At 52.1% G+C, this 69,857-nt stretch overlaps 2 protein-coding genes and 1 long non-coding RNA gene across 7 annotated transcripts; all 3 read right to left on the reverse strand.

Moving 5' to 3' along the window:
• Window positions 1-303: 303 nt before the first annotated feature.
• On the reverse strand, window positions 304-1,645 carry GP1BB (glycoprotein Ib platelet subunit beta). Its single transcript, XM_033232951.1, has 2 exons — window positions 1,510-1,645; window positions 304-1,234 (listed from the first exon to the last, which is right to left on the reverse strand). Exons 1-2 carry the CDS (start codon window positions 1,517-1,519, stop codon window positions 618-620), a joined length of 627 nt encoding a protein of 208 aa, XP_033088842.1. The 5' UTR covers window positions 1,520-1,645; the 3' UTR covers window positions 304-617.
• A 124-nt stretch (window positions 1,646-1,769) lies between these two features.
• On the reverse strand, window positions 1,770-12,188 carry SEPTIN5 (septin 5). Of its 5 annotated transcripts, XM_033232947.1 has the most exons (12): window positions 10,394-10,870; window positions 10,229-10,239; window positions 5,379-5,475; window positions 5,185-5,271; window positions 4,838-4,961; window positions 4,622-4,756; window positions 4,411-4,528; window positions 4,208-4,309; window positions 3,354-3,450; window positions 3,133-3,268; window positions 2,761-2,863; window positions 1,770-2,664 (listed from the first exon to the last, which is right to left on the reverse strand). In XM_033232947.1, exons 1-12 carry the CDS (start codon window positions 10,434-10,436, stop codon window positions 2,608-2,610), a joined length of 1,110 nt encoding a protein of 369 aa, XP_033088838.1. In that variant the 5' UTR covers window positions 10,437-10,870; the 3' UTR covers window positions 1,770-2,607. The 5 variants fall into 5 exon arrangements, with proteins under 5 accessions (XP_033088838.1, XP_033088837.1, XP_033088840.1 ...); XM_033232946.1 differs by lacking the exons at window positions 10,229-10,239; window positions 10,394-10,870 and adding an exon at window positions 6,246-9,288; XM_033232949.1 differs by lacking the exons at window positions 10,229-10,239; window positions 10,394-10,870 and adding an exon at window positions 5,865-6,215.
• Window positions 12,189-27,448: 15,260 nt separating this feature from the next.
• LOC117096704 lies at window positions 27,449-40,713 on the reverse strand. The gene is made up of 2 exons (XR_004442598.1): window positions 40,631-40,713; window positions 27,449-27,504 (listed from the first exon to the last, which is right to left on the reverse strand). It is a non-coding gene; the product is annotated as an uncharacterized LOC117096704 (long non-coding RNA).
• Between the last annotated feature and the right edge of the window lie 29,144 nt (window positions 40,714-69,857).

Consider the following 69,857-nt stretch of genomic DNA (forward strand, 5'->3'; position numbering starts at 1 on the left):
CCTTACTCTCCACAGCATCCCCATTGTCCCCACAGCATACTGTGTCCACAGCGTCCTCACCGCCCCCACAGGGTCCTCACTGTCCCCACAGCATCCTCGCTGGCCCCCAAGTTATCACTTAGCATCTCTCTCATGCCTTCCCATGTAGCCTTTTAGGAGTGTGACTGGAAGGGGAGAGTTCACCCACTGACTCCTGTCTGCCCCTGAGATTAGGGTGGGCATGTGAGGAAGTGTTTGTGTCCCCTTGAACCGCCTCCTGGGGACTTTTCCTGGGTTTGGCGAGGGGAATTTCCAGGTCAGTCGTGCAGAGAAGGCCAGAAGGGTTTATTCAGCACCAGAGTTTGGAGGGGAGACGCAGGCAGGGTCTGGACCGCATTGCGCCCCATGGTCCTCCCAAGCCTGGAGGTGTGGGTTCGCCTCCCTCGGGGCAGGGTGGGCAGGAGTTCTGTCCCACGTGGTCTGGGCCTGCAGGTGGGGTGGGTATGAGAGATTGGACAGCGGAGGAGGCGGAGACCGGTCCAGGTTGGCGCGAGGGCCCCTCGGGTAGCGTCCGGTCGAGTTTGCAGGTCCGCGTTGCCCAGCGCCGGTTCTCTCCTCAGGACGCGCCGGTTCTCTCCTCAGGACTCGTCGGTTCCGTCTTGGTCGGCCACCAGTGGGTCGGTCAGCGACAGCCGGAGTGCGGCGCGAGCGCGAGCGCGGGCGCGGGCGCGCAGCCTCCGCAGGCGGCACAGCAGCAGCACCAGCAGCAACGCGTGCAGCAGCCCAAGGCCCAGCAACGCAAGCTGCGCCGCCAGCGCCCCCCAGCAGAGCGGGCCGGGAGCACAAGCGGCGCGCAGCTCGTCCTCGGCTAGGTAGGGCAGCAGGCGGCCGCGCAGCGCTGGGGGCGCCACGCAACGCAGGTCGCGGTAGGGCGCACGCTCGGGGCGGCCGGCCAGCCAGGCGCGCAGCGGCACAAGGCGGCAGTCGCAGCGCCAGGGGTTGGCGCCCAGGTGTGCGGTGCGCAGCGCGGGCAGCGCGTCCAGCAGCCCCGACGGCAGCGCCGTCAGGTTATTGCCGGTCAGCACCAGCTCGGTTGTGTCGACAGGAAAGGAGGTCGGCAGCGAGGCCCAAGTCAGCCCGCGGCGCCCGCAGTCCACGAGCGTCCCCGCGCAGCTACAGGGCGCCGGGCAACCTGCGGCCGGGCGGCTCGGCGGCGCCAGCATCAGGAGCAGTAAGCTCAGCGCCCCGCGCGGCCCTGCAAGGGAAGCGCCGCAGTGAGCCGGGCGGTCGACGGGGCACCTGGGCGACGTCTCTGAGTACCCAGAGCGCCGGCCCGGCTCCGTCCAGCCCCTGATGCCCGGCGTCCCGGTAGCCCGCCAGCCTCTCCACCCTGACCATCCCGCACGCCGGCTGGAAGTCCCCTCTAAGTCTGACCCAAGTCTCTCCCAGCTGCAGCCAAAGGACCAGAGCGCCTCTCAACCCGGGTCGGCCTAGGGAGCAGCCGGGGACCCGACCGGACTCCAGACTCACCGGAGCCCATGGCTAGAAGACGGCGGCCCAGCTTACTCTGGAGCGGGACGCGTAGGCGGGAGAGCCGAGCGATAAGGCGCTCCCGCCCCCGCCACGCCCGCACGGACCACAGTGCTGCGGCCCTGCCAGAAATAGCCCAGAGGCCGCGCGGACTCGTGCTGCAACGGCAGATACCACACTATCGCCGGAGGCCGCAGGCCGCCGGGGCTTCCGCTCCCACCCGCTTTCAGGGGCACACGGAGCACTCGGACACCCGCTGCGACGTTCACCAACATTGTTCTCCTGTCACCAGGACAGGACGCGGCATTCACAACGGAACAAAACGGAGTATCGTGTGGCGGGAAGGGGTCATGCGGGTGGTAAGATCAGGAGGCCGAGGCTCGGGATCCCGGCACACCACAGCTGTGCCGGGGAGAAGAGGCCTCGAGCAAGGGCAGGGGACGGCACCGAGAGTTGCCAGGAGGTGGCTCACCGCCCATTGCCCCGGGGGTCCTCCAGGTCAGGCCGGGCTGTGGAGAAGGGGTGTGGATGGTCACGGCCCACCCTCCTTGCAAGCCTCTCACCTCCTTAAGTCTGGAGAGCTCCCATGTGATTCAGCCCAACCCTGCCCGCTGGGCTTCTGGGGCTAAGGGGAGACCCGGCCAGCCTCGACAGAAAATGGGGTCTCAGCACTTGCTGGGTGACCCGCGGGAGCAGGCAAAGGAGGGCTCCCAAGTCCGTTCTGCAGCATTGGGGCAGAGAACAGACCCAGAACCCTGGGAATCCTCTTCTGCCTAGGTTTGCCTGCCTGCTAGAGCAGGGCCTGCAGTTTGGGTGGTGTGACCGTCTGGGGGCGGGGGAAGGGCAAGAGAGGCGGATCTTTGAAGTCCTGCCCAACTTCGCTCCTGATCCCCCAAGGCCAGAGAGGGCCAGCTGGGCGGGGGCTACGGTCCAGGCCCCTCGGAAGCAGATACCAATGACCTGGGAGGGGGTGGTGCTGAGAATAAATTAGGGTCAGCTGGGGGCTGTGGCCCCGCGTCTCCGGTTCGGGAACAGTCCGGTCTGGGGTTCAGGGGTGGGAGGGCGTCCCGGAGACGGACGGTGTGTCCGCGACCAGCGTCACTGGTCCTGCATCTGCTGCTTCATCCTCTGCAGCATCTCCTGCATGCGCCTCAGCTGCGGGCAGGTGGGCGGGGACAACCGGGCCGGTGAGCAGCACCCTTGGAGCGCATCCCTGCCACCCGCCTCCGCCACCCCCACCGCCCCACACACTTCCTCATCCTTCATCCTGATAAGCTTCTCAGTCTCGGCGTCCGGGGTGGGCAGCGGCAGGATGGGGATGGGGCTCTCCATGCGACTGTCCTGGGTCAGTTTGCTGCGGGGGGAGGGATGGACAGGGCGGCGCCACCCGGAGGCTCAGTGTGGGCTGGCTATGCCTGGCCCATCCCCGCTACTGCTGAGGCCTGCCCTCCGGAGCCCTCACAGCCCTGGACTGGTTCTAGGGAAACCAGACTCTGGGAGGGGGGGCGATTTGGGGGATCGTGCAAGGTTCAAGCCTGGGTGGGCTGCCAGGACCGGCCCTCAGTTATGGAGACGTGGGCAGGGCCGGAGGGGTGAGGTCTGGCTCGAGGAGGGGGAGCGCACCTGGTCATCTGCTGGATGCAGTGTGCGCGGTAGTTCTCGTAGTGCACGTCGCACGTCACGTCCTTGAGGTCGTGCATGTGCGTGCGGATGAGCATGTTGCGCAGCTTCACGAAGTCGCAGTGCGCCTGGTTCTCCACTGCGGGGTGGGAGTGGCTGGTGGGTTGGCGCCAGCCTAGGACAGCCTTCCCCCACCAGACCTGGTACCCCAAGACTCCACTCACCCTCCACGATCCCCCAGGGGTACAGGCGGCCCCGGACACGCTGCCCCTTGGCCTCCACCACCGTGTTGCTGCCTATAACAGCGAAGGGAGCGCTCTCCTGGGGGAAGGAGGGAGAAGGGCTCACACCCGGTCAGCATAATTGCAGGGTTACTGATGGGAAACGGGCATGTAATTCCCAGGGCATCCCTCCAGCATCACCATCAACGACCTCTCCTCAAAGAGATCCTGGTGTTGCCCCTTTCTGGTCTTTCTGCCACTGGCTGGAGACAGAGCCCATGCGGCTCACATGCCAGGGCCTTTCCAGGCATGCTCCACCCTCATCTCCTCCCTCATCAAGAACCACACCCTCCAGCTGCCCCTTCCCTCTCCAGGGCTAAGCCTATGTCTCCCCGTGCTGATGCCCCTGCCCTGGTGGCCACCTTCCCCTGGCATGGTCTCCATCATCACCACTCGAGTTGCTGGGGCACCTGAAGCTACCAAACCTGGAGCTCAGAAATCTGGGAACCAGGGTGTACCACTGGGCCAGCCCCTCCCTCTGGTAACCCATGGAAAGAGGGTTGGGGTTGGGGGCCTGGCCCACTGTTGCACTTCTGGATCTGGGCAAGTGCTCCATACCTGCCAAGCACCATGTGGGGCCCACATGACCCACCCCAGCCAAGCAAAGACATGGTGACCTTTGCCTTCTAGTTCTGGATGAAAGGGGTACAGATCCTCTACTCCTAGAACAAATGACTCTTGCACCCAACTGGGCTGACCTTGCCCTCCTCCAGCAGGCCCAGTGTGAAGGAGACCAGGCCCTCTGGTTCTGCCCCTTGCCACCTCCATCGCCCTGCCCCAGCAGTCTGCATGTTCACCTTCAGTTCCCGGTCCTGCTGCTTGAAGTCCTCATCCTCATCCGAATCACACTCAGGGAACTGGTATACATGGATCCCAAACTTGTCAATCTCCTCCCGGATCTGTGGTGGGGCAAGGGCCGTCAGATTTGAGGCTGGTCAAGTCCCCCTTGTACCCTCAGCCCCAGGGCCCTGGCCAGGCCCCTGTGCTGCGGCAAGCTCACCCGCTCCTTCAGTTTCCGGATCTCACTGGGGACAAGACAGTCAGCTTTGGCGATGAGAGGCACAATGTTAACCTTCTCATGCAACGCCTTCATGAAACCCACATCCACTGGCCGCAGCCTGCCGAGAGCAGCCAAGTGTGGGCATAGGCACAGCCAGGGGCCATATTGCAAGGGGATGTACTCCCGAGTCTGGCCCAGGACAGCCACGCACCCATGCCCGAAGGGGGAGATGAAGTACAGGCAGCAGTGCACTCGGTTGTCTTGGATGTTCTTTCGATTGAGGCCGCTCTCGTCGCGGAAGTACTGCTCAAACTGCTGGTCCACATAGTCGGTGATGGGCTTCCAGCTGTGGGCAGGAGGGAGGTGAGGCCAGGCCTGGAGTGCTGTGGCCGCCTAGGCAGGGTCTTTCTCAGTAGGCCTCGCTCACCACTCGGTGTTGTTGACGGCATCCCCGAATCCCGGTGTGTCCACGATGGTGAGCTTCAGCTTGACTCCCTTCTCCTCAATGTCCACTGTGTGCTTTAGAATCTCTACCGTCTGGCTGATGCGCTCTACGGGGAAGGGGCCACTGGAGGGGCCTCTCCAACCCTCAGCCCCTCACCCTTGGCAGCCAGGACCCTTGTCCTCATCCATCTTAGTGCCTTGGCCCTACCCCCCGGGGGACCCACACCGCAAGAGCAGACCAGTGGGAGCTGCACCTGGAAGGGAGTCCTTAGAGAGATCCCATGGAAGGGGGCTGGGGATCAGTGCCAGGGCCTCCTGGGGGCCACTCACCCTCGGCACTGAGCAGCTTCCGGTCCTTGTATAAGTCTGTCAGGAAGAGGCTGTGGACCAGTGTGGACTTCCCGAGGCCTGACTCACCTGCACACAGGTACAGAGAAGCAGTTGGGTTAGGTCTGGGGCTCCAAGGACAGAGCGTGGCTGGCCAGGGACCCCAGCCACTCCCCTGAGGAGCCCAGCCCACTCACCAGCCACCATGAGCGTGAAGTCAAAGCCTTTCTTCACTGACTTGCGGTGCACCTGGTTGGGCAGTGTGGCGAAGCCCACGTACTGCTTGTCAATGTCCTGGGGGCAGGGGGGGATAGGTTAGGGACAAAAAGGTTTCTCCGGAAGCCCAATACCCTGTCTCTTACCAAATGCAGAATGAGGAGACAGCAGAGGGTACGGTTCCCAGGGTGGGGCATTTCACTGGCAAAAATGAGGGGAGGGCACATGGGCAAAAGCCTGGAGATAAGAAGGCAGGCCAGGGGGTGGCAGAAGAGGACACCCCTGGCCCCAACCTCAGGGAGGGCTCTGTAGGGACCGAGGCTGTGTTTGTCCCTTGGGGAGATGTCAGGCTGCAGCAGGCACAGGCAGTGTCCTCCCTCCTCGGGCAGAGGGCAACAGGATTGGGACCCCTGGGACACACTTAAGGCCCTCCATAATCCGGAGAAGCTCGGGGCCTCGACACTCACCCCTCCGGAGAGTGCCAGGGGCGGGAGGCCCCACCTGGCCTGGATCCAGCCGCGGGGGCGGCGGCAGCGGCGGCGGCGGAGCAGCGCCTATTTATAGACGGCGGCGCCGAGCCTACCCCGCCCGCATGCCCAGGCGCCCAGCCCCCGCAGACCCTTGAGGCCCCTGGAGGGGTCCCATGGCCGCATTCTCCGCCCCGTTTTGGGGACGCAGGAAGTGAGGCCTGGACAGGGCACATCGCCCACCATGGGGCGAGGCCGCTGCGGAGGGCAGGGCTGAGCCTAGGCGCTGGCGGGCCGTGGCGCGCGGGGATAGGGACCCCCTGCCGAGTCTCGGGGCCCGCGGGGTCACAGACCCACGTTCCGCCCTCTCCACACACGCACCTTGAGCCGCCTCTGGGCCTGGGTCCGCGGCGACAGCAGCTGTTCCACCAGGCGGTCCTGGGGCGCTGCCAGCGAGTCCATCGCGGCGATCCCCGCGGGCCCGCGGGCGCGCTCGGACCCCCGGCCCGGTCAGGCCACCAGAGCCCGGCGACGGCGAGGGACCTCTGCCTTAGGCTGCGTTCTCCGCCCCGTTTTGCGGACGCGGGAAGTGAGGCCTGAACAGGGCACGTCGCCCACCCGGGGGATCGTCGACCCCCGAGGCCGCCCGAGCCATCCCCCTGACTGGGCGGACCGGCCCCGAGTTGTGGCGGCGTCGCAGCCCGGGCAGGCCCCGCTCCCGCACCCGAGCCAGAGGCGGGGCGTCGCAGGCGCCCGCGGAGCGCGCGGCGGGGGGCGGCAGAGACGGCCCCGCCCGCCGTCGCCGGGAAACGGTCGCCTGGAAATTGGGCCGCGGGCGGAGCCACCCGAAAGCGGCTGCGGAGGGCAGGGCTGAGCCGAGGCGCTGAGGGGCCGTGACTCGCGTGGACCGGGAGCCCCGCCGCGCCCCCGGGGCCTCAGTCCGGGCTCCAGGACAGCAGAAGGGGACTATCGGGTCCTGCACGCGGGCTGGGGCGGGCCCGGAGTCGGTAGCGGCCGCGCCTTCCGACCCCAAGAGGTGCTGCGCGGCTTCCTCCTGCCAGAGGGCGCCAGAGGCCGCTCCCGGGACCCACGCGCAACGGCGCGGGAACCCGCCCCGCTCAGGGCCAGCAGTCTTCTCGCAGACTTGCCCGAAAACCTCCCGGCTGCGTCACGGCGCCCACAGACACGCCGCCCCCTGCACCCTTCCCCAGCCCTGCTTGGGGCTGACCTCCCCTGCGCGTGCGTGTGCTCGTGTTTGTGTGTGCGCGTCCGTGCGGGTGTGTGTGTAATGCTTGTGTGTGTGTAATGCCTGCGTGTGTGCCCGTGCATGTGCGTGTGTACATGCGTGTGCGCGTGTGTGTGTACGCGCGTGTGAGTGCGTGTGGGTGGGTGTGTGCATGTGTGTTTGGTGGACTCTTTCCCGGTGCGGCGCCCCAAGACATTCGGGGGACCGGAGGAGGGCAGAGCCCACCTTTTGTGAAGTCCAGCCCCGCCCGCCCCCTAGAAGGCTTAGGGTGGACAGAAGGGAAGGGAAGGGAACGGTGCAGGCTGCCAGAGTACTGGAGGTCCCTGCAAAACTTGGAAGCCCCCGCCAGCCTGCTGAATAAACACCAGTCACCCATGAGCTGCCTTGCAGCTCCCAGGTGGCCCTGCCCTCAGAGACAGGGGTAGGGGTGGGATGAGACCCATCTCCCTTGTGCTTCCGTGGACACTCCCTTGCCCTCTGAACTACTTCATCAGCTCTGACCCACAGGATTGGAGGGACTGGGAGCTCCTGCCAGCCGGGCCTCCCTCCCATGTGGCTACTCCAGGGACTGCGGGGGTCTCCTGAGCTCCGCTCTGTGGGCCACCCACCTCTATGACCCCAGTAGAATCCCAACAGGCAAGCCCAGCAGAGCAGGACATGGGGCCTGGAAAAGTTCCACGGTAGGACTGGACAGGCCCAGTCCCTGCACATTAGAACATTAGAAGTTGGAGGCCCCAGCCCCACCCCATCCGCCACCAGCCCTCCCTTAGGCTATCCTGGCTGAGGGACCTCCTCCACTGCCCGTCCAGGACCTGGTCCTGTTGTGGGGCCTGGAAGCCGCTGGCACCTGGGGAGGAGGGGCAGGCCCACAGCTGGGAACAGGAGAGCCTTTCATCCCAGGGAAAGGGGGTGGCTCCAGGCCCCCCAGCTCTACCAGTGCATCCCTCAGTCCTTGCTGCCAGAAAGCCTCCTCACTGGCCCCAGCCTTCCATGGCCCTGACCTGCAGGAAGCCTCTAGGCTGAGGCCCACCCAGTTTCTAACTGAGGGTCCACACCTCGAAGCCCAGCACCCACCCAGACAGGCTGGCATCTTGGGCCCAGGGCATCTCCAGGAAGACAGACAGCCCTGGGCCTAGGCCTCAGGCTAGGAGGTGTCTAACAGTGTGTGGCTCTCAGACTGCCTGCCTCAGTTTCCCCATTGGTAAGGCACAGGCTCTGGGGAGGCCCAGGTCAGGAGGGCAAGAATCTCACTCTCAGCGTTCAACCCACCTGCCCTGCCACCCACTGGGCCCAGTCAGGGCCTGTGGATTCCCTGGAGAAGCCTCAAGGAAGGGGCCCTACCTACCTACCACCCCCTTTCTCTTGTCCTCAAGTGACAAAAGATACTCCCAGGGCTTCCTGAGCCATATGACACAGCTGCGCCCACCTCCTCCCAATGCCTCAGCCTCTCAGGCACTTCCACTCTTAGAATCACCGGAGTCAGCTCTGGGAGCAGCAGCCAGGGCCAAGAGACCACCGGTGCTGCCTGCGAGGAGGCGGGGACACAGAGGGTAGTGACGGTGCTCCCCCAATGCCTCTACAGCCCCCTTTCAAAGAACAAAAAGAATGCTTGGACAGGCTGAGGCCCAACGACTGTGGCAGCAGGGAAGCTGCCATGTGCTTCCAGTTCCCCCAGACCCACTGGTTGCCCCAGACACCTGACCTGGCTCCTGCTCCGGGGCTCCCTCCCTTGGCGGTACAGTGCCTTCTTCCTCTGGGCTTGGAGGCCTGGGATGGGGTGAGGTGGACTCCCAGTTGACCTCAAAGGATGGGCACGTCAGCAGGAGGGGATCCCCACCTTGCAGTAAAGGGCAAGAGAGCCTGGCCGCACCGAACAGCAGTGGCTGGAGCCCAGGGTCTCAGAGTGCCCTTGGGTCAAGCTGGGGACACCTGCAGGCCCAGGAGAAGCCTCGGAGGCCTGGTCTCCCGGGTCTCCCAGCCTCAGCTCCTTCCATCTCCCTCAAACAATAGCCTGACGCATGTGTTCCTGCATCTCAGGCTTTGTCTGACCTGCTGTGACGGGGAGGCAGCTCCCAGCCTGGCTCCCCAAGGAGCCCCTCCCAGAGAGCCTCACCCACCTCTGGGCGGTCCAGGAGAATGGCACTGGTCAACCAATGATTCCCCCAGCTCCCAGCCCCCCTGCCCAGCCCTCCTGCCCTGCCTGCTGCACTGTGGGCCAGGACTCTGGAGTCCCACTCAGCATCCATGGCTCCTGAGAAACTCCATCCCTGCTGGGGGCTGCCAGTGCCAACCTGGTACCAGAATTCGGCTCTTCTTTTCTCCTCCAAAGATGGCTGAGCTCAAGCCAGAGAGGTCACCAGCAGGGTTCCCCCAGCCCCCCGAGCCCCCCTGGTTGTCAGCCCCCACCCCACTCCAGGGGTCTCACAGCATTGTTTAACCCTGAGCTCGGCTGGATTTCACCTAGTGCCTAGGCCAGCCTCCTGTCCAGCCCTGCTTTCCTGGAGGGCGGGGCCCAGGCCAACCCTTTTGAGAAGCCACAAGCCTATTTGTACCCACGGGGTCCCAGGACCCATCTGGCCACCAAGAATGACTCAGACCAGACTTTGGAGGTTCCCAATCTGGGGAAGAGGCCCTGTTGCAGACCTGAACATTCGAATTTGTGTGTGGGGAGGGAGAGGGGCATGAAGGTGCAGGGGAGGTGTGGGGTGACTACAGGCCCTCTGCTGTGGGGCTGTTCAGGGACTGCACTGGCTGATGGAGCCTGAGTCCCCTCCCCCAGCATGGCCTTCCATGACCATGGCCTCACCCAGGACCTCCAGCTCATGGCCTACAGGCCAGGTCAGCAGGAGATGCTGGCGTTGGCCCTCTGGGAGGGGGACACTCTGCCCATCCCCCCGTCCTGGGGAGGGGTGCACGGTGGTCAGGGGACCAGGGCCCCCACTCCTCCCCTTTGCAGCCCCAGGCCCAGCGGCACTGCCCGGCTGACAATTGGTGATCGCGACAGGGCTGGGTGAGGGCCGGCGGGGGCGGGGTCGCGCCTGGGCGCCCGCGGCGCTAGTGTCACAATGGGTGACAGCCGGCCGGGTATCCCGGCAGGGGAGCGATGGCGCGCACGTACCTGCTTGTCCTCTGCGGGGTCGGGGTCCGGGTCGAGTCCGGGTCCGGGTCCATTCGGGGCGGGTCCGGGCCGGCGGGCGGGGGAGAGACGGAGAGACACGGTGAGAGGCGCGCGGGCGGCGGGGACAAAGGCGCGCGCGGGCACGCAGGCAGGCGCCGGGCTCACCTGGGGTCGCCAGCTTGCTCTTGTACCGCAGGCCTGTGCTCATGGTGGCCGCCGGCGGGGGACGTGCGGGGCGGGCGCGCGGGCGGGGCGCGGCGACAAGCGGCGGAGGCCGAGGCCGGGCTGCGGGGTGAGCGGCCCCTCCGCGCCGCCGCCGCCGCCGCCGCCGCCGCCGCCCGCCCCGCCCGCGCGCCCGGCAGCCAATCGGCGCCCGCCGCGCCCACGCGCGACCCGGCGCGTCCCGGGGGGGGGGCGGGGACCCAGGCCCCCCACCATGGACCCGCGCCCGCGGCCTCTGGGCGACGCCCTCGCCTCCCACAGCCCCTGCCCCGCCCGGGGTCTCCCGACCAGACCCACGCCGCCCCGCCCTGCAAGGCTGTTACCGCCGGCCTCCTCCCTGCAACCTCCCCGGTGCCCCAGCCCAGGCCTGGCCCGCGCTCCCTCCGCCCTCGCTGGGACCCGGGCCACGCCGGTCCTCCCCCCGGACCATCCGTCCGGTGGCCCTTCTCTAAAGCCTGCCCTGGCTTTCCGGGCCAGACCCTGCACACTCCGCCCCACCCCGCCGAGGTCGCGGTGGACTTGGGAGGCGGTAGCCTGGGCAGGCATGGTCCCGGTGCGGCTGGCCAGTGCCCAGCCTTTCCCCTGCTGACCGCTCGGTGCTGCGCAGACCTACTCTGCGAGCAGACGCACCTGGCAGGCTGCAGGCCACAGGCTTTTGGGCAGTAGTCCGGCTTCTCTTTTCCTGGGCTGTAAAATGAGATTATTTGTGAAGAGGAGTGAGCTGAGGTGTCGGACAGGACCGGCCCTGAGCATCTCAGCCCAGCTCTGCGCCTGCTTCTCTGCTGACCCATAGGCTGTGGGGATGCTCCAGGCAGACCCTATCCCAGCCTACGGAGAAGGCTTGTAGGGGACCGAGGGGCACCGTGAAGGCAGGGCCTGGGCCTGCACCCCATTTACAGAGGGGGAAGTTCAGGCCCTAATCTTCAGTGAGTCAGCCAGACTCAGTGGCTGAGAGCAAGTCTCTCCGGTTATTTGTGTCACTATCACATTCCCAGGTGTCCTCCGCCTGGACTTCTCCAAAGTGTCCCCCGGCTGCACCTCTGAAGGCTTTAGGACTGTCAGGCTTGCAGTCATCACATCCCCAGGTGAGGGCCCCCTTGTATGGAGATGTCTCCTGCACCCCGTATGGACAGTACCTCCGCAGCCAGGGAACCCACCTCTGCCCCCTACCCGTCCTGTGCCCCTTGGTCCCTCCGCTGGCCCGTGGGTTCCCTGGGTGGAGGGGGGTGTCGCTAGGGCCTTTCCATCTCTGAATCACCAGCACCCAGCACAGTAAGTGAAAAATTCATGTAAGCGCGTCTTTGTTCCACAGTCCTCGCTCTGCTGCATTCTGTGGCCAGAGCCCCATCGACCATGACCCTCCTCTGGGTCTAGAACTCTAACCACTTTGGGAACCCCCCACCCACAATCCCAGCTCCTCATCCAAGATGTGTTTAGAACTCAGGCTTTTTTGTATACATCATACATTATGTGGCACCTCTTTGGAGCCTGGGGCTGTTCCTCGTAATCAGACCCATTTATATTTTGGGGACAAAACACATGAGTATTGAGGTGAACTGGAAAGAAAGACAGTAAGTGATGGCGCATCAGTTCAGATCCAGCTTTGCTACTGAGTTTTGAAAAACCTTTATGTTTCTGAGCTTTGGAGAATTTGGAATTTCGATAAAGAAATATGTGTCAAGGTCAGGAGATCAAGACCATCCTGGCTAACACAATTAAACCCTGTCTCTACCAAAAATACAAAAAATTGTCTGGGCATGGTGGCACACGCCTGTAGTCCCAGCTACTTGGGAGACTGAGGCAGGAGAATCGCTTGAACCCCGGAGGTGGAGGTTGCAGAGAGCCGAGATCACACCACTGCACTCCAGCGTGAGCCACGGAGCGGGATTCCATCTAAAAAAAAAAAGAAAGAAAAAAAAAGAAAAGAAGTGTGTGTGGGGGGCGGGTAGGGACACTCAAAGGAACAGGCAGGACCTCTGAGCTTAGACAAGACTTTTTGGAAATATTTGGAAAATGATGGTTGGTTATTCACTGCGTGCTGACCCAGGCAAGCCTGTGCTTGTGGAGACAAAGGAGGAGAGACAGAAGCCCTGCCCAGGGGAAGGCAGGCAGCCTGTGAAAGGGACCAACTCAGCGCCCCTCCCCGTGGCTCAGGTGGCAGGGCAGCTCTGGACTGCTTTGGGTCAGGGGGTTTGAACTTGGCCTTGAGGCAAGTGTACAGCAGGTCAAGGGCATAGCTCAGACAAAGGGTGGGAGGCACACATATACAGGAGTAATAGATTTTAAAACAAGTCTGGAGATAGAAGACAAGAAAGATGAGGAGTACGGCATAAACATGATCTTTTAAAAAAAGTCTGTCCCAAAAGATTACTTACAGAAATGCAGTTAGATTGGAGACCAGTGTTTAAGGGACAGCCAGCCTGGAGGTTAATGGAATATATAAGACTGGGAGCCACTCCCTGGAAGAGTGAAGTCAAGTGTGGTCCTGGGTCAGCGCCTCATGTAAAATGTCTGGGCTGGAAGGAGGAGTGGCATCTGCTCCCTTACTCTGGGACTTTGGTTACCATGACTGTGAGTACAGGGACAGCCTGAGTCGCTCCACAGACACACCGAGGCTGTACCCTGTCTAGCTGGGAGGCCCTGCTGAGGGGCAAAGTGTCTGCATGCGACGTTTCTGAAGTCAGGAAAATGGGTCATGAGGGCATCGGTCAGCAGATGTGTCTCCAGTTCTGCCAGGTGAGGCTTTGAGATAGTGGCCACCACAATGGAGGCTGACAGCCCAGTGAAACCCTTATTAGGCTCCTGTTCACCAAAAAGCCAACCAGGCAGGCCTGGTGGCTCACACCTATCATTGTAGCACTTTTGGGGGCCAAGGTGGGAGGATGACTTGAGGCCAAGAGTTTGAGACCAGTCTGGGCGAGAATGTGAGACCCCGTTTCTACAAAAAATAAAAAAGTAAATAAATAAATAACTGTCATGGTGGCATGAGCCTGTAGTCTCAGTTACTCAGGAGGCTGAGGCCAGAGGCTCACTTGAGCCTGGGAGTTTGAGGCTGCATGCAGTGAGCCGTGACGGTGCCATCACACTCCAGCCTGGGCAACAGAGTGAGACTCCGTCTCAAAAAACAAACGAACAACCACAAACAAAAACCCAAGCCTTGGGCCTGTGGCTGATATCAGGGGGGCTGGAGGCACAGGGTAGTGGTCTGAACACACACATTTGCCTCTCCAAGATGCCATGGCTTAAAAGAAAAATGCCTGCCCAAGTGGGTGTGTGCATCCACTTTACCCAGCAAGCAGAGGAAGCGCTGGCTATGGTACAAAAAGAAGTAAATAAAGCACTCCTGTGTGAAAAAAAAAATGCTATTTTTTAATTCATAAGGAAAAGAAGTTAATGAATAAAAAAATAAGCTACACCAAGAAAAATCTGTTCAACCAACTTGGGCTACAAATAGCTTGACTCTTTTCAGAAAAAGCCTTAGTGAAGAAATTCTCCAGAGGCTGCATTTGAACCATGCTGGGCCTCCCTCAGCACACAGGGGAGTGAGCGCTGCTGGGCTGGGAGCCGCAGAAGGATGGAGCTGGTGGGGAGGTGGCAACAGTGATGGCGACGAAAGAATAAGGCACCTGCCATTGGCCCTTGGGAGCAGGTTTTGTGGGTGACAGGCTTCAGAGGGGGAGCAGTTTGCTCCAGGTGACACAAGTCCCCACACTCCCAAGCCTGTCACCTGCCGGTAGGATTGAGGCTACCACTGACGGATTCCAGATGGCTCAGTCCATCTGAGGCCAAGGAAGATGGAAGAGGCCAAGATGCACGCAGGGTGTCAGGCACCTGAGAGCCCCACAGGCCTACCTGCATGATCAACTCGGGCAACCCTGACCTGTGCTGGGAATGGGGTGTTTTTTCACCCCAAGTAGAAGCAGGAAGTGGAGTTCAGGGTGCAGTGGAGATCTGCATGAGACTAAACAGCTGAGACTAGAACCCAGGACCATGGAGCCCAGGCCTGACTCCTGAAAAGGGCTATGACCTGGTCACGGCCCGGCCAGGAGCTGTCCCGCAGGCAGCTGCTTGAGGCCTGAGCTCACATCCCTTCTATCCCCTGAATTCACCAGTAACCTGATGGGGCCCGGATGACCCTCCTGACCCCTGCATTTTTCTACTGCTCTCATGCTCCTGTCCCTGCTGTTCCTGAAGCCCTCGCCCAGCCAACCCTGTGAGATTTGAACCCACCCCCAGCACCTGGGGGCTCCGAGGCGGGCAGTGTGACCTGCAGCTTCATGCCTCTGCACCTTGGCACTAGTCTGCCCCCTGCCTGGGCTGCCCTTCTCCAGCCCTGCTGACCCAGGAGCACTGTCTCCAGCCCCTCTGGGCACACCATACCCTATGCCTGCCTCTCTTCTGCAGGGCACAACCTGGCAGGCAGCTGACTCCCGACTGGCTCCCTGGCCCCCACACTCGGCCCCTGTCTGGCACCTGGGAAGCTGAGCAGCATCAGCCCCTGCTGCGTGGAGGCACAGGCTCCTAGGCCTGGACTCACAGGGCCGGCAAGGAGGGCCTGACTAAAGAGCCGGGCTCTGGGGTGCTTCAGACTGCATATTCTGAATCCCAAAACCTCTCCTGGCTGCAGAGGGGTGCTGGTGTGCTCAGCCCAGTTCAGCAGGGTATGCGGAGACCAGGAGGCTCTGGGGGATCCTCCCTGCTCCCAAAGGCAGTGGCTGTCACCGAGCACAAGGGGAAGTGTGTGTACAGTGAGGATTCTACTGGAGAATGTTTTCCTTGATTTCCTTGTCAGAAAAATGTAAGGGGGTCACTACACAAATCAGTCCTCGTCACCGATGGGAAGACGTGCCCATTAGAAGAGCACAGAATCCACAGCAGCTGTCTCTGCCCGGACGGTGCCGCCTGGCCCTAGTTAAAGCCGCCTATGTCTTGCAGGGGTGGACAGAACAGGGCTTCAAGGGGGCTGAGTCTCGGTCCACACCAAGTCCCCGATTCCCTGGGCAGCTGGAGTGAGTGCTACAAAGGGCGCCTGTGCTCCACGGCAGGGAGCCAGCCTGGGATCCAGAGCTGAGGTTCTGAGGGAAGTGGGTCTGCAGCCACATCTGACGGGCCTTCAGAGTCCCCTGAAGGGGTCTGGGACAGCGCTTGCAAGATAATGCAGAGAGCAGCCCAGGGCAGGGATCAGGTGTGCAGTGTGACTCAGCCGGGAAGAGCTCCCCAGGGTAGGGGGCGGAGGGGAACCCCCACAGGGATGCTGCCTGAGGGGGCTGCACAGGACCATCCCCAGGCTGTCCCGGCAGGCTCTCTGTCCTCACTGCAGTTCTGTGATTTTGTGAGAAGCTGAAGGCAGAATAATAGCAGACGAATGAAGAGATGTGAAATGGCACCGATGTTGATATTCTCCTATGTCATGCATTGAAGCATGACAAACATCCCACGGGAGCACGCGCTTGCGAAAGGCAGAGAGCAGGGCCAGAGCATGGTGACCTAGATCCTGTGGCTCACCCCACCCCTCCATCACAAAGAGCTCAGCTCTGGGCTCCGGGGACTGGCTCCAGCTCCCCACTGCATCCACTTCCCGGTCAGGCAAGAGAGATCTGAAAATCACTCTGGAATAAACAGGACCCTGCCTTCCCATCTTCAGGACCTCTGTTCCCTGGGCCATGGTGCTGCATGCAAATGCACTGCCCATTGCACGCCCAGGCTCCCACGGGGAAGGTGGTTGCCAGAGCCCTCAACTTGGCGGCCCATCACCTGGTTTCGAGGCCTCCGGTGATGGCCATACGTGGGTGAGGATGAGGACTCCAGTCTCAGCTCATTCCCTGCCATTGTGTCCTCTCCAGCCCCCCGGACTGAACGCCACGGAGGCCGCCTCTGCCATGGAGAACAGCCAGAGCTCTGCCTGCCCCAGACTGCACAGCACACATTGCTGCGGGGGGCAGATGACAGGGGTCGGGAGGGTGAGGAGCTGCCTTTCCCGGGTGCCATGGCCAGGGCCTGCGTAAGGGCTCCTGCTCCCGCTTGCAGGGTGTAGTGGTGGCTCTGCCCTGCTCCTCATTTGCCCCAGATTGGACCCCATTTTCCATCAAGCATGTGTTGCACCCACTGTAGGCTGGAGCCATGATTGGCCCTGGGCAGGGGACTCCCCTTTGGTGGAGACAGACACACCCTATACCAGGATGCCCGCCAAAGTCCTTCCACTTGACTGGGAAAGCATGTCGCTGGACCTCCGTGGCCAGTGGCCCGCCAGCTGTCACATCCTGGGCTGAAGTGGATTCCTGCCCCTCCTTGTTCCAAAAGCTGCCTTTAAAGTGGTGGAGCCTTTTAGGGTCCTCTAGAGATGGGGAAGCAGCAGGAGACATAGCCCCCAAGACAGGGGCTGCTTTTGCAGGAAAGGAGGGGCCCCTTGTCCTCACGGGAAAGGCAGGCAGGAGGTACCGAGCTCAGTCCTCAACCCTGCACGCTTTGACCAGCATCCTCTCAGAAGAGGCTGAGCAGGTTTCGGCCAAAGACAGAAGCATGATCAGGTGCACCTGGGAGCTGAACCTGGGGAGACCCAAGTGGGGCCTTGCAGGAAAAAGGAGTTACTCTGTCGCCTCCCCCGCTCTCTTGCCGAAGGGCTCATTCTGCAGCCAGGGATCTTCACAGCCACTGCAGCTTCAGGCCCATCCTGAGGGACTCCTGCCCCCTCTCGCCTGGTGAGCAGCAGCTGCGTGTGGCCCTCCTGGCAGGACAGTGCCAGCATGCCACCCAGTCCTCCCTCTAGGACAGCAAGGGGTGCAGGCGAGGGCACTGGTGAAGGCAGGACTTGTACCTCTGGTCTGCACTGCAGCTGCCAGCCCCAAATCTCACAGTGGCACAGATCGGAGGGCCCCATACACCTGGAGTGGTGGCAGAGACCCTCTTTCCTTAGGGCTTCACATTGGGGGATCAACACGCCACAGGCCTTCATAGCCAGGAGAGCGGGGCTGGGCCTTGAGTGCTGGCTCAGAGGCTGGGGTTGGGGGGTACTTGGAGCCCAGCAGAGGGGCCCTGGGCAGGCACTGGCCACGGCAGGTGGGGTGAGGGAGGCAGGGCTGATGCATATGGCTCGGCCTGGGTGAGGGCCTCATTAGGCGGGTCTCCTTCTTCGGGTGCAGGGCCAGCATGCCATCGGCCAGGTTTGGGCCTTGCTGCCAAAACAGCCCACAAGGCCTTGCCCAACCCCTCGCCCAGGGTCTGGGCCCATGACTCCCAGACAGACACTGTGACAGACACTGGTCAAACCGGGGGTCCAACCACAGACCCCTGCATCCTCAGAAGCCCCTGTCCCATGCCAGGGCTCAGTTATCTTGCAGCATGGAGGAGGGGCCCGGTTCAGTACCCCTACTTGTGCCTCAGGGGACTGTCTTGGCTGCCCTGATCCTTGAGGTTACTTCAAGAATCCCAAAGAGAGACTATCATCATCAACAAGAAAATCTGATTCAAAAATGGGTAAATAACTTGATTTGGCCAGAGATGTGTGTGTGTGTGTGGGGGGGTGGAATTCCAGAGACCCAGCTCCTCCCAGGCTCCAGGGCCCCCAGCCACCTGCAAAGACCCTTCTAAGTGCAGGCTGAACGCCCTCCATCATTACCACGCCATTTAAGCAACCCAGTTGGGGGGACCTTGTTACAGCAACCTCAGCAAATGAATACAGGGTATCATAGTCTGTTTGGGCTGCTATAACACAACTCGTTAGACTGCAGGACTTAAGCAATAAACACTTATTTCTCGCAGCTCTGGAGGCTGGAAGTCCAAGATCAAGGCACCAGCAGATTTGGTGTCTGGAGAGAGTGAAGCCTTCTAGATCTAGATCATCTTTTCTCTGTAATTTCACATGGTGGAAGGGGTGAGGGGTATCTCTCCGGCCCTCTTTTATTATTATTATTATCATTTTATTTATTTTATTTTATTTTTTTGAGATGGAGTCTCACTCTGTTGCCCAGGCTGGAGTGCAGTGGCCGGATCTCAGCTCACTGCAAGCTCCGCCTCCCGGGTTTACGCCATTCTCCTGCCTCAGCCTTCCAAGTAGCTGGGACTACAGGCGCCCGCCACCTCGCCCGGCTAGTTTTTCGTATTTTTTAGTAGAGACGGGGTTTCACCGGGTTAGCCAGGATGGTCTCTATCTCCTGACCTTGTGATCTGCCCGTCTCGGCCTCCCAAAGTGCTGGGATTACAGGCCTGAGCCACCGCGCTGGGCCTATTATTATTATTATTATTTATTTTTATTTTTGTAGTGGCAGAGTCTCACTTTGTTGCCCAGGCTGGAGTGCAGTGGCCCAATCACAGCTCACTACAGCCTCAATCTCCCTGACTCAAGGAATCTTCCTGTCTCAACTTCCCGAGTAGCTGGGACTACAGGCACACACCACCACATCTGGCTAATTTTTAAAATATTTTTTGTAGAGACTGGATCTCTCTTTGTAGCCCACACTGGTCTTGAACTCCTGGGCTCAAGTGATCCTCCCAGCAGGGCCTCCCAAAGTGCTGGGATTATAGGCTTGAGCCACTGTGTCTGACCCCAGCCTTCTTCTTTTATTGAATGATTGATTGATTGATTGATTGATTGATTGAGACAGAGTCTTGCTTTGCCTCCCAGGCTGGAGTGCAGTGGCACGATCTCGGCTCACTGTAACCTCTGCTTCCCAGGTTCAAGTGATTCTCCTGCCTCAGCCTCCCGAGTAGCTGGACTACAGATAGACGCCTGCCACCATGCCTGGTTAATTTTTGTATTTTTAGTAGAGATGGTGTTTCATCATGTTGGCCAGGCTGGTCTCAAACTCCTGACCTCAAATGATCCACCTACCTCAGCCTCCCAAAGTGGTGGGATTATAGGCATGAGCCACTGCACCTGGCCCCCAGCTTTCTTTTATAAGGGCACTAATCCCAATCATGCACTCCACCCTCATGACCTAATCACCTCCCAAAGGCCCCACCTTCTAGTATGATCACCTTGAGGGTAGGATTTCACCACATGAATTTGTGGAGACAAACATTCAAACCACAACACAAGGGCACCCCAAGACTTGGACAGAGGGTACACAGGCAGACCACCATTGCCAGGCAGACAGGGTACCCAGGTAACACCACCAGTGCCAGGCAGGCAGGGTCCCTGGGTTACACTACCAGAACCAGGCCTCTGCTTCGTCATTTGACTTCAGACAGGGAAGCCTTCCACCCAGGGGAGGAATCAAACCCACTCAGGGCCCATGTGGATCTGAAGTGCTTCTCGGAATTCCAGCGTTTGCATTTCAGTGAGTGGGAAGTTCCCTCCTGGGAGCCAGGCCTGGGTAGGGTCTGCATGACCCCCTTGAGCTCAGTCTGCTGGGGATCCCAGGACTGCTCCACACACCAGTGCCTGGGACCAGGTTGGGCGTGGGGCTTTATCCAAGGAGAGCTGGAGAGAGGGCTCGTGGGGTGAACAGGACCCCAGAAGCAGAGAAGAGGGGCTGGGCCAGTCCAGGCTGGGCCGGCACGCTGGCTGAAAGGGGAGGATGTGACCTGTGCGGCGGCCAAGGTGAATGGTCTGCCCCATGCCAGTGCTAGCGGCCCGTGGGACCTGGGGTGAGTCTCTGCCCCTACAAAACAGTAGACACTCACCTGTCCATGGCGGGACTTGGCCCAGGTGATAACTGGGGAGCTTTCTAGCTCTCAAGGCTGCTATGCCTCCCACTCAACAAAGTAGAGTGAGACCAAAAGCAGCTCCTGCAGGACGAAGGAGACTAGGAAACAGCTGGGAGGAGGGCAAGGCCGGGATAGAGAACCTGCATGAACTGTAAGCAGATGAGGTCCAAGCAGGCCCAGGGCCTAGAGACTCTTGTGGGATTGGCACCTTCTCTATTGACAGGCTGGGGGTCAGGAACAACAGCTCTTTCAGAAGAGCCACCCGAGTGCTGGGGTCTGAGACCACCCAGGTGTTTTCTCACAGCAGCCCCCAGAGAGGTGATCAGAGCTCTGGGGGGTGCAGTCCGGTCACTGCAGCAGTGATGGTGCAGGGGCTTGTTCTTGCTGCTGGCTGACTCCGGAGGCAGAGCTGCATCCACCATGTTCCTTGGCACCACCTCACCATTATCCCTGGTTCAGGCAAGAAGAGGCTAATGAAGCCACGAGGAGGGGTGTGGTGGGCCCCCCACTGCTCCACAGAAAACAAAACAGAGGCACGACCGGGTGACTCTGCTCCAGCCCGAAATCAAGGCTGGTGCCAGACCCAGTCCCACGGGCTACCCAAACTGGGAGCTCTGCTCAGCACTGCCCTGCCCAGGTGCGCAGCCCTCCGGCCGCTGGAGTTTCAATCTGGCTCCATGTTTCTGTCAACAATAGATGCCGTCTGTCATAGCAACTGACCTGGACTTTATGCTGGGACTTTCATTGCTCTGTCAATGCCATGCATTTTGAAAATTCACTCAGTTCAAATGCTCTTCAAAGAAACTAACCACTTTCTGTTGCCATTTGAGAGGCTTCCATAGTGCACAGGGGACAGGAAACACAGGGAGAAAAAAACACCCAAAATAGGTGCGAACAGTAGTGAGGAAACAAAGAAATGATCAATTTCATACCACCCCTCCCAAAACCCCTCTCTTTAAAAACAGTCAGCAACATAGAAAGGCAGCAATCTGTGCTGTATGGCAATCAAGCTTCCATGTGGCTGACAGCAGAGCAGGCGTGGGTTGTGCCGAATGCTCAACAGCTCCTTCCTCCCTCCTGCCCCACCCCGGTCCCTGAGGGAGAGCCACCCGGTCTGAGGACACCTGGGCACTCCACCTGCAGGGAACCACCTGTGAAAGGCAAGGGCTGCAGGGCTCTTTGTCACTTGCTCACACCTGGACCAGAGCTTGGGCTCCTCATCTGTACAGTGGGACAGCAGCGGAAGGTGGTTCCCCGGTGCAGCGAGGTCAGATGGGACCATGGGTCCACACTCAGCATGGGGCCTCAGAGAAGGGGCTCCACAAATACTAGTTACTGGCCGGGTGCGGTGGCTCACGCCTGTAATCCCAGCACTTTGGGAGGCCGAGGCGGGTGGATCACGAGGTCAAGAGATCGAGACCATCCTGGCTAACAGGGTGAAACTCCGTCTCTACTAAAAATACAAAAAATTAGCCAGGTGTGGTGGCGGGTGCCTGTTGTCCTAGCTACTTGAGAGGCTGAGGCAGGAGAATGGTGTGAACCCGGGAGATGGAGCTTGTAGTGAGCTGAGATTACACCACTGCACTCCAGCCTGGGCAACAGAGCGAGACTCTGTCTCACAAAAAAAAAAAAAGAAAAAAAAGCTTGCTACCCACTAGCATTTTAAAAAATTAATCAACCAGGCGGTGGCTCACACCTGTAATCCCAACACTTCGGGAGGCCGAGGTAGGTGGATCACTTGAGGTCAGGAGTTCGAGATCAGCCTGGCCAGCATGGTGAAACCCCATCTCTACTAAAAATACAAAAATTAGCTGGGCGTGGTGGTGCACACCTGTAGTCCCAGCCAGTAGGGAGGCTGAGGCAGGAGAATCCCTTGAACTCAGGAGGTAGAGGTTGCAGTGAGCCAAGACTATACCATTGCACTCCAGCCTGGGGGACAGAGCAAGACTCTGTCTCAATAATAATAATAATAATAATAATAATAAAATATCATGTTTTATCTATGATATTATCAGTCTATCTATATCTTTATATAGATAGACATTGGTGTCTAGATACTTATTACATGACCAACATCATTCTGAAGACTATTAAAATACAGAGGGAAACCAGGCGCGGGTGGCTCACGCCTGTAATCCCAACACTTTGGGAGTCTGAGGCAGGTAGATCACTTGAGCTCAGGAGTTCAAGACAGCCTAGGCAACGTGGCGATACCCTGTCTCTACAAAAAACACAAAAAAATTAGCCCAGCACTGTGGTGTGTGCCTGTAATCCCAGTTGCTTGGGAGACTGAGGTCTGGGGACTGCTTAGCCCAGGAAGAGATAGAGGCTGCAGTGAACCAAGATCACATTGCTGAACTCCAGTCTGGGTGGCAAAGTGAGACCCTGTCTCAAAACAAAACAAAACAAAGCAAAACAGAGGTGTATGAACACTTTTACAGTGGGAGACATTTCCATGGCAAGTATTTTTAGCTCTGTGTGTTGACTTACCATTCCAGAGGATGAGGATTCAACTCTTCAAATCCTCGCCTCGACCACACACAGTTCAAGTCCTAGTCTTACCTGCCTCCCTGTCTGCAGTCTGGTCACTGCTGAAGGGACAGAACAAACACCTCCTCCTTGCTCCTCGCTGACTTTGGAGGCAGAGCTGCACCCACCACGTTCCTCGGCAGCACCTCACCATCATCCCTGGTCCGACTGAGAAGGACCTAATGGAGCCACAAGGAGGGGTGTGGTAGGCTCCCCACTGCTCCCCAGAAAATATCTCCAGTAGGATACTTCGATTAAGTTAGTCATCAGGGTTTGTGTATTTTTAAAATGAAACCTGTTATTTTGAGACAGAGTGTAAGAAACAATGCAAAGAGAGTCCAGATACTCTTCACCCAGTTTTCCCTAATGATGCCATCTTGAAACACTGTATTATAATATCATAATACTACAAGCTAGATGTTTCATTGATCAAGGCAAGGTACAGAACATTCCCATCACCCTTTGACAGCCACGCCTGGTTTCCGCTCTCCTCCCCTCCTGAATCTCTCAATCACCGCTTCCACAATTTTGGCATTTTTCAAATGTCACATTGACGGAATCATGCAGTGTGGGAAGTTTTAGAATTGGCTTTTTCCACTTGGCATAATTCTCTGGAGATTAATCCAGGTTACTGTGTGTTGACAACTTTCCCTTTTATTGCTAAGTAGTTCTGTACTAAAAATACAAAAATTAGCCAGGCGTACTGGCATGCACCTGTAGTCCCAGCTACTGGGGAGGCTGAGGCAGGAGAATCGCTTGAACCGGGGAGGCAGAGGTTGCAGTGAGCCGAGACGGCGCCATTGTACTCCAGCCTGGGCGACAGAGAGAGATTCTGTCTCAAAAAAAAGAAACTGCCAAACTGTTTTTTAGAGTAGCTGTACCATTTGACATTCCCATTAGCAGTATATGAGTGATCTAGTTTCTCCAATTCTTAGCAGCATTTAACAGTATCACCTTTTTTGGCCATTTTTTTAATTAAAAAAATTATATATATATATATATATATTTTTTTGAGACAGGGTCTCACTCTGTCACCTGGGCTAGAGTGCAGTGGTGAAATCACAGCTCACCAAAGCCCCACTTCCTGTACTCAAGGGATCCTTCTGCCTCGGCCTCCCGAATTGTCGGGATTACAGGCATGAGCCACTGTGCCCCGCCTTTTTTTTTTCTGCCACTCTGATAGATGTATAGTGATATCACTGTGGTTTTAATTTGCATTTCCCTAATGATTAATTATGTATTTTTCATGTGCTTATTTGTTATCTGTGTATCCTCTTTGGTGAAATGTCTACTCATGTCTCATGTCCACGTTCTAATTGGATTTTTATTATTGTTGAGTCTGAGAGGGTTTTTTTGTTGTTGTTTTTGTTGAGACAGTCCCACTCTGACGCCCAGGCTGGAGTGCAGTGGCATGATCTCGGCTCACTGCAGCCTCTGCCTACCGGGTTCAAGTGATTCTTGTGCTTTGGCCACCTGAGTAGCTAGAACTGCAGATGTGTGTCACCATGCCCGGCTAATTTTTTTTTTCTTTTGTATTTTTAGTAGAGACAGGTTTTGCCATGTTGGCCATGCTGGTCTCGAACTCCTGGCCTCAAGTAATCCACCTGCCTTGGCCTCCCAAATTGCTGGGATTACAGGCATGCGCCACTGTGCCTGGCCTGAGAGTTCTTGATCTATTCTAGTACTAGCCCTTTGTTGGATATGTCTTTTGCAACTGTTTTCTCCTAGTCTGTAGCTTGACTTTTTATTCTCATAACAGAACAACTTTTAAGAGAGAAATTTTCACAGAGCAAAAGTTTTAATTTTAATGGAGTCCAATTTATCAATTTTTCTTTTTTATGGCTCCTGCTTTTGGAGTCAAGTCTAATAACTCATTCCCTAGCTCTAGATCCTAGAGATTATTCTCCTGTATTTTTTCCCTGAAAGTTTTATAGTTTTACATTCTAAATTTAAGTTCACGATTCCTTTTTTTTTTTTTTTTGAGATGGAGTCTCGCTCTGTTGCCCAGGCTGGCTCACTCTGTTGCCCAGGCTGGGGTGCAATAGCATGACCTCGGCTCACTGAAACCTCTGCCTCCTGGGTTCAAGGGATTCTCCTGCCTCAGCTTCCTGAGTAGCTGGGATTACAGGCACCCATCACCACGCTCAGCTAATTTTTGTATTTTTAGTAGAGATGGGGTTTTGCCATGTTGGCCAGGCTGGTCTTGAACTCCTGACCTCAGATCATCCGCCCTCCTCAGCCTTCCAAAGTGCTGGGATTATAGGTGTGAGTCACCATGCTCAGCCTGGTGTCTCACTCTTTCAACCCAGGCTGGAGTGCAGTGGTGTGATCTCAGCTCACTGCAACCTCCACCTCCCAGGTTCAAGCGATTCTCCTGCCTCAGCCTCCTGAGTAGTTGGGATTACAGGTGCCCGCCACCATGCCCATCTAATTTTTTGTATTTCTAGTAGAGACGCAGTTTCGCTATGTTGACCAGGCTGGTCTCAAATTCCTGACCTCAGGTGATCGACTCCAGCCTGGGCGTCAGAGTGAGACTGTCTCAACAAAAACAACAACAAAAAAACCCTCTCAGACTCAACAATAATAAAAATCCAATTAGAACGTGGACATGAGACATGAGTAGACATTTCACCAAAGAGGATACACAGATAACAAATAAGCACATGAAAAATACATAATTAATCATTAGGGAAATGCAAATTAAAACCACAGTGATATCACTATACACTTGGCCTCCCAAAGTGCTGGGATTACAGGCATGAGTCACCACGCCTGGCCCTTCATTCTATTTTGAGTTGATTTTTTAATAAGTTGTGAGATTGAAGTTCCTGGTTTTGTTTTTGTTTGCCTATTGATATGGTTTGGCTCTGTGTCCCCACATTACATCTGAAATGTAATCCCCAGTGTTGGAGGTGATGGTTGGTGGGAGGTGATTGGATCATGGGGGTGGATTTCTCATGATTGGTTTAGCACCATCCCCTTGGTGGTGTTCTTGTGATTGTGAGTGAGTTCTTACAAGATCTGCTCATTTAAAAGTGTTGGCACCTCCCCTAACTCTTGCTCCTGCTCTGCCATGTGAGATGCCTGCTCCCCCTTCACCTTCAGCCATGGTTGAAAACTTCTTGAGGCCTCCCCAGAAGCTGAACAGATGCCACCACCATGCTTTCTGTGAAGCCTGCAGAACTGTGAGCCAATTAAACTTCATTCCTTTATATATTGTCCAGTCTCAGGTATTCCTTTATAGCAATACAAGAATGGCCTAACACATCTATATATGTCCAGTTGCTTCAGCACCATTTGTTGTATCCTTCCTTCATTGAGTTGATTTTGAACTTATGTCAAAAATCACTAGGGACATGCCTGTACTCCCAGCACTTTAGGAGGCTGAGGTGGGAGAATTGCTTGAGCCCAAAAGTTCAAGACCTGCCTGGGCAACGTGGTGAAATCCCATCTCTACACACAAAAAAGTGAAAAGTTAGCTGGGTGTGGTGGTGCACACCTGTAGCCCCAACTGTATGAGAGGTTGAGGTGAGAGGATAGCTTGAGCCTGGAGGGTCAAGGCTACAGTGAGCTGTGATCACACTACTGCACTATAGCCTGGATGACAGAGTGAGACCCTGTTTCAAAAAAGCCCCCCAAAACCCCAAACCAAAAAACTATCATGTTGTAAACCTCAAATATACACAATAAAATTTACTTTTAAAAAATCACTAGGGCATGTTTATGTGGATCTATTTCTGGGTTTTCTACTGTTTCATTGATCTATGTGTCCACCCTTCTGCTAATCCCATATAGTTTTAAATGCCATAATTATGGAATAGGCCTTGAAATCAGGTAGATTATTTCTTCTCACTTGAGCAAGTTGAAGAATATAAGATTGACATACAAAAGTCAACTGTGACTGGATGCCTCATGCCTGTAATCCCAGAATTTTGGGAAGCTCAGTCAGGAGGGTCATTTGAGGCCAGGACTTTGAGACCAGCTTGGTCAACATAACAAGACCGTGTCTCTGCAAAAAAAAAAAAAAAATTAAAAAAATTAAAAATCAATTGTATTTCTTTAAAAATGTAATATCATTTATAATCTCTCAAAAAGTAAAATGTTCAGGTGTAAGTCTAACAAAACATGTATAGGATTTTTATACTGAGAACAACAAAATGTGGATGAAAGAAACCAAAGAATATCTAAATAAATGAAGAGATATACCATATTCATGGATTAGAAGACTCAGTATTGTAAAGATGTCAGTTATGCCCCAATATATTCCTATCAAATTCCTTACATCAAAATATAAAAATACAAGCTAGGTTTTTTAGTGGATATTCAAATAGTCAGAAGACTATTCTAAAATTTATATGGAAAGGCAAAGGAACTGGAATAGCTATCATTGTTATTTTAAGCTACTTGCTGCAGATTGTATACCCATATCTCTTTTTGTTTGTTTTAAATTATTTTATTGAGGTGAAATTTACATGCAGTGAAATACACAGATCTTAAGTTCTCAATTCAATAAATATATAAACCCATGTAACCAAAACCCCAATCAAGACCCTATTTTCATTACCCTCAGAAAGTTTTCTGTGTCCCTTCACAGTCAGTTCGCACCCTCCCACCTCCACCCCAGAATAGGCAACTACTGACCTGTGTTCTTTTTTTTTTTTTTTTTTGAGATGGAGTCTGGCTCTGTCGCCCAGGCTGGAGTGCAGTGGCATGATCTCGGCTCACTGCAAGCTCTGCCTCCCAGGTTGACACCATTCTCCTGCCTCAGCCTCCCAAGAAGCTGGGACTACAGGCACCTGCCACCATGCCCGGCTAATTTTTGTGTTTTTAGTAGAGATATGGTTTCACCATGTTAGCCAGGATGGTCTCGATCTCCTGACCTCAAGTGATCCACCTGCCTCGTCCTCCCAAAGTGCTGGGATTACAGGCGTGAGCCGCCTCCGCACCCGGCCTGATCTGTGTTCTATAACCACAGATTAATTCTGCCTATTTTAGAACTTTGAATATACACGGAACTTCTGTGAATCAATAATAAAAAATATGGGTACAAGTTCAGTGTCAGATATGTCCCCTGAAAATATTTTCTTATGACAATGACTTTTGGCTTCTTTCTTTCTTTCTTTTTTTTTTTTTTTTGAGACAGGATCTTACTCGGTCACCCAGGTTGGAGTGCAGTGGCTCAATCATCACTCACTGTAGCCTCAAACTCCCAGGCTGAGGCAATCCTTCCACCTCAGCCTCCCCAGTAGCTAGGACCATAAGTGTCCACCAGCATGCCCAACTAATTTTTAAATTTTTTGTAGAGACAGGGTCTTGCTATGTTGCCCAGGCTGCTCTTGAACTCCTGGGCTCAAGCAATCTGCCCACCTTGGCTTCCCAAACTGCTGGGATTACAGGATTGAGTCACCACACCTGGATGATTTTCATCTTAATGTTATCTTTTGAGAAACAGATGTTTATAATTTTGATAATCCAGTTTATCAATTTTAAAATTTCATATTTCATGCTTTTTGCATCCTTTCCAAGAAATCTTTGCTTACTGACTCCAAGATTATGCATATATTCTCCTTTGTTTCTTCTAGAAGCTTTGCAGTTTTATTGTTATGTTTAGGTCTATAATTTTATGTTGAATTAGTTTTTGTTTTGTTTTTTTGAGATAGGGTCTCACTTTGTCACCCAGGCTGGAGTGCAGTGGCGCGATCTCTGCTCACTGCAATCTCCACTTCCCAGGTTCTAGCAATTCTCTTGCCTCAGCCTCCTGAGTAACTGGGATCACAGGCATGCCCCACCACACCTGGCTAATTTTTTGTATTTTAGCAGATATGGGGTTTTGCCCTGTTGGCCAGGCTGGTCTCGAATTCCTGGCCTCAAGTGATCCACCTGCCTTGGCCTTCCAAAGTGCTGGGATTACAGGCAGGAGCCATTGTGTCCCACCTTGAATTAGTTTTTGCGTATGGTGTTAGGTAGAAGTCAAAGTTCATCCTACCAATTTATCCAATAGTTCGAGCACTATTTGTTTAAAATATTTGACTTTCCCCATTTAATTGCCAATTTCATCTTTGATGATAATCAATTGGCTACATGTTGTGGGTCTCTTTGTGGACTTTATTCTGTTATAAAATGCTGCATAACATTATCTATTGCTGCACAGCAACTCAAAACTTAGTGACTTAAAATAGCAATTTAGCCGGGTGCAGTGGCTCAAGCCTGTAATCCCAGCACTTTGGGAGGCCGAGACGGGTGGATCACGAGGTCAGGAGATCGAGACCATCCTGGCTAACACGGTGAAACCCCATCTCTACTAAAAAGTACAAAAAACTAGCCGGGCGAGGTGTCGGGCACCTGTAGTCCCAGTTACTCGGGAGGCTGAGGCAGGAGAATGGCGTGAACCTGGGAAGCGGAGCTTGCAGTGAGCTGAGATCTGGCCACTGCACTCCAGTCTGGGCGACAGAGTGAGACTCCATCTCAAAAAAAAAAAAAAAAAAAAAAAAGCAATTTAGTCTTACTGTATCTTATATTATGGTTTCTGTGGTCAGGAATTCAGGATGTCTCAGCTGAGTAGTTGATGCAATTCCAGGTAGACGGTGGTTGGAGCTGGAACAACTGGCTGGATTTGTTTCTTTCCATGGAGTCTGATATCATCTCTGCAGGTAGACTAGCCTGGCAACCATCTCTGCAAGTGGACTAGCCTGGCAACCACCTCTGTGCAGGTGGGCTAGCCTGGCAACCTTGAAAGCATGGTGGCCCCAAGTCTCTGTGCATAGTGCTGTAGCACCCAAGGCAGATGCTGCATTATCTCTTGCGCCCCAGCCTCAGGAGCTCCGCAGCATCAGTTCTGTGGCATTCTGTGGTTTATAAGGGAATGAGATTCCTGAGATTCACAGATGGTATCAGGGTTCTGGAAGAGCATGTGGGATAGAAGGAAGTGTTGTGGCCATCTTTGAAAAATACAATCTGTAGAATCTCATCCTTTTAAACAATTTTGGTGAATCTTTTATCTCTCTGTCACAGACTGGATAATGTATATTGGTCTGTCTCTGGATAGCGGAGTGGGCAGCGGGAGGACTCCCCAAAGGCACAACGGAGGCCTGGGGCCAGGACAGTGACAGTGGAGAGGGGATGGGGGCCATCCCCTTTGTACATGTCTGTGTCCCAGCTGTGTGGCACCAGATGTGGTGCGGGAGGTGGGGGAGGCATCGGGGCGACCAGCTGGATGGGCAGGGCCATCGGTTGTCTCTGTGACAGCCTCTGAGACACAGGCACAGGGGTCTGGTGGGGGCTGTGTAGGTGAGGCTAGAGCCCACTGGTGATGTGTTCCTGGGGGCTAGGGGCTGCAGGGGATGTGAGGGAGGAGATTCTGGAACAGAGCAGGGAAGCCAGGTTGGCTGCTGGGGAGTCGCTGAGGCCCCTTCCACCCTGCTGCCCTGTACCCTGACTGGGAAACAGAGCCCCGCACAAACAAGGCTGTTTGGGTTGGCTGGGGTTCCCTGGGAGGATTGCAGTGCTGAATGAAGCCGGCTCAGGCTCCGGGAAAGGCGGTGAGTGAGAGAGCACGTTCCATGGTAACTATAGGCCCAGCGCTGTCCAGCCCAGTTTGGGGAGGGGGCTCTGTGTTGTGCTTGGCCAGCTCACTCCAAAGCAGCAGCACCCCGGGGGCAGCAGTGAGTCTCCAGAGGCAGGGGCATTTTTCCTGTGCAGACAACCCCTCCTCGCTGAAACTCATGATCCAAGGAGATCTCCAAGAAAGCACTCTTGACAGAGGACAAGCGGCTGGGACCCTGGCCCAAGGCGGCTGCACTGCCCTCTGCAAACTACTCAGTGCCTTGGGTCCAATCGGGGGTGGGGAGATGCTCTGGAGACCTCCCTCGCTCCCCACCCGGGGTGGTCTCCTTGCCTGGCCACCTCCTGACAATATTTCCCACCTCTTCTGCACTGCTTGCTGGCCTTTGCTGGCGCCGGGCCTTTGTTCAGCCTTGTCTCCACTTTTTAGCACGTTTTAAGCAAAGTTTAGAGGAAATTTTTCTAAATTTTGGTATAAATTTGGAAAATATTTAAAAATGTAGCAAAGTTATTTTAGCAAATGTGTTTTTGTCTGGAGGCTGGCTCCTGCTGGCTGTGCTCTGAGCCCGCTGGCCTACCTGCCCGGACAGGGCCTGCTGCCCGGCACTGCTGCTTGACCAGTCACTCTCCTGCACATTTCATTTTTCATTTACACATTAGGCTCTCCCTCAAGGGAGTCTGCCCCAGAGCAGGGTCCTGCCGGCCTTGTCCACACTGCTTCCCCGAGGTACACAGAAATGACTTCTCCTGACCCTGCGCAGTGACTCATAATCCCAGATCGCTTGAGCTCGAAAGTTTGAGACCAGCCTGGGCAACATAGCGAAACCCTGTCTCTACCAAACAAACAAAAAAACAGCCAGGTATGGTGGCGAATGCCTGTGGTCCCAGCTACTCAGGAGGCTAAGATGGGAGGATCATTTGAGCCTGGGAGGAAGAGGTTGCTGTGAGCTGAGATCCCATCATAGCACTCCAGCCTGGGTGACAGAGTGAGACCCCATCTTGAAAAAAAAAGAAAAGAAATGACTTCTTCCAGGCAAAACTGATCCAAGGGTGTCTCATGATTTTGGTTGTTCATTTGCTTTAGTGTAGGCAGTGTGAAGACCTCACCTGAGTGTGCCACCAACGGAGGCTGCAGGCCCCGGCTCCAGTGAGGGCTGGTGCTACCGCTGCCCTGCCCAGGATGGCTCTGCGTCCTCCTTCCAGAAGCCCAGACTCCCCTGTGGGCCGCCCACCTGGCTGCAGCTCCTGAATGTCTAGTAGGCATCGCACCCTTCATGGATGCACCTGCAAAGAAACTGCACTGTGCTTGCCCGGGGGTCCTCCGTCTGACTGGTGACTGCACCATTTGCTCAAATAAAACCTTAGGGTCACCTGCTTGTCCTGCATTGGATCCATCAGCAAGTCCTGCTGATTCTATCCCTAGATGCATTCAAAATGTTCTCGCCTGGCTTCATTACCACCTGTGTCTGTGCCCTGAGGCACTTCAGACCGGGCAGCTTAACCACAGACACTTACTGTCTTGTAGTCCTGGAGGCTGGAAGTCCAAGATCAAGGTGTGGGCAGGGCTGGTTCTGACTAAGCGCTCTCTCCTTGGCTTGTGGGCGGCCACCTTCTCCCTGAGTCCTCCTGGAGTTGTCCCTTTGTACATGTCTGTGTCCCAATTTCTTCTTAGAAGCACACCAGTCATATGGGATCAGGGCCTACCCCCTCATGAATTTATTTTAACTTAACTACCTCCTTAAAGACCCTACCTCCAAATACACATTCGGAGGTCCTGGGGGTGAGGGCTTCGGTGTGGAGTTTTGGAAGGGAGAACATAAGTCTGTGCATAACATCACCCATGCCACCCTCATCCCTGCTGCCTCCGCTCAGGCCTTCCATCTGGGGCCACGCTTGTCCTCACATAGCAGTATGGACTATTCAGGTCACCACTCCGCCCGAGCCATGCACACAAGACTCACGTGAGGAGGCCTGAGGCCTGGAACTTAGACTCTTGGGATGCCTGCTGGGGATGAGGTCAGCAGGCCCTTCACTCCTCCAGACACAGGGGCCTGCACTCTGCCCGGAGTCTCCCAGTCCTTCTCTGTGCCAGCATGGATCGGTATTTTATTTTAAATGACAGCTTTATTGAGACAATTTAAAGACCATACAATCACCCACTCAAAGTGTACCAGTCAGAAGTTGTTAGCATATTCACAGTGTTGTGTATCCATCACCACTGGGTAACTCTAGAACATTTTAAACTGAGACATAATTCACACACCATAAAATCCCGACACATGCCCCAACACCGATGAACCTTGAGGACATTATGCTAAGAGAAAGAAGCCAGCGACGAAAGGACGGATACCATGTGGTTCCATGTATGTGAGATGCATAGAGTAGTGAGGTTCACAGGCACAGACAGTAGAATAGGGATTGCCAGGGGTAGTGAGGTTCACAGGCACGGACAGTAGAATAGGGGTTGGCAGGGGTTGGGGGGCAGGGGATGAGGGGGGCTGCTGTTTAATGGGGCAGAGTTTTAGTTTTGCAAGATGCATGAAGTTCTGAAGATGGATGGTGGTGACAATTACACAACACTGTGAATGTATGTAATGTCACTGAACTGTACACTTAAGAATGGGCTGGGCGCTGTGGCTGGCACCTATAATCCCAGCACTTTGGGAGGGCGAGGAGGGCAGATCACCTGAGGTCAAGAGTGTGAGACCAGCCTGGCCAATGTGGTGAAATACTGTCTCTACAAAAATACAAAACTTAAGCCGGGCGCAGTGGCTCACGCCTGTAATCTCAGCACTTTGGGAGGCCGAGGCGGGTGGATCACAAGGTCAGGAGATCAAGACCATCCTGGCTAATGCCATGAAATCCCGTCTCTACTAAAAATACAAAAAATTAGCCGGGCACAGTGGCGGGCACCTGTAGTCCCAGCTACTCAGGAGGCTGAGGCAGGAGAATAGTGTGAATTCGGGAGGCAGAGCTTGCAGTGAGCCAAGATTGCGCCACTGCACTCCAGCCTGGGTGACAGAGCGAGACTCCACCTCAAAAACAAAACAAAACAAAAAGATTCAAACGGTAAATATATGTCATGCATATTTAACTACAATTTTTTTTTTAAAAAGTGAGTAATTAAAAATCAATCAAACAAAAAGTTGCAGGCCAATGGGCCTAGAGTGCTGCAGGGTGTATTAATATGTCAGCAAAAGAAAAAAATGCTCATGCATCCATGTGCTTGTACTTGTACACACCACCCTGAAAGGATATCAAGGAGCTACCCCGTGAGCGGGTGACAAGGATGGCATTCCTTAGGTGGGTGAGAGCCCAGGCAGGAATCTCCACAAGTGAGTCCTTTCATGCTCCTGGAACTTGGAATCTTGGGACTCTGTTACCTACTAGAAAAAGTTAAAAAAGGCCGGGCGCGGTGGCTCAAGCCTGTAATCCCAGCACTTTGGGAGGCCGAGACGGGCGGATCACGAGGTCAGGAGATCGAGACCATCCTGGCTAACACGGTGAAACCCCGTCTCTACTAAAAAAATACAAAAAATTAGCCGGGCGAGATGGCGGGCGCCTGTAGTCCCAGCTACTCGGGAGGCTGAGGCGAGAGAATGGCGTAAACCCGGGAGGCGGAGCTTGCAGTGAGCTGAGATCCGGCCACTGCACTCCAGCCTGGGCGACAGAGCGAGACTCCGTCTCAAAAAAAAAAAAAAAAAAAAAAAAAAAAAGTAAAAAAAAATTAGTTGCCGAAGGAGGTCAAGCTGAGGGAAAAGAGCTAAAGCCTCCAGCAGCGATGGTGGCCCCACCCCACCAGGCCCCACCTTGGGCGGGGGCTCCCAGGAAGAAGCCAGCCTGTCCGGTGAAAGCTTGAAGCTCCTGTTCTGTAAGGAGCTGAGTAATGGTGACATACCAAGGCAGGTCAGCAGGGAAGAAGGCGACTTTGTTGATTCCTTTCCTCCTAACCTCACACGTCTTCCGCTCAGAAGTCCAGCAGTGTGCGGTCAGCCCCGTCCCAGTGGCCAGACTGAACGATCTGCTGAGACCACGGAATTCTGAGCAGAAGGCGTTCCCAACGGCCACGCTCACACCCAGAGCACAAGCTCCCAGCCAAAAGCTGCCTCCCTCGGCTGCACAGGAATCTTAACATGCGGGATTATCCACTGAGGAAAGAGTGGAATGGAACAAACAGAAAAAGTGAAGGCTCCTGTAAAGGCAATTAAAATCGACTTAGTTGGCAGCCGAACGTTAACATTGCTGCAAAGACCTTAAAAAGAAAGCCAGCCATTTTATTCAGAATTTACATTCCAGCAGCCCAAGAAGTCAGACTTTTACCTAATTAAAAAGGAGTAACAAGGCATGTTACTTGTTTCTGTTTTTATTTTTGCCTTTCAGACAATTTCCAAATAAATTATTACCAAGCTGTTTTGAGGTTTGAGAATAAGAAGAAAATCTGATATTCAAAATAAGAAGTCGTTTCACGGTCTCTGACTGATAAACAGACATCCATTAGCAAAATGAGAGAGAGAGACACATTTTCCTAGATCAAATTTCCAAAGAAATGGAAGTTTCTTGTGTTTTCTTGCCAAAACCCTGGCTGCCTCTGGTGCTTTGATGAATCGTTTCCCCCTGGAGAATAAGAAGATTCTGGAAGTGTCTTGTGTGTATGGAGGGCTGAATAGATGATAGATATAGTGATGCCATTAGAAGTTAGGGCTCTCTTGTAGAAGGAGGTACAGATATGGAATGACGGACACAAGGAGGAGCCTGCAGGGCCAGGAAGGACTAGGAGTGACTGTGAGTTCATGGTATGAGTTATTATGGATTCATTATAACTAATTGCAATGACCATTAAAATTAATAGTACAATCACATATTAATAACAATACTAATAATATAATCACAATTCAATGATGTTTAACAATATTATTAATTGTATATTTATTTATACATATTATAATCTTACAAATAATTTTTTTCTAGGATCTAAATGATACTGTGGTAAAGTGAGCACAACTCACACCTGGATTCCAGTGTGGAAGAAATATTCCGCTCTAAGAAAGCTGGGCTTGGTCAGGCATGGTGGCTCACGCCTATAATCCCAGCACTTTGGGAGGCCAAGGTGGGAGGATCACTTAAGTCCAGGAGTTTGAGACCAGCCTGGGCAATATAATGAGACCCTATCTCCATAAAAAACAAACAAACAAAAAAAAGGAAGCAGGGCTCCTCAGGGAAGTGGCTGCCTCCAGCGCTGCAGCAGTTAAAGTGCAGGCTGAGCCTGGTGCAGCGGTGGTGCCAGGAAGCAAGGGCGTGCTCCACCATGACGGGGACATGGGGCTGGTCAGCCAGCATCCAAACAAGCACCACAGTCACTGAATATAACTCACCGAATCAAAGAAAACCGCACAGGCCTTCGCTGGTAACCGGAGGGGAGACTGGGCAGTTTTCCTTACGGTGGAAAGCCAGCTATTAAATGGAGAAGAAACAAAGGAGTTAGAAAATCACTATCTTGAGTGGGCGTAGTGGCTCACGCCTGTAATCCCAGCACTTCGGGAGGCCAAGACAGGAGGATCGCTTGAGCCCAGGAGTTTGAGACCACTCTGGGCAACATGGTGAGACCTCATCTCTACCAAAAAAATTTTCAAAACATTAGCTGAATGCAGTGGGATGTACCTGTAGTCCCAGCTACTTGGGAGGCTGAGGCTGGAGGATCCTCTGAGCCCAGAAGTTTGAAGCTACAGTGAGCCGTGATTGCAGCACTGCACTCTAGCCTGGATGGCAGAGTAACACCTTGTCTCAAAAAAACAAAAACAAAAAAAGGTAGCACAATGTGGATTTTTACAGAAAGAGCAAGAAAGGCCATGAAGCAAACTGTTTAAAAGAAACAACTTGAAGTGAAAGGCTTAGGGCGCTCATTGTGCTTTTCTTTTCTCCAGAAGACCCCAGAGAGAGCCCTGAGTGGTCTGCGGCCACTGGGAGTCTCTGGCCACCACAAGAGGAGCTTGTGGTCCTGTAGGAGTTGATGGGTCGGCATCGCCTGGGCCGAGAGTCCGTGTCTGCCATGTGACTCGTGGTCTTCCACAGCAGACACTCAGCTTTCTGCATACAGGTGTGGCTGGTAAAAAAGCCACAGGGGCTCCCCCAGGACCCCAGCTCAGGGTTGGACGTGGGATGTGACCGGCCCCAGACTCTCTGCTTGAGCTCGGCTGTGCAGCCTCGCGGGGGCTGGCCCTGCCACGGGTGCCCCTCCCGGACCACGCACCAGGAGGTTTCCACCCTGACCTGCGAAGATGCAACGCTTTCTGGATCTGAGCAACACACTTCATTGAGGATGGGCCTCTCCCAGGACAGCACTGATGGGAACTTCCCGTGAACACCTGTTGGGCTGTGCTTCTCCTTGGAACATCTGGTTAAGCAGGAATGGGGCCTGTGTTGGGGCAAGGGGCTGCTCCACTCCCTCCATGCCCAACCGGCATCGGTGCTACCACCTCCTGCCTCCAGCCAAGCTGAGGGGTTCACACACATGGTCAGCAGAGTTTCACCTGGCAGTGAGATCTACCCCCTGCACTGGGGGAACGAGGGCTGGTCTGTCCTCATGTCCTGCCCCAGTGGCCACCCCAAGCCCCAAGGGAAAAGCAGCACAAATGTCTGCTCCCCACTGCGTGAGGGCACCTGCTCCTCTTTCTGCCAGCCAGCTCCTGGATGCCCCACACACGCAGCCTGGGAGCAGAGGGTAGCAGGAGGAAGAGGAGGTGACAGAGAGCCCAGAGACAAAAGCCAATGTGTGGGCCAGTCCTGGGGGCTGCAGGCACAGACACAGGAGGCGCCTGTCGGGGCTTGGGGCTGAGGGGATGCCCAGAGCCGCAGGCGGAGAGCAGGGGTCATTGCCAAGGGCACTGGCCAGAAAACCAGGCATGGGGCTCAGGAGAGCCTTCAAGGAACAGGCCTGGGGCTGTGGGCTGAGGCGGGGCTCTGGTGAGACAGCGTCTTTTTTTTTTTTTTTTTTTTTTGAGATGGAGTCTCACTCTGTCCCCCAGGCTGGAGTACAGTGGCGTGATCTGGGCTCACTGCAACCTCTGTCTCCCAGGTTCATGCCATTCTCCTGCCTCAGCCTCCCGAGAAGCTGGGACTACAGGCGCCCACCACCACATCCAGCTAATTTTTTGTATTTTTAGTAGAGACGGGGATTCACCATGTTAGCCAGGATGGTCTCGATCTCCTGACCTCGTGATCCGCCCGCGTTGGCCTCCCAAAGTGCTGGGATTATAGGCATGAGCCACTGCGCCTGGCTCTGGTGAGACAACTTCTAAACCCCAAGCCAGCACAGCCATGCCGGGTCCCTGACCTCCAAGGCCATTGCTGTGGGGGATAAGACACGCCCAGTAAGCATGACCCCAACATCTACTAATCCCGGCAGCCTCTGGGCCTCTGCAGACCCTGCTTGAGGGAAAGAGGAGGCTGAGGGGGAGGCCGCACCAGGCGGAGCTGTTGGGGAAGGGCCCCTGGATGCCACACGTGAGCCTCAGAGAGGGCAGGTGTGTGGGCAGGAGCAGCCAGGCCACAGGAACACATGTCTGGGCAGGGAGAGGGCAGTGGGCCTGGACTGAGCAGGTTGGGGACCCTGCGAGAGAGACCAGGGAGGTCTCCAGAGTGGTGGCATGACCAGAGTGTTAGGGAGATTGATGTGGCGGCGGCACATCCCCGAGGAGGCAGGGGTGAAAGTGTCACCCAGGAGGCTGCAGATGGTCGACCAGCTGGGGTCTGAGGGGCCAGGAGAGAGCCAGGGGCAAATGTACCCAGGAGGAAGGAAGGAAGCCAGGTCAGGCAGGGATGGGTGGCGAAACGCGGGGTGAGACCACAGTCATGAAGCAACTCCCGCAGCCGCTCCACTCAAGCCGGTCCTGCGGCAGTTTCCACACTTGTTGGCTGTGACCACAAATTAAAAAGCCAACTGCAGACATCAAGGCTGCCCTGCAGCTGTGACAGCCCTCCGCCCCACCCACCACACCTCTGACTCCCAGGCAAGGGCTGAGAGGCCCTCCTGAGCACACCCATCCACCCAGCTCCACAGCGTGCACAGGGCGTGGCAGCCTCGGATGTAGAGAAGTGCCTCACAGCCTCCCCAACAGGTTCCCACTGGCCCAGTGCCAGCCCGTGCCCCAGTTGTGCAGGGATCTGCAGAGCTGTGTGGCAATTCATTTCTTTGGCAACAATGACCCGAGAGAGCCCGGCCTTAAGAGCGAAGATAAACGGGCTCTTCGACTAGGATGTTCTTGTCACAGGGGAGGGAGATAGGCAGCTGGCCCTGCTCCCTTACCCCTTTGCGAGGAGCCCCTGAAAGGAGCCCATGGACCACGTCGAAATGCAGGGTGCTGTGGGGTTCTCCAAGGAGGAGACCAGGCCCTTGTCCTCAGCTCAGCTCTGGGAGAGGAACCCAGGGGAAGGGAGACAAATTTTGCAGGGATGTGGAGTGCCAGAGAGCAGGGCCCCTGTGCAGAGCCCAGAGGGGGCTGCAGGGCGTAAGGGCAGAAGGAGGTGCAAAGGCTGTGCATCAAGGACACAGATCCATAGCTGGCTCTTCAGAATGCAGCCGAAAAGCTTAAAAGCTTTGAAAACGCGATGCCTAGGTTCTGCCGGTGAGCACTTAATAGCGCTCTCTGAGAGTGGCCCCCGATTCTGCCTTTTTTTTTTTTTTTTAAATGCAGATACTGGTTTAAAACTAGACACACTCGCAGTTAAGTGAACACCAGCCTCACAGACTTCATGATCCAGACTTGTTCTGCGTGACCCAAATTACACATGACTGCCTGTTATGTGTTTTAAAATTTTTTTTTAATTAATTTTTTTTCTGTGGAGATCATTGTAGATTCACAGGCAGTTGTAAGAAACAACACAGAGAGGTCCCTTGTACCCAATGGTACCATCTTGCAAACGGTAGGACATCAGAGCCTGGATGCTGACACTGGTACAGTCAAGCTATGGGATATTTCTGTCACCAGAGGCTCCCTCCTGCTGCCCTTTTATGGCCATATGCACCTCCCTCCCACTGAAGCCCCTTCCTAACCTCTGGCAATGGCTGATGTGTCTTGCATTTCTATAACGTTGTCATTTCAACAGTGTTTTGTAAGTGGACATGGAATCATATAGTATGTAATCCTTCAGGCCTGGCTTTTTCCACTTAGCATAATTCTTTGAAGATTTATCCCGGTTGTTGCAGGGATTGATAAAAACTTCATTTCTTGGCCGGGCGCGGTGGCTCACGCCTGTAATCTCAGCACTTTGGGAGGCCGAGGTGGGCGGATCACGAGGTCAGAAGATCAAGACCATCCTGGCTAACACAGTGAAACCCCATCTCTACTAAAAACACAAAAAATTAGCCCGGTGTGGTGGTGGGCGCCTGTAATCCCAACTACTTGGGAGGCTGAGGCAGGAGAATGGCCTGAACCCGGGAGGCGGAGCTTGCAGTGAGCCGAGATGGCGCCACTGCACTCTACCCAGCCTGGCCACAGAGTGAGACTCCGTCTCAAAAAAAAAAAAAAAAAAGTATCACATTACCTATATAGCTGGGACTACAGGCGCCTGCCACCTCACCCGGCTAGTTTTTTTTTTTTTTTTTTTTTGAGACGGAGTCTCGCTCTGTCGCTCGGGCTGGAGTGTAGTGGCCAGATCTCAGCTCACTGCAAGCTCCGCGTCCTGGGTTTACGCCATTCTCCTGCCTCAGCCTCCGGAGTAGCTGGGACTACAGGCGCCCGCCACCTCGCCTGGCTAGTTTTTTGTATTTTTTTAGTAGAGACGGGGTTTCACCGTGTTAGCCAGGATGGTCTCGATCTCCTGACCTCGTGATCCGCCCGTCTCGGCCTCCCAAAGTGCTGGAATTACAGGCTTGAGCCACCGCGCCCAGCCAGTTTTTTGTATTTTTAGTAGAGACGGGGTTTCACTGTGTTACCTAGGATGGTCTTGATCTCCTGACCTTGTGATCCGCCCGCCTCGGCCTCCCAAAGTGTTGGGATTACAGGCGTGAGCCACTGCGCCTGGCCGAATTTTGTCAAATGCTTTTTGTGCATCAATTGATACGATTTTTCTTCATTATCCTGTAAATTCAGTGGATTATATTGTTTGCTTTTTGAATGTTTAACCAGTCATCCATTCCAGGAGTAACTCCATTTGGTAATGGTGTATAATTGTTTGCATATAGTGCTGAGTTCTATTTGCTAATATTCTATGAAATCTTTTCTTTTTTTTTTTTTTGAGGCGGAGTCTCGCTCTGTCGCCCTGACTGGAGTGCAGTGGCCGGATCTCAGCTCACTGCAAGCTCCGCCTCCCGGGTTCACGCCATTCTCCTGCCTCAGCCTCCCGAGTAGCTGGGACTACAGGCGCCCGCCACTTCGCCCGGCTAGTTTTTGTATTTTTAGTAGAGATGGGGTTTCACCGTGTTAGCCAGGATGGTCTCGATCTCCTGACCTCGTGATCCGCCCGTCTCGGCCTCCCAAAGTGCTGGGATTACAGGCTTGAGCCACCGCGCCCGGCCCGAAATATTTTCTTGTTCTATATTCATGAGGGATATTTGTCTGAGATTTTCTTTTTTTATACTACCTTTGTTCAGTTTTGGTATCACTGTATTTCTAGCTGCATAAAACAAATAGGAAGTCTTCTCTCCTCATCTATTTTCTGGAACAATAGTGATAAATTTTTCTTCAAAGATTTGATAGAATTATCTATTTAAACCATAGGAACCTGGAGATTTCTTTTTTAGGAGTTCTAAAATTATGAATTCAATTCCCTATTCAAGTTATCTTTTTCATATTGGGTAAGTTGTGGTAGTTTGTATTTTTCAAGAAATTGGTTTATTTCATCCAAGTTGTCAAATTTGTATGTATAGAGTTATCATTCCTGATATTGGTAATTTACGTCTTCTTCTTCTTCTTTTTTTTTTTTTTGGTCAGTATTGATAAGAGTTTTGTCAATTTTATTGACCTTTCAAAGAATTAGCTCTTGGCCGGGTGCAGTGGCTCACGCCTGTAATCCCAGGATTTTGGGAGGCTGAGGCAGGAGGATCATGAGGTCAAGAGTTTGAGACCAGCCTGGCCAATATGATGAACCCTCGTCTCTACTAAAATACAAAAGTTAGCCGGCCATGGTGGTGTGTGCCTGTAATCCCAGCTACTCGGGAGGTTGAGGCAGAAGATTCGCTTGAACCTGGGAGGTGGAGCTTGCAGTGAGCCGAGATTGCGCCACTGCACTCCAGCCTGGGTGACAGAGCAAGACTCCGTCTCGGCGGGGTTGGGGGGAGACAATTAGCTCTTTCTTTCATTGATTTTTCTCTGTTACTTTTATAAAGATTTTATTAATTTTTGCTCTTATCTTGTATTAATTTCTTCCTTCTGCTTGCCTTGGGTTTATTTTGCTCTTCTTTTCCTAGTTTCTTAAGGTTTTAGAGCTTATTGATTTGAGACTTTTCCTCTTTTCTAATGTATGTGTTTAACGCTATAAATTTTCCCTATCCACAATGCTTTTTCTGTGTTTTGACATTTGTATTCCATTTCCATTCAGCTCAATGTATTTTTAAAAATATCTCTTGAAACTCCTTTTTCTCATGGATTACTTATAAATGAGTTGTTTCGTTTCCAAGTAGTTGGAGGTTTTTCTATTATCTTTCTGTTGATTTGTAGTTTGAATTCATTATGTTTGGAGAACCCACACCATGTGATTTCAATTTTTAGAAAATTGTTAAGGTTTGTTTTGTGCCCCAGAATATGGTCTATATTGGTATATGTTTCCTGGGCACTTGGAAAGAAAGAATATTCTGCTGTTGAAATAAAGTGTTCAATAAATGTCAATTAGATCCTATTGGTTTGTGATGTCATTACGTGCTTCTATTTTCTTGCTGATTTTCTGTCTAGTTGTTCTATCAATTGTTGAGAGAGGAGTGTTGAGGTATCCAACCACAATTGTGGATTTGTCTATTTCTCCTTTCAGTTCTATCCCTTTTTGTTGTATATACTTTGCAGTTCTGTTGTTTGTTACGTAAGTGTTTAGGATTGCTATGCATTCCTGTTGCAGTGACCCTTTTATTATTGCATGTCAGTGTTATTTCTGGTAATCTTCTTTGTCCTGAAGTCTGCCTCATTTGATACTAATTTAGCCACTCCTGCTTTCCTTTGATTAACATTTGTGTGAAACATTTTGAAGTGAATTTATTGTAGATAGTATACAGTTGTCGTATGTTTTAAAATCCATCTTACCAAGCTCTTTTAATTGGTGAGTTAAGACATTTACAGTTAATGTAATTATTGATATGTGAGGGTATAATTGTGCCATTTTCTTCTGATCTGTTTTCTGTTTGCTCTCTGTTTTTTGTTTCCTTTTTCCTAACTTTTTATCAGTTAAACATTTTTTGGAATTCCATTTTGATTGATCAATAGTGTGGTTTTTTTTTTTTTTTTTTTTTTTTGTGGAGACAGAGTCTTACTTTGTTGCCTAGACTGGAGTGACATGGCTTACTTTAACCTTAAACTCCTGGGCTTAAGTAATTCTCCCGCCTCAGCCTTCTGGGTAGCTAGGACCACAGCCATGTGCCATCATGCCTGGCTAATTTTTTAATGTTTTGTGGAGTCAAGTTCTCACTATGTTGCCCAGGCTGGTCTTGAACTCCTATCCTCAAGCAATCCCTCCGCTTCAGCCTCCCAAAGTGCTGAGATTGTAGATGTGAACCACTGTGCCTGGCCCTCCATTGTGTTTTTGAGTGTAGCTCCTTGTATAGCCTTTTAGTGGATGTTCTACATTATACACAACTTATCACAATCTACTGGTGGTGTCGTTTTTTCAGTTTGAGTGAAGGGTAGGAAACTTACCTCTCTTTGTATCCCATTATCCTGCCCCATGTATAATGTAATTGTCTTAAATCTTTCCTCTACATACACTTAGAATCACATTAGGCAGTGCAATAAATTTTGCTTCAGTCATCAGACATAACTTACAAAATTCAAGAGGAGAAGAAAAGCCTATTGTATTTACTCATATTTTTACTTATTAGGTTTTTTTCCTTCCTTCCTTATTTAATTATTTCCTTCCCATTTAGATAACTTCTTTCTGACATTCTTTTTGGGTAAGTCTTTGGCAACAAATTCTCTTAGTTTTCCTTCATTTGAGAATGTCTTGATTTCCCTTTCATTCCTGAAGGGTATTTTCACTGCATGTAAGATTCTGGGCTGATGGTTCCTTTCCTTCAGCACTTGAAAAACTTTGTGCTGCTTCATTCTGGCCTCCATCACTCCTGAAGGGAAGTCTGCAGTAATGCAAATGGTTTTTCCCTATAGAGTATTGGCACTGGCATTGCTTTCTCTGGCTATTTTCAAGATTTTTGCTTTGTCCTTAGTTTTTAGAAATTTCATTGTGATGTGCTGCCTTGCCATGGATTGCTTTGGGTTTTCCTTATTTGGGATTCATTCTGAATCTGTAGGTTTGTGTCTCTGGCCAAATTTGGGGAGTTTTAGCAGTTGTTGAGCACTTTATCAGCCTTGCATGCTTTCTCCTCTCCTTCTTAACCACCAATGACACAAATGTTAGGTCTTTTGTTGCAGTCCCACATACACCAGAGACTCTGTTCTTTTTTTCTTTTTCAGTCTATTTTCTCTGTTGTTCAGACTGGGTACTTTCTTTTTTTTTTTTTTTTTTTTTTTGAGACAGAGTCTCGCTCTACCGCCCAGGCTGGAGTGCAGTGGCCGGATCTCAGCTCACTGCAAGCTCCGCCTCCCAGGTTTACGCCATTCTCCTGCCTCAGCCTCCTGAGTAGCTGGGACTACAGGCACCCGCCACCTCGCCCGGCTAGTTTTTTGTATTTTTTAGTAGAGACAGGGTTTCACGGTGTTAGCCAGGATGGTCTCGATCTCCTGACCTCGTGATCTGCCTGTCAGACTGGGTACTTTCTATTGCTCTGTCTTCCAGTTCACTGGTTCTTTCCTCTGTCCCCTTCATCCTGCTCTTGAGCCCATCCACTGAGTTTTTACTTCAGTTATTATATTTTTCACTTCTAAAATTTCCATTCCAATTTCTTTATATCTTTGATTTCTTTCCTAAGACTTTCTCTTTCTTTCTTTGCTGGGGTTATTTTTTCATTTGTTTCAAGTGTGTTCTTAGTTGTTTGCTGAAGCATCCTTATGATGCCTGCTTTATGATTGTAAAGCAGCTCTTTGTGAGCTAATTCTAACGTCTTTGCCACCTACTGTTGGCATCTATTGATTGCCCCTTTTCACTTAATTGCATTCAACAGTTTCAATCCATTGCATCACACTGAGAACCATCTTCCTGGTAATGAGCGGTTTTCTATTGAAATCTGGACATTTTTGTGTTATGAGACTCTGGATCTGATATAAATTTTCTGTTTTTCAAACAGCTTTATTGAGGTATAATTGATACCTAAGAAACTACATATTTAAAATAGGCAGTTTGATGAATTTTGACATATGTCTATACAGACCCATGAAACCATCACCACATTCAAGGTAATAAACACACCCAGCACTTCCCAAAGTCTTCTCTATTTTTTTTTTCTTGAGACAGAGTATCGCTCTATCACCCAGGCTGGAGTGCAATGGCATAATCTCAGCTCACTGAGTTCCTCCCAGGTTCAAGCTCCTCCACCTCCCAGGTTCAAGCGATTCTCCTGCCTCAGCCTCCCGAGTAGCAGGGATTACAGGCGTGTGCCACCACGCCTGGCTAATTTTCAGAGTTTTAGTAGAGACAGAGTTTCACCATGTTGGCCAGGCTGGTCTCAAACTCCTGGCCTCAAGTGATCCACTGCCTTGGCCTCCCAAAGTGCTAGGATTATAGGCATGAGCCACCATGCCTGACCCCAAAGTCTTCTATTGTTGCTTTTGTAAACATTGTGGTGGTGTGCTGTTGTTTTTTTGATGCTGCTCTGGCCCCTTGTTACTATAGGGTGGACTAAAGTCCAGGTTCCCCACTCAGTCTCCACTTATACCCAAGGGAGCTCTTTTTCTCTTTACTCTGGGCAGGGTCTGGCTCCCCATGTGGTTTCTGCTGATAGCCCATTGGGGTGGCCTCATTACCACTGGGTAGTAGTGAAGACCCAGGCTCCTCGCTTTGCCTCCTCTGACACCACGTCCCCCAGCAGGGAGCGGGAGAGAGCGGCATACTGGCAGGGAGCGTGGAAGCTCAGGCTGTTCCACAATGGGGTATGGGTCGGGGTGGGTGTGGCGGTCTCGGCTCCCTCCTTGGCGTCTCTGACACCACAGGGGGAGATGTTGGGGTTCCTTGCCATGGCTTCCCAAAGTGGGGAGTCTAGGCTCCCGCTCAGCTTTTGCTGGGGTGGCTGAGGGTGTTTCGGTGGTGATGGCAGGAGTAGACAGGTTATTGTTTGGCCTTGCGAGGCTGCTCCCTCCTGGTTCTTTGGCTAGACACAGCAGCTTTCATTGGAGCAATTTTCGTCTGTGTCTGTTGTTTCCAGCTTGTTGGCTTCTTCAGCTCCAGAAGGGAGATATATGAGGCCAAAAGAAACCACAGGAAGCTGCCCGCCCCATCATCCTCAGGTCCTGAGGTCCCTGATGGGTCTCTGCTCTTCTCTTCACCTTTCAGAGTCCACTTATGTTTGCTTTCTGTGTGGTGTCCAGGCTTTTAGTCGTACATAGTGGGAGAAACAGGGAAAAGTACTTCTACTCAATTTTCCTGGAAGTGGAAGTCCCTGTATTTTTAGAAACCTTTCCCCTGGGTGACCCTTGCACAGTCAAATCTGAGCAGTGGGCTTGGGAATTGCCTTGGCTAGCTCTGGCTGCCCTTCCATCAGTAGACACCTCAGAGGTTCCCAGCGTTTTAGGCGACTGGGACAATAGAGAACCACGTTTATCAATAGGTCAGAGCTTACAGAATCCACCAGGGCCTTGGAGACGCCCACCCAGTGGGGTGGGGTCCTGGTCTGGAACGCGGAGGCTCCAGGGACAGTAGCCTCCTGCAGCCCACACTGCCCCCTGGTGGCCCAGCCTGACCAGAACCGGGCTAGGGCCTGGTCCAGGGTTCTTGTCCCTGGGCGTTGGGACCAGGCGTCCTCTAGAGCAGGTGCTTGGAGCAGAGATGGGAACACCCTGGATCACGGCGGAGATACGTCCAGAGCAAGTGTATGCACCTTCTAGAAAACCTCCCCCAGGAGTCACGACACACGGGGGAGCCCCGATCACCCTGTCCTGCAGATAAGTGGCCTAGGTGTGGGACACCAGCTGGCCCCAACACGCTTTCTGAGTTTAGGGAGTTAAACCCGAGAGTGCCCTGGCAGACTTTCTGTCTAGCTGGGGCTCAGCCGGGGTGGCGGCTTAGTTAGATCGGACTGCTATTAAAAAATACTGTAAACTGAGTGGCTTAAACACAGAAATGTATTCTTCACAGTTCTGCAGGCTGGAACTCTGAGACCAGGATGCAGCTTGGTTGGGTTCTGGTGGGAGCTGCTTCCAGCTGCAGATTTTTGACTTCACGTTTAATCCTCATGTGGCAGAGGGCAGAGCTCTCCGGACCCCTCTGATGAGGGGACTAATCCCATTCATGAGGACTCCACCCTCACGACTTCTTCATCTCCCAAGGGACCCACTTGCTAGTACCACCCCCTTAGGGGTTAGAATTTCAACAATGAATGTTGGAGGGATGCAAACATTCCGTGCATAACAGGTGGGGCTGATCCTCGGAGGCTGGCTGGGCTCAGGACCCCAAATGTCACCAGGCACTGGGTGTTCTGCAAATGCCTTCCAGGGTCAGGGCCTCAAGGAAATGGCCTCTTCTTTAGCACCTGCCTCACCCTGGGGTTCATACTGCCTGGCCTACCGAACTGCCTCCCCTGGGCTGTCCCCTCCCCCATGCCGCCAAAAGCCTCTTCAAGTCTCACGTCACCCTCACGCTGAGTCCTCCTCTTCCCTCCTCCACTGGCCTCCTGGGACTCAGAGCTCAGACATAAGTGGGCTCAGAAAATGAAGAGAAAACTCACACACACAAAAACAGGATTGGCTAATCAGCATTGGAAGAAATGGTCCTCTCACAGATGTTTTTATTGTGATAAAATATACATGACAGGCCGAGTGCAGTGACTCATGCCTACAATCCTTGCACTTTGGAAGGCTGAGGTAGGAGGACCACTTGAGCCCAGGAGTCCAAGATCAGCCTGAGCAACACAGGGAGATCTTGTCTCGAAAAATAATAATAATCTCTCTCTCTCTCTCTCTCTATATATATATATATTTTTTTTTTTTTTTTTTTTTTTTTTGAGACAGAGTCTCACTCTGTCTCCCAGGCTGGACTTCAGTGGCACGATTTCCGCTTACTGCAACCTCCACCTCCCAGGTTCAAATGATTATTGTGCCTCAGCTTCCCGAGTAGCTGAGATTTGAGATTACAGGCACGTACCAGCATGCCCGGCTAATTTAATCTACAAAATACAAAACTTGTGTTTTGTAGTACAATTACAAAATTGTTAGGGTTTCCCCATAGTGGCCAGGCTGGTTTCAAACTCCTGAGCTCAGGCAGTTCACCTGCCTGGGCCTCCTAAAGTGCTAGGATTACAGGCATGAGCGCACACACACACACACACACACACACACACAAACTGTTCATCTTGATCAAATTTTTTTTTTTTTTTTGAGGCGGAGTCTCGCTCTGTCGCCCGGACTGGAGTGCAGTGGTGCATTCTCGGCTCACTGCAAGCTCCAATTCCTGGATTCACGTCATTCTCCTGCCTCAGCCTCCCAAGTAGCTGGTACTGGCGCCTGCCACCACGCCCAGCTAATTTTTTGTATTATTATTATTATTTATTTTCTTTTTTTTTGAGACGGAGTCTCGCTCTGTCGCCCAGGCTGGAGTGCAGTGGCTGGATCTCAGCTCACTGCAAGCTCCACCTCCCGGGTTTACGCCATTCTCCTGCCTCAGCCTCCCGAGTAGCTGGGACTACAGGCGCCCGCCACCTCGCCCGGCTAGTTTTTTGTATTTTTCAGTAGAGACGGGGTTTCACCATGTTAGCCAGGATGGTCTCGATCTCCTGACCTCGTGATCCGCCCGTTTTGGCCTCCCAAAGTGCTGGGATTACAGGCTTGAGCCACCGCGCCCGGCCATTATTTTTTTTTTTAGTAGAGATGGGGTTTCACCGTGTTAGCTAGGATGGTCTCAAATCTCCTGACCTTGTGATCCACCTGCCTCAGCCTCCCAAAGTGCTGGGATTACAGGCGTGAGCCACCGTGCCCGGCTGTCTTAATCATTTTTAAGTGTGCGGTTTGATGGGCTTAAGCACATTTACATTGTTGTGCAACCATCACCACCATCCGTCTCTAGGACTTTTCAGCTTCCCAAACTGAAATTCTGTCCCCATAAAACAACTGCTCCCCACTGTCTCCTCTTCCCAGCACCTGGCAGCCACTATTCTTTCTGTCTCTATGATTTTGACTACCGTAGGAACCTCGCTAAGTGGAACCATGCAGAATCTGTCCTTCCCTGACTGGCTTATTTCACTGAGCATCAAGTCCTCGAGGTCCATTCATGTTGTGGCATCTATCAGGATTTCCTTCCTTTTTAAAGGCTGAATAATATTCCATTGTAAGTTTATATTACATTTTGTTTAACCATTCATCTGTCTATGGACATTTGGGTTATGAATAACATTGCTTCCATCTCATGGCTATTGCAATAATAGGTGCACGAGTATCTGTTTGAGTCCTTGCTTTCAGTTCTTTTGTGTGTATACGCAGAAGTGGGTTGCTGGATCAAATGCTAATTCTAGAGTTAATTTTTTGAGGGACCCATAGTAGCTCCATTATTTGCATTTCTACCAGCAACGCACAAGAGTTCCAATTTCTCCACATCCTCACCAACACTTTTGTTTTCTGTTTGTTTGTTTGTTTTGTTTTTTGAGATGGTTCTCTGTTGCCCAGGCTGGAATGCAGTGGTGTGATCTCGGCTCACTGCAACCTCCATCTCCTGGGTGCAAGCAATTCTCCTGCCTCAGCCTCCCAAGTAGCTGGGATTACAGGTGCCCACCACCACGCCCGACTAATTTTTGTATTTTTAGTAGAGACAGGCTTTCACCATGTTGGCCAGGTTGGTCTCGAACTCCTGACCTCAAGTGATCCGCCCATCTCGGCCTCCCAAAGTGCTGGGATTACAGGAGTGAGTCACCATACCCCGCTTGTTTTCTGTTTTTATTTTAAAATATAGTAGCACCCCCAATGTGTGTGAAGTGGCCTCTCACTATTTTTTAAAGATGTGTACATTGGGCTGGGTATGGTGGCTTATGCCTGTATTCCCAGCACTTTGGGGGGCTGAGGTGGGCAGATCTCTTGAGGTCAGGAGTTCAAGACCAGCCTGGGCAACATGGTGAAATCCCATCTCTACTAAAAACTACAAAAATTAGCTGGGTGGTGGGCACCTGTAATCCCAGCTACTCAGGAGGCTCAGGCAAGATAATTGCTTGAGCCTGGGATGCAGAGGTTGCAGTGAGCCAAGGTAGTGCCACTGCACTCCAGCCTGGGTGACACAGCAAAACTTCATCTCAAAAATAAAAAATTAAATTAAAAAAATGTGTAAATGGAAGCAATGTTAAGATACTTTGCTCATCCACACTAGAAAAGCATATCTTTTTTTTTTTTTTTTTTTTTTGAGACGGAGTGTCGCTCTGTTGCCCAGGCTGGAGTGTAGTGGCCGGATCTCAGCTCACTGCAAGCTCTGCCTCCCAGGTTTACGCCATTCTCCTGCCTCAGCCTCCCGAGTAGCTGGGACTACAAGCGCCCGCCACTTCGCCTGGCTAGTTTTTTGTATTTTTTAGTAGAGACGGGGTTTCATCGGGTTAGCCAGGATGGTCTCGATCTCCTGACCTCATGATCTGCCCGTCTCGGCCTCCCAAATTGCTGGAATTACAGGCTTGAGCCACTGCGCCCAGCCGAAAAGCATATCTTTTAAAATTAGAGTATCCAAGGATGGACACTTCTGCCTGTGGGTGCAACCTTTTTGGAAAACAATTGGTAACATGCACCGGGAACCTCAAAAGTCTCATTCCTTTGACCCAGTAATTCTAGTTCAGGAAATTTAACTCCAGAAAGTGAGCCTAAGTGAACAGAAAGATACAAGTGCTTGATATTCTCTGAAGTGTTCTTATGAACAGAAAAATGGTCACACTAGTCTATAAAATCAGAACAGCTGGCTATCCATTTGGAAAACACAAGGTTTGGGTCATATATCCCACAGAAAAATACATTGCTTTCTGATTAGGGAGCTCTACTTACACAGCACAAAACTAAACGAAGACGTGGTGGTATGTGCCTACTCAGTTACCCAGGAGGCTGTGGCAGGTGGATTGCTTAAGCCCAGGAGGTCGAGGCTGCAGTGAGCTATATCACACCACTGCACTCCAGCCTGGGTGATAGAGTGAGACCTCATTTCTAAAAGTAAAAGCGTTGTGTTAAAGCTATTAGAAGAAAAGACTGGAATTTCAGGGTTTAATACAGCTGGATTTATTCTGGCTCCATCCTTAACTTGTCCTAAAATGACTGCAAAGAAAATGAAGTCTTCATACCTGTAATTCTAGCACCTTGGGAGGCTGAGGCAGGCAGATCACTTGAGCCCAGGGGTTCGAGATGAGCCCAGGGGTTTGAGACCAGCCTGGGCAAATTGGTGAAACCCTACTTCTACTAAAAATACAAAAAATTTGCTGGGCATGAAGGCATGCGCCTGTAGTCCCAGCTACTTGGGAGGCCGAGGTGGGAGGATTACTCGAGCTCAGCAAGTTGAGGCTGCAGTGAGCTGAGATTGTACCACTGCACTCCAGCCTGGGCAATGGGAGTGAGACCCTGTCTTGGAAAATATATGTATATGTGTATATATACACACACATACATGTGTATACATACACACACACACACACGTATATATATGTATAACTTTTTGTTATATATATTTTTCTCTCTATATTTTACATATATTTATCTGTATATATAATTTGTAACCATTTCTAGCCTTATTCATATATTAAATTCTCTCACAACTCTTTGACTTTGTCTTTCCCAAATCCAGAACAAAAACACTTATTCTTGGCCGGGCGCGGTCGCTCACACCTGTAATCCGAGCACTTTGGGAGGCCAAGGCGGGCATATCACGAGGTCAGGAGATCGAGACCATCCTGGCGAACACCGTGAAAGCCCGTCTCTACTAAAAATACAAAAATATTAGCCGGGCATGCGGATGCCTGTAGTCCCAGCTACTTGGGAGGCTGAGGCAGGAGAATGGCATGAACCCGGGGGGCGGAGCTTGCAGTGAGCGGAGATCAGGCCACTTCACTCCAGCCTGGGGGACAGAGCAAGACTCCGTCTCAAAACAAAACCAAAAAACCGGCCGGGCGCGGTGGCTCAAGCCTGTAATCCCAGCACTTTGGGAGGCCGAGACGGGTGGATCACGAGGTCAGGAGATCGAGACCATCCTGGCTAACACAGTGAAACCCCGTCTCTACTAAAAATACAAAAAAAAAACTAGCCGGGCGAGGTGGCGGGCGCCTGTAGTCCCAGCTACTCGGGAGGCTGAGGCAGGAGAATGGCGTAAACCCGGGAGGCGGAGCTTGCAGTGAGCTGAGATGCGGCCACTGCACTCCAGTCCGGGCGACAGAGCGAGACTCCGCTTCAAAAAAAAAAAAAAAAAACCAAAAAACCAAAAACACCTATTCTTACTATCTATTACAGTTTTGGAGGGTACTTCAACATAGCACTCTTACTAATGGACAGATCATCCAGACAGAAAATGACCAAAGAAGCATCAAAGTTAGACTACACTCCAGACCTGATGGGCTGAACTGACATTTATGGAACATTGGCTTACATTCTCCCCAAGGCTCCTGCTATCCGCAGAGCTCGGGAAATGAGCCGTGTGGATTAAACATCTAAAGAACCTCAGTCAAGGACTGTTCCAGGCTCTGGTGGCTACTGGTACTACAGGGAATTCAATTAGGGGCAGTGCCAATGCCACCACCTTGGACCTCGTGCGGGTCAGGGTTCCCAGGACCGAGTGGTCCACGAGCAGAGATCAGCGGAGTAGAACGCTTCAGCCCACTGCTGGGGCTTCTCTGCATGAGGCGTGTCTCTGGTTTTTATTTTCCTGGCTGTTTTCCCTCTCTGCGGATTCAGGGACTCCATTGCCAGTGGAGTCCCTGAATCCGCAGAGAGGGAAAACACCTCCATTGTTGGTGCTTCCAAGACCCTAACTCTTGACAATCACTAGATATAGAACTAATTCTTCAAACACTGGCAAAGTTGAACAAATCTCATTCAGATCAAAGAGAAAAAACCACTTGGTCATCTCAGAAAGCTCCCAGTAGATCACAGAACATAGGAGATACGTTTCACTTGTGAATAAAAACCCTTGTCTTAGTATTTATCTGTGTTGCCGTAGCCAAGTGCATATCCACGTTTTGGAATGCTGCCACAAAGCTGATGTCCTGCCAGATGATCCAACAGAAAGAACAAGGAGGCTGGATGTTGCAGACGTCAGAAAGGCTACCATTTGACTTGCACAAAAATTGATGATGGCATGCTCAGAAGAGAACAGCTGATCCTTAAGCCAAGGCTGGCCAGGAAAATGACTGTGTGAGAGACACAGCTCAGGTGTCAACAGGTCCTGCTGCACCCAGTCTGCTTGGGGAAACTGAGGATTAAAACAGAAACCACAGCTTGTGAAACATACTCTGACTCACAAAAGAGGTCAACTGTGCCAGATCAAGCCATGGTGAGCATCGTTATTTAACGCCAGTTCATTCAGATCTATGTGTCCTAAAGTAAGCCATGCACAAATTGGCCCATGAATGCGCATGACCAGGTGGGGCATGGTGGCTCGTGCCTGTAATTCCAGAACTTTGAGAGGCTGAGGTGAGAGGATCCCTTGAGGCCAGGAGTTTGAGGCCAGCCTGGTCAACTTAGTGAGACTCCACCTCTACAGTAGCTGAAGTCCCAGCTACTAAGGATGATGAAGTGGGAGGATTGCTTGAGCCCAGAATTTCGAGGCTACAGTGAGCTATGATCACATCACTGCACTCCAGCCTGGGCAACAGAGTGAGACCCTGTCTCTAAAACAAAACAAAACAAAACAAACCCATAAAGACAAGACCACTCATCGTTGTTCCAGTAAGCCCCTCAGTTAACAAACTGTCCAAACCCTGGCAGGACATCCGATGACTAGCTGTAGTCCCCAGACCCACTCCTTTAAATGTGCAGGCTCACTTGCAACAAAGCAATAAACTTAACTTTGTTGACTACAGATGGTCTTTGGCTGGTGGACATCCATACTGATGAGATACAAAAGAGAAAAATAGGCCAGGCGCAGTGGCTGATGCCTGTAATCCCAGTACTTTGGGAGGCTGAGACGAGAAGATCACTTGAGATCAGGAGTTCGACACCAGCCTGGCCAATATGGTGAAACCCCGTCTCTACCAAAAATACAAAAATTAGCTGAGTGTGGTGTCTCACAACTGTAATCCCAGCTACTCAGGAGGCTGAGGCAAAAGAATCTCTTGAACCCGGGAGGTGGCGGTTACAGTGAGCCAAGATTGTGTCACTGCATTCCAGCCCGGGTGACAGAGTGAGACTCCATCTAAAAAAAAGAAAAGAAAAGAAAAGAAAAAAATAGGAAACTTTGTTGGTAAAGTAGAGAATACAATACATAAGTTTCTGAACCCAGAGAGAAAATACTGATACATCAGACAATACATATAACTCACCAAAAACAGAGCTAAAAGAGAAATGAGGGACTCAGAGAAAATGTTTGCAACATGTATAACAAAGGCAAAGAATTGCTAGTAGAACACATAAAGAATCTTTACAGCTGGGCACGGTGACTTATGCCTGTAATACCAGCACTTTGGGAGGCCAAGGCAGATGGATCACCTGAGGTCAGGCGTTTGAGACCAGCCTGGCCAATATGGTGAAACCCTGTCTCTACTAAAAATACAAGAATTAGTTGGGCATGGTGGCAGACACCTGTAATCCCAGCTACTCGGGAGGCTGAGGCAGGAGAATCACTGGAATCCGGGAGGCGGAGCTTGCAGTGAGCTGAGATCACGCCACTGCACTCCAGCCTAGGCGACAGAGTGAGACTGTGTCTCAAAAAAAAAAAAAAAAAAATCTACATAGCAACAAGAAGACCACTTACCTAATAAAAACAGACAATTCACAGATAACAATGAAACACAAGTGGTCAATAAGCAAATTGCAAAAGAGTTCAAACTCAAGTGAAGTGAAAATTAAAATGAGATATTCTTTGTCATCCGTCAGATTATCAAAGATTGGCCAGGCACAGTGGCTCATGCTTGTAATCCCAGAAGTTTGGGAGGCCAAGGCGGGTGGATCACTTGAGGCCAGGAGTTCAAGACCAGCCTGACCAACATGACGAAACCCTGTGTTAATTAAAAATACAAAAATTACCCAGGCCTGGTGGCTCACGCCTGTAATCCCAGCTACTCAGGAGGCTGAGGCAGGAGAATTGCTTGAACTCGGAGGCGGAGGTTGCAGTGAACCAAGATCGCACCATTGCATCCCAGCCTATCAACACAGCAAGTTTCTGTCTCAAAAAAAAAAAAAAAAAAAAAAAAAAGATTATCAAAGTTGATAACATTGTGTCATAGCAAGGATAATGAGCAAATGGTACTCGGATACACTCCTGGAAGACTGCAACCAATATAGATGCATTAGAGGGCAATATGGCGCTATTGATTATATTTCACATATTACTTCCTGGGATCCAGCAATTCTGCTCCTGATTTTTTCCCTTCAGGAACACTCCTAAATGTGCACAAGGGGAAAAACAAAAAGCAAGGCTGATAGTGCTCACGTTGTTGATAAGAGTAAAATCTCTGGATGTAATCTGAGTGTCTACAAATAGGTGGAGGCAAATGAAAAATGAAATGTTGATAACTTGGAAGCAACAAACCAGGGAACCACTGAACCTTGGTACCATGAACCTTGAAACCATGGCACCTTGGAAACTTCGAGACTTGGAACCTTGGACCATGGAACCATGAAACCTTGCAACCATATAACCATGGAATCTTGAAACCACAGAACCACTGAAACTTCGAACCAGGAAACATGAAACCTTGGTACCATGGAACCCTGGAACAACTGAAATATGGAAGTATGGAAACAGGAAACCTTGGAGTCACGGAACCAAGAAATATTGGAATCTTGGAACCATGTAATCTTGGAACAAGGAAACCATGTAACTTTGTAACCACAGAACCACAGAACCTTAGAACCCTGTAAACTTGAAACCCTGTCACCTTGGAACCGTGGAACCATTCACCACTGAATCTTGGAACCTTGGAAACTTGGAACCACAGATCCACTGAATTTTAGAACTCTGTAATCTTGAAACCATTGAATCTTGGAACCATTAAACCATGGAACTTTGGAACAATGGTAACACTGAACCTTGGTAATGGAACCTTGGAACCTTGGAAAGATGGAACCATTGAATCTTGGAACCATTGCACCTTGGAAGCATGAAAACATGGTACTTTGGAACCTTTGAACTATGTAATTTTGGGCCTTGGGACCAGTGAACCATGGAACTTTGGAACTTGAAACCATGATACTTGGGATCATTGGAACCATTACACCTTGGAGCCAGGAAACCATGTAACCTTGGAACTGTGAAATCACTGATCTTTGGAGCCATGGAACCATAGAAACTTGGAACCACTGAATCTTGGAACCATGGAACTTTGGAACAATGGTAACATTGAAACTTTGAGCCAAGGAACTTTGGAAACATGGAACCATTAATCCTTGGAACCATTGCACCTTGGAAGCATGGAATGATAGTACCTTGGAACCTTTGAACCATGTAACCTTGGGCCTTGGAACCAGTGAACCATGGAACCATCTAACCCTGGAACTATGGAATCCTGGAACCTTGGAACCTTGAAACCGTGAAGCAATGAAAAGAATGTGTGTCAGTGACACGTCCAATCATGGAAAAAATACCAAGACATATCACAGTGGAAAACTGGTAAGACACAGGATGCCACTTGTGGTATGATACCATTTATATAAAAAGAAAAAACAATCCAAAACTATATTGCCATGTAAATATGTAATTATGGAAACGCAGAAGAAAAGGCCTACAATGTCATATGCCAACCTGACGAGGGCTGCGAGCTGGGAGAACACCTGTAGAATTTTATGTTGAGACTCAATCTCACTCTGTCACCCCAGCTGGAGTGCAGTGGTGTGATCTTAGCTCACTATAGCCTCTGCTTCCCAGGCTCAAGCAATCCTCCTGCTTCAGCCTCCCAAGTAGCTGGGATTACAGGCCAGTGTTACCACACCTGGCTAATTTTTAAGTATTTTTTATGGAGATGGATTTCGCCATGTTGCCCAGGCTGGTCTCAAACTCCTGACCTTTCAAAGTGCTGGGATTACAGGCGTGAGAGTTACAGAAAGTGCTGGGATTACAGGTGTGAGAGTTACAGGGAGAGAACATCACTGGAAAATGTGGATGATATAATGCTACACGAGGAAAAGCAGACCAAGAAAACTGCTCCGAGAGCCTGACCTCACCCACGGGAGATGCTGCCTGGAGGGAGCTTGCAATTAGGAGGTTGTCAGAATCACTTGGGGGGTGTCCCCAACCTCCTCCTGCCCAGCTCTGCCCCAGCTCTGACTGGGCAGGTCTGTGTGGGCTTAGCTGTACCAGGTGAAAGTGTACCCCCACTCTATGATTCTGGCACAGCCAGGCTGGCCTCTTTGGGCAGTGGGATTGCATTCCTTTCTAGCCTCTCCATTAGGGTCTTCCTGCTAGCCAGCATCACTTTTACTTACAAGTACATAAAAGTTTCTTTTTTAACATAGAAGACAGAGGCCAGGTGCGGTGGCTCACACCTGTTAATCAGAGCACTTTGGGAGGCTGAGGCAGGCAGATCGCTTGAGGTCAGGAGTTCGAGACCAGCCTGGGCAACATGGTGAAACCCCATCTCCATAAAAAATATTGAAAAATTAGCCAGATTGGTGGCACTGGCCTGTAGTCCCAGCTACTTGGGAGGCTGAAGCAGGAGGATTGCTTGAACCCGGGAGGCAGAGAGAGGCTATAGTGAGCAAAGATCACACCACTGCACTCCAGCCTGGGTGACAGTGAGACTGTGTCTCAAAATAAAATAAAATAAAATAAGCCAGAAAGAAAAATGTGTTGCTCCTTCCTCTTCTGGGTTGTTCCTTCTCCAGCCTCAGCTGTGAACACCATGGAGCTTTGTTGAGCATCTAATTCTCTAGAACAAAGCGCCCAAGTCCAAGCTGGAGGCCTGACCTTCCCCACTCCCTTGGGGCTGAACTGGGTTTCACTTCCTCAGGAATCCACATATTCTGAAGGAATTCTCATGTATTTCTTGCTGCCAAAGTCTCCAAATGGGGCTTTGCCCCTGCCTTGGACTGTCCAGCTGCTAATAAAACAAAATACCTGAGACTGGATAGTTTATAAACAGCAGAATTTTTTTGCCCATGGTTCTGGAGGGTGGAAAGTCCAAGATCAAGGCACTGGCAGGTTTTGTGTGTCTGGTGAGTCTTGCGCTTTGCCTCCAAACAACCTTATTGGCTGCGTGCTCACGTGGCAGAAAGGCTGAACAAGCTTCCTGGAGCCTCTTTTATAAGAGCACTCTGCTGCCATGACCATCACCTCCCATAGGCCCAACCTCTTAATAGCATCAACTTGGGGGTTGTGTTTCAGCATATGAACTTTGGGGGGGACATATACATTTGTATCATAGCACTTATATTGTGTCAACAGGAAACTCATTCATTCATTCAAGGATTTCTGGGTGCCTACTATGAGCAAAATGCCATGTTCAGCTCTTCATTATTTTTCATCCCATCTGATATAGTTTGGTTGTGTGCCTCTCCCGAAATCTCATGTTGAAATGTAATCCCTAGTGTTGGAGGTGAGGCCTCGTGGGGGGTGATTGGCTCATGGGGGTGGTTTTCTCATGAATAGTTTAGCACTATGCTCTTGGTGCTGTCCTGGCAATAGTGAGTGGGTTCTTATGGATCTGATCATTTTAAAGTGTGTGGCATCCTCCGCCCCTGCCACCCCACCTCCTGCTTTCCCCATGCGCTGTGCCTGCTCCCTGTTCACCTTCCACCAAGATTGGAAGTGTTCTTGAGGCCACTGTGAAAGCAGATGCCGCTATGCTTCCTGTACAGCCTGCAGAACCGTGAGCCAAGTAAACCTCTTTTCTTTGTAAATTACCCAGTTTCAGGTATTTCTTTATAACAATGCAAGAATGGCCCAGTACAACGTCTAATGTACAAACATTACAAAACCGCACAGTGGATTCCATCAGCCCCATTCTGAAGAGGAGGGGATGGAGAGATGGGAGAGTTGAAAGGATTGCAGGGGGTCAGAGCCTCACCTTGGTGCTCACTCTGGACCAGGGGCCAAAGCACCTTCTGATGAATGCACATATGAGCAAGGAGTGGATCGTTTCTACATGCTTCTGTGGCAGACAGTATCTGAGGTGGCCCCATGATCCTGCCTCATGGAAGGCATGGTCTTGTGTTCACCCCTTGAGTAACTTCCTTCTAACAAAATGCAGCAACATTGAGGACGTCACACTGTGATTAGATTACAAAAGACTAGAATCTTACCCTTGCTGGCTTTGGTGCAGGAAGCTGCCACCATGGATGGCTCATACAGCAAGGAACCAAAGTCGGCCTCCAGCCAAGAGACAGCCGAGAGATGGGGCCTTGGTCCAGCAGCCAGAGAAACTGGGTCTTGCCAAAGAGCACGTGAGTGAGCTTGGATGAGCAGCCCCATCCAGCGGAGCCTTGGATGAGACCACCGTCCTGGCAGACACCTTGACTGCAGCCTCGGGAGACACCCGGAAGCAAAGCATCCAGCTACGCCACACTCAAATTCCTGCCTCGTGGAACTGTGAGGCTGCAAACGGGTGTTGTCTCAAGCTGCTGTTGGTGGTGATGAAATGGGAAGAGTTCCTTTGTCCCCCTCTCAGGGCGTGCAGCGGGACAGTGGCTGGCTTCTTCAGTGCCCCACTGCTCAGACCTATAGGGGAGCACACAGACAGGCAGGTTGTGGGGCTCTGATACCACAGCAGTGTCTAGGGGTGAATGTTTCAGTTTTTGAAGCCCCAGTGGGTGTGTGTTACAGGGTGCTCCATAGGCAGCTTGTGTTAACCAACTCAATTAGACCCTCTACCTTGTTGTAAGGACAGAGGGCTTTCTGTATCTGGGTTCTTGCCTTGGTGTACCGGAAGAATCGGATCACACCTGGACTTGGAGAATGAGTGCAAGGTTTTATTGAGTGCAAGTAGCTCTCAGTAGATGGGGGAGCCAGAAGAGAAATGGTTTTTCCCTGGAGTTGGATGATCAGCGGCCCCGGCTCTCTTCTGACTGGCCTAGCCAAACTCTGTGTCATTCTGCTGGGGTCGGTGGCCTGGTGGCCTGCCGGCGTCTGTTGGTGTGCTCTATCAGTGTGTTCTTCTGCCAGCGTACTCCCCTTGATGTCCAGCCGCTTGCGTCTTCTTCCACCGATCCGCTTCTCTCCATATCCAGCTGGTTGTGTGTCTGCCTGCTAGAGTGTCAGGGGATTTTACAGGCACAGGACAGGGGCATGGCAGGCCAGGGTGGTCTTGGGAAATGCAACAAAAATGCCTGTCCTCACCTAGGTCCGTGGGGGTGGAGCCCTAGCCAGGAACCACGACCTCCTCTACCCAGCACTTCCCTTCCCCACTTGGTATCATTTAAAGGGACTATGTTCTTCCCTTCCCAGCACTCTCTTATCAGTGATTTGTCACTTACTGGTGGAAAGTGAACACCCCTTCCTAAGGTAGTGATTGCAAATGCATTGCCTCTTGTTTTCTTGTTTCCCACTAGAGGGTGCAGTGAACAGATGGGGGCATCCTCCTCTGGCTGGGAGGGGCAGGGCATTGGCCCCTCAGCTGTCCCTGCCTAGAGCACACAGTGCTGTCAGATCTTTCTGCCCCTCTGCTCTGCCGTCACACATCTGGGGCCAGAGGAAGAAGCGCTAACTGCAGGGGAGTGCCAGTTTCCCAGTGCTAGTCACGCTTCAATTTGAAACCTAAATGAACAAAAATAGATATCCCATCGAACAACATCAGGCCTTTAAAGAGGAAGGCCGGGGGTGGGAACAGGCTTGACTTCAGACTACAGACATTCCAGGAACTTCAGGATGTTCCCACGATACTGACTGCATTTGTTAAAAATACCTTTAATACCAAAAATTACAAAGAGTGCAACTAATCCTGTTTCCTAAAGCCAAGAAAAACACGCTCAAGTCAAACAATGTATGGCTGCAGGAGAGAGAATTCCATCAAAAGGGAAACGTGCAGCTGCCCCACAGGCCAGGCCAGCACCCAACGCCACAGGCATTGCACCCAGACTGCCACAGCGGAAAACGGGCTTGGTGGCCCCCCGGCTTGGCGACTCCAGGAAGCCTGTGCCCTCCACCCACGAACTCAGCCCAAGCAGGCTGTGTTGATTCCTAGCAGGACTCTTGCCTGGGCAGGGGCCACTTGATTACCAGAAACACCCAGCACGCCGGGAGAGGCCCTGCATCATTTGTACCCAGAGAGGAAGGCAAACTGCTCATCTAGAGTGGTGCCCAGCACTGGGGGCAGGGCCACGTGGCTGCAGAGTCACAGGCAGAGGAAGCAGAGAGTCCCAGGTGGCAGACACAGCCGTGGACCAGGTGTGACTTTCACCGCAGCCTCTTGCTAAACCCTCCAGAGCCCTGTGAGGGGGTGCTGAGCTCATCTCTCAATCCAAAATGGTGAGGCCTGGGGAATTACGCGGGTTGTCCAGGCAGCAGTGCCACCCACGTGAGGTGAGCAGATGCTGAGCCCCGGGCAGCCATCCTCTGCGTGCATCCTGGCTGTGCCCACCATGCCTGGCTCTCTCCCTGTCTTCAGTCCAGTGGAGATGTCTTCATGCTCCCAGGGTCCCTGAGGGCCCTCCCCAGCCCTCCCTCCGAAGCAACTTTAGGAGGAGAACTTTTGCCTGGGCCATTCTCCTGCCACCAACCCTCAGCTTCAGCCCAGGTCTCCAGCTGATCTGGAGATAAGGGTGCATCTGCCGTCCCTGGATGACACTTGTGGCGACCGTGCCAGAGAGCCCAGGAGTGGCAGGTTGGTTGACATTCACAGGACCAGCAGGGTCAGCCTGCACGTCCACATTCCAGAGGCTCCCTGCAGGTTCCTGGACCAGGCCTCCCCAAGTTCAGCCAGCCCAGCTTCTCCCAGGTGCAAGGGCAGGGTGTGCCTGCTCCCTTTGTGCCTGGGAACCCCCCACCACCCCCTCCCACCTCACTGAGCCTGAAATCTACTTTTTAAAATGTTTTAATAGACTTTAGTTTTTAGAGGTGTTTTAGGTTCATAGCAAAACTGAGCGGAAGTTACAGAGATGACCCATATGTTCCGCTCCCACAGGCACAGCCTCCCCCGTCGGCACCCCACAGAGGGGTGCACTTGCTAAATCCATGAACCTAGGTCAACACGGTCTATCCCCCAGAGCCCACAGTGCACACTAGGGTTCATTCTGGAGGCTGCGCTTTGTGTGAATTTGGACAAATGTATAATGACATGTCCACCATTATAGAATCACACAGAGCAGTTTCACTGCCTGGAAAGCCCTCCCGTTTCCACATGTTCACCTCCTTCCTACAACCCCTGGGAGCCACTGATGTTTCTATGAGAACCACTGATTTTTTTTTTTTTTTTTCCTAGACAGAGTCTCGCTCTGTGGCCCAGGCTAGAGCACAGTGGCATGATCTCGGCTCACTGTAACCTCCACCTCCTGGGTTCAAGCAATTCTCGTGCCTCAGCCTGCAGAGTAGCTGGGATTACAGGCACCCACTACCATGCCAGCCTAATTTTTGTATTTTTTGTAGAGAAGACAGGGTTTTACCAAGTAGTCTGGGCCGGTCTCAAACTCCTGGGCTCAAACGATCCACCTGCCTCGGCCTCTCAAAGTGTTGGGATTACAGGAGTGAGCCATCGAGCCTGGCAGGGGGGCCACTGATCTTTTTACTGTCTCCATGGTTTTGCTGTTTCCAGACTGTCGTAGAGTTGGCATTGTACAGTATGTAGCCTTTTCAGACTGGAGTCTTCCAATTAGTAATAGGCATTAAGTTTCCTCCAAGTCTTTTCATGGCTTGATAGCTCATTTCTCTTTTTTTTTTTTTTTTTTTTTTGAGGCGGAGTCTCGCTCTGTCACCCCGGCTGGAGTGCAGTGGCCGGATCTCAGCTCACTGCAAGCTCCGCCTCCCTGATTTACGCCATTCTCCTGCCTCAGCCTCCCGAGTAGCTGGGACTACAGGCGCCTGCCACCTCGCCCGAGCTAGTTTTTTTGTATTTTTAGTAGAGACGAGGTTTCACCGTGCTAGCCAGGATGGTCTCAATCTTCTGACCTCGTGATCCGCCCGTCTCGGCCTCCCAAAGTGCTGGGATTACAGGCTTGAGCCACCGTGCCCGGCCATGCTCATTTCTCTTTAGCACTGAATAATATTCTGTTATCTGGATGTACCACAGTTTATTTATCCACACATCTTGGTTGCTATCAAGTTTTAGCAAAATTATAAATAAAGCTGCTATAAGCATACATGTGCAGGCTTTTGTGTGGACTTAAGTTTTCAATTCATCTGGGTCAATGCCCAGGAGTATGATTGCTGGATTGTATAGTAAAAGTATGTCTCGTTTTGTAAAAAAACTGCCAAGCTGTCTTCCAAAATGGCTGGACCACTTCCTACTCCCAGCAGTCATGAGAGTCCCTGTTGCTCCATGCACATTTACATTTTGAAGCAATATTTTTTTCTACTATAAAATGTCTTCTTTATAGAAAAGTTGAAAACCAAAAGGAAAGCATAAAAAATAAAATGAATATTATTAGTGATCCCCTGACCCCTTCATTTATTCAGCAAATAGCTGCCTGTCTACCATGTGGGGCAGGCTTCAGGGGCCGGCCTGCCGTGGCCACCAGCACAGACAGCCTTGTCCCTGAGGGACCTGTCTTCGTAGGGAGGAGATCTACTGACCTCAATACGCAAATAAGTCATTGCTACAACCGCGGTGGAGCGTGGGATGGGGACAAGTGCCAGGAGAAAAGAAAGCAGGGGAGGGAGGTGGAGTCCCAGGGGGTAGGAGAGGGGAGGAGGCACAGCAGGGCCCTGGCAGATGCAGGAGCTGGAAGACGCTCTGCACAAAATGAGTGGGTTTTCCAGAACTGCACGGTTACTGACTATCCGGCCTGCTCCTGGTCTGTGCTGACTGATCCCTTATAGTGTGGTAAATGCTCACCTCCACCCCATCCATTCTCAGTCCCTACATTGTGATACAGCACTGGGGCCAGCCATGGCTGGACAAGGTGAACCCCCATGCACCTGAGGGTCAACCTGCACCCTAATTGGGAACCTCCAAACTTGGGCCTGGAGATTTCTAAGAAAATTGGTCTGGGGGTGAGGGGAGAGAGGATGGGGGAAGGAGAATAGAGCAGAGAGAGGGAAGGGAGGCTATGTAACAGAGAGAGACAGAAAGAGAGAGACCACAGGGAGAGTAGGAGGGCTCAGGGCCAAAGCAGCTGCCCAGGCTCCAAGGACTGCAGCTCAGCCCAGACCATACATCCTGAAAGCTGGCCCCATGCCACCTCCAGCCACATGCTTCCTGCTCTGCTGCAATGTGACCTTAAACCATGGCACAGCAATCTGTGGGATGTAGCCAGTGCTCTGCTGATAGGTGCGGGGTGGTTTACAGTATCTGGCAGCCCAAGATGCTCAAGCAGTGAATACCCTCGCTGACAACTTGAGCATTTCTACAGCTGCAGCCCCTGCTGGACACAGCACGGGCATTTTTTGGCATGATTTCATGTCTGTCTTCATCTTAATCATCTCTGGTTTTTCTAAATTTCATCATTCTAATTTCTAAAGTGGTAAGATCATAGTATCTTTATTTCTGTTCAAAAAGAACAAGATCATTTAGAAGTGAGTTAGCAGGCCAGGCATTGATGGCTCACACCTGTAATCCCAGCACTTTGGGAGGCTGAGGTGGGTGGATCACTTGAGGTCAGGAGTTCAAGACCAGCCTGGCCAACATGACAAAACTCTGTCACTACTAAATATACAAAAAAAAAAAAAATAGCCGGGCATGGTGGTGCATGCCTGTAGTCCCAGCTACTCAGAAAGCTGAAGCAGAAGAATAGCTTGAACCTGGGAGGCAGAGGTTGCAGTGAGCGAAGATCACACCATTGTACTCTAGCCTGGGCAACAGAGCAAGTCTTGGTCTCAAAAAAAGAAAAAAAAAAGTGAGTTAGTGGAGAAAACATCTTTGAGGATGCACTTCCAATCAGTCACTTTTCAATGAGAATTTTGAAAGGTATATTATATATACACACACACACACATATATGAGTAGGAGAGAAAATATTAAATGGAACCCCCATATACCCATCAGCTAGATTTAAAATTATCAACATTTTGTTTTATCTGCTTCATCTCTCCTTTTTTTCTTTTTCTAAAGTATTTCCAGCATGGCCCAGACACATTTCATCCCTAAATATTTTGAGATACATGAAAAGATAACAATTTTAGGCCAGGCGCGGTGGCTCATGCCTGTAATCCCAGCACTTTGTGAGGCCAAGTCCGGTGGATCACCTGAGGTCAGGAGTTCGAGACCAGCCTGGCCAAAATGGTGAAACCCCGTCTCTACTAAAAATACAAAAATTAGCCGGGCGTGGCGGCAGGTGCCTGTAATCCCAGCTACTCGGGAGTAGGAGAATCGCTTGAACCCGGGAGGCAGAGGTTGCAGTGAGCCAAGATTGTGCCATTGCACTCCAGCCTGGGGGACAAGAGCAATACTTCATCTCAAAAAAAAAAAAAAGAATTTAAAAATATCATCCCATTGTACTGTCATCACACCTGACAAAATAAAAAACACGAAACACAATGTTTTCCATCATCCAGCATCAGCCCACATCAGCGTTTCCCCAGTGGCTCTGCAGGTGACTCTCTCTCAGGCTGAGACATTCTGGAGTCTGTTGCCCCATCTCACTCACGGGCCAGAGGCCCCCCTCCCCGTCCGTGAGCAGGGAGTCCGGAAGCCCCAGTGTGGCTTGTCTGCCCTGCGAGGGAGGAAGACTGCCCCTCAGCAGGACCGGGGGCAGTGGGCAGAGGAGGGCAGGACCTTTGCCCCACCAGGTGGAAATATCTTCCAGCAGATTTTCTTATAACTAAAAAGGAATTTATTTTACTTTGGGAGAAGAGTTTAGGAAGAAATATAAAGCATTTTAATCAAACTGTTTTCTGTGTTGCTGATCTTTTATTTATAAAGAGGCCAGGCACGGTGGCTCATGCCTATAATCCCGGCTCTTTGGGAGGCCAAGGTGGGAGGATCACTTGAGTCCAGGAGCTAAAGACTAGCTTGGGCAACATGGCAAGACCCCATCTCTATTAAATTTTTTTTTTTTAATCAACTGGGTGTAGTGGTGCATGCCTGTAGTCCCAGCTCCTCAGGAGGCTAAGGTGGGAGGATTGCTTTAGCCAAGGAGTTCGAGGCAGCAGTGAGCTATGATTGTGTCACTGCACTCCAGCTTGGGCGACAGAGTGAGACCCTATTTCAAAAAAAAAAAAAAAAAGGAAGGAAAGAACAAAGGAAAGAAGGGAAGGAGGGAGGAAGGGAGGAGGAAGGAAGGAAGGAGGAAGTAAGGAAGGGAGGGAGGGAGGGAGGAAGAAAATGGTCCTTATGGTCCTTGCCTACTCATGAGAATTCTCACACTCTGGACGGTACATCTCAAATGGGGCCCCCTGATGCCTGGAGTTTCTTCATTTCCCCAACTGCACCCCCACAACATACCAGCGATCTGTCTGAATGGAGACTCAGGTAGTCAGTCCAATCCTCTCCCCTTTCCTCTCTGTCTGGCTTTCTCCTGGTCTCTCTCTCCCTCTGTCTCTGCCTGATTCCCCTCCCATCTCTTTTTGGTTTGGATTTCATGTTTTTATTTTATTAGTTTCTTTTTTGTTTTTTAAGAGATGGGGTCTTACTCTGTCACCTAAGATGGAGCATAGTGGTGTAATACTAGTTCACTGCAGCCTCAGATTTTGGGTTCAAGCGATCCTCCCGCCTCAGCCTTACCAAGTAGCCAGGACTACAGGTGCGTGCCACCACACCCAGCTAAGTTTTTAAAAAAATTTTATTTTGGGTTGGGCGCGGTGGCTCAAGCCTGTAATCCTAGCACTTTGGGAGGCCGAGATGGGCGGATCATGAGGTCAGGAGATCGAGACCATCCGGGCTAACACAGTGAAACCCCGTCTCTACTAAAAAATACAAAAAACTAGCCAGGCGAGGTGGCGGGTGCCTGTAGTCCCAGCTACTCGGGAGGCTGAGGCAGGAGAATGGCGTAAACCCGGGAGGCGGAGCTTGCAGTGAGCTGAGATCCGGCCACTGCACTCCAGCCTGGGCGACAGAGCAAGACTCTGTCTCAAAAAAAAAAAAAAAAAAAAAAAAATTATTTGTAGAGATGGGGTCTTGCTCTGTTGACCAGGCTTGTCACAAACTCCTGGGCTCAAGCTATCCTCTCACCTTGGCCTCCCAAAATAACTGGGATTACAGGCATGAGCCACCACACCCACCACATGTTTTTTGTTTTTTGGGGTTTTTTTAATGACATGTAATTTACATGCTATAAGACTCACCTTTTTGGCCGTGCACGGTGGCTCATGCTGGTAATCCCAGCACTTCGAGAGGCCAAGGCGGGTAGATTATGAGGTCAAGAGATTGAGACCAGCCTGGGCAACATGGTGAAACCCTATCTCTACTAAAAATACAAAAATTAGCCAGATGTGGTGGCAGGTGCCTATAATTCCAGCTGCTCAAGAGGCTGAGGCAGAGAATTGCTTGAACCCAGGAGGCAGAGGTTGCAGTGAGCGGAGATCATGCCACTGCCCCTCTAGCCTGGGCGACAGAATGAGAATCCATCTCAAAAAAAAAAAAAAACAGACTCACCTTTTTAAAGTGTATAATGCAGTGGTTGTTAGCATATTTTAAATGTTATGCCACATCATAAACTATGTAATTCCAGAATATTTTCATCACCTCCCAATAACGTTCTGTACTCATTAGCAGTCACTCACCATTCTCCCCTGTCTCCAGCTTCTGGCAGCCACTAACCCACTTTCTGTCTCTTGTGGATCTGCCTATTCTAGACATTCATGTCAATGGAATGACAAACTGTGTGGCTTTTTGTGCCTGGCTTGTTTCACTTAGCATGATGTTTTCAAGGCTCATACATGTTTTAGCATGTGCCAGTACTGACCACCCAGGGGTTGATCTCAGCTGGGGCCTGGCATTTTCTTTTTTTTTTTTTTTTGAGACAGAGTCTCGCTCTGTCACCCAGGCTGGAGTGCAGTGGTGCGATCTCGGCTCACTGCAAGCTCCGCCTCCCGGGTTTACGCCATTCTCCTGCCTCAGCCTCCCGAGTAGCTGGGACTACAGGCGCCCGCCATCTCGCCCGGCTAATTTTTTGTATTTTTTTAGTAGAGACGGGGTTTCACCGTGTTAGCCAGGATGGTGTCGATCTCCTGACCTCGTGATCCACCCGTTTCGGCCTCCCAAAGTGCTGGGATTCCACAGGCTTGAGCCACCGCGCCCGGCCGGGCCTGGCATTTTCTTAGTACCTGGTGTCCACCTGAGGCCTGGGTGTCAACTTGGGACCGGATATCCAACTGAGGCCTGCGTGTTTCCTGGTGCCTAAGGACTTCCTGGGACCCAGATTTCCACATGGGGCCTGATGTCTGGACTTCTGAGGCCTAGGTGTTTGCTTGGGACCCAGATGTGCACCTGGGGCTTGATGTTCACCAGGGGTTTAGGTATCCATATGGGGCCGGGTGTCCATCCAGGGCCTGATGTCCAGTTAGAGTCACGTGTCCACCTGAAGCCTTATGTTTACCTGGGGTCAGGGTGTTCATCAGGGGCCTGGTTTTAACCTGGGACCTGGGCATTTGCTGACGTCCACCTAGAGTTTAGTATCTACCTGGGGCCTGGTGAAAACCTGGAGCCTGATGGAATCCTGGGGCCTGGTAGTTAGCTAGGGCCTGGGTATATACTTGGAACATTGATCTTCAGCTGGAGCCTGGAGTTCTCCTAGGGCCTGGTGTCCACCTGAGTCCTTTGTGCCAGCCTGGGACTGGATATTCACCAGAGGTCTCAGTGTCTACCAGGGCCCGATGACTTCCTGCGGCCTAGTTGTTTACATGGGACCTAATGACCTGACATATGGGGCCTGGGTGTTTACCTGGGGCCTGGGTGTCCAGCCTGAGGCCTGATGTTCACCAGTGGCCTAGATATCTACCTGGGTGCCTGGGGTGCACTGGCTTCCTGCTGTGTACCTGGGGCCTGGGTGTTCCCCTGGGGCCTGGGTATCAGCTGGGAGCCTGATACCACCTGTGGCCTGGGTGTTCCCCTGGACCTGGGTATCAGCTGGGAGCCTGGTACCACCTGCAGCCTGGTGTCCACCTGGAGTCTTATCAGGCTGTCTGGTCTCTGGTGTCCACCTGGGGACTGGGTGTCTACTTGAGACCTGGTGTCTGCCTGGGGCACAGTGTTCACCCAGTGCCTGCTGTCTACCTAGGACCTGATGTCTACGTTGAGACTGGGTGTTCACCTGGGGCCTGATACTCACCTAGGGGCTGATGTCCACCTGGAGCCTGGTGTCCATCTGACGCCTGATGTCCACTTGTATCTTGGTGTCCTCCTGGGGCCTGGTGTCTGCCTGGGGCTATGCCTTCCTGGAGACTGGATTTTCACCTCGGGCCTGTTGTTCACCCGGGTCATAGATATCTGTGTGGGATCTGGTGTGCACCTGGGGCCTATGTCTACCTTGTGCCTGTTGTTCTTCTGGGGCCTGGTGTTTACCTGGGCCCTGGATGTCAATCTGGTACCTGCTATCCAGCTGGGGCCCACATAGCCCCGTGGGGTCAGGTTGTCACTGGAGGTCTGGTGTCCTCCTTGGACCTGATTTCAGCCTGGGGCCTAGTGTTTATTTGAATTTTCGTATCCTCATGGGGCCTGGTGTCCTTCTAGGACCTGGGTGCCCATATGGGGCCTGATGTTCACCAAGGTCTTATGTATCCACCTAGGTGCCTTGTGTCCACCTGGATCCTGCTGTCCACCTAGGGCCTGCTATTCACCTGGAGCCTGGAATTCTTGGCCTGCTGTTCACCTGAGGCCTGGGTGTCAACCTGGGACTCAATGTCCACCTGGGGCCTGAGTGTTCGCTGGGGCCTGAGTGTCCACTGGGGCCCCGATGACTTCCTGGGGCCTGGATGTCTACATGGGGTCTAATGCCTGGACATCTGGAGTTTTGGTTTCCACTTGGGGCCTGATGTTCACCTGAGGCCTGATGTTCACCAGGGATTTGGCGTTCATCTGGGACCCGGTGTCCACATGGAGCCTGGGTGTCAACCTGGGGCCTGGTGTCCATCTGGAGCCTGGTGAACATTGTACATCACACACCAGGTAGACACTATGTCTTGGGTGTATGCTAGTTCCCAGGTGGACTCCAGTTTCCAAATGGACATCGGGCACCAGGTGGACATCAGGTTCCCAGTTGAAAAATTGGTTCCAGGTGGACACCGGGCTCCAGTTGAATATCAGGCCCCAGGTGGA

Source organism: Trachypithecus francoisi, unplaced genomic scaffold (assembly GCF_009764315.1).
Source record: "Trachypithecus francoisi isolate TF-2019V2 unplaced genomic scaffold, Tfra_2.0 Lachesis_group14, whole genome shotgun sequence".
Taxonomy (NCBI): Eukaryota; Metazoa; Chordata; class Mammalia; order Primates; family Cercopithecidae; genus Trachypithecus; species Trachypithecus francoisi.

What these genes read in the sequence shown, in the direction of transcription:
- SEPTIN5 (XM_033232946.1), bottom strand. Translation starts at nt 6,326, where the DNA reads ATGGACTCGCTGGCAGCGCCCCAGGACCGCCTGGTGGAACAGCTGCTG. An exon ending in ATCTCCCCCTTCGGGCATGG is followed by an intron (nt 4,529 to 4,621) that starts GTGCGTGGCTGT and finishes TGCTCTCGGCAG; the next exon opens with GCTGCGGCCAGTGGATGTGG. An exon ending in TCAGGATGAAGGATGAGGAA is followed by an intron (nt 2,665 to 2,760) that starts GTGTGTGGGGCG and finishes ACCTGCCCGCAG; the next exon opens with CTGAGGCGCATGCAGGAGAT.